The sequence below is a fragment of the Vitis vinifera genome, chromosome 18, assembly GCF_030704535.1.
Source record: "Vitis vinifera cultivar Pinot Noir 40024 chromosome 18, ASM3070453v1".
Taxonomy (NCBI): domain Eukaryota; kingdom Viridiplantae; phylum Streptophyta; class Magnoliopsida; order Vitales; family Vitaceae; genus Vitis; species Vitis vinifera.
In genome coordinates, this window is record NC_081822.1 from 34,933,072 (window position 1) to 34,990,987 (window position 57,916).

The 57,916-nt window shown below is 33.5% G+C and overlaps 5 protein-coding genes, 1 long non-coding RNA gene and 1 other non-coding gene across 7 annotated transcripts in view; 5 read left to right on the top strand and 2 right to left on the bottom strand.

Annotated features, from left to right (window-relative positions):
- Positions 1–3,333, top strand: part of LOC100263754 (probable protein phosphatase 2C 2) — a 3,722-nt gene extending 389 nt beyond the window's left edge. The window contains exons 1-5 of the mRNA XM_002271461.4: positions 1–395; positions 975–1,157; positions 1,401–1,571; positions 1,652–1,831; positions 2,871–3,333. The exon at positions 1–395 is cut by the window's left edge and continues 389 nt beyond it. Coding sequence (XP_002271497.1) covers positions 1–395; positions 975–1,157; positions 1,401–1,571; positions 1,652–1,831; positions 2,871–3,026 — 1,085 coding nt within the window. The 3' untranslated portion in view covers positions 3,027–3,333. The remainder of the gene's footprint in view (positions 396–974; positions 1,158–1,400; positions 1,572–1,651; positions 1,832–2,870) is intronic.
- A 1,232-nt stretch (positions 3,334–4,565) lies between these two features.
- Positions 4,566–15,205, top strand: LOC100241489 (histidine--tRNA ligase, cytoplasmic). The gene is made up of 7 exons (XM_059734463.1): positions 4,566–6,028; positions 7,155–7,334; positions 10,078–10,335; positions 11,130–11,264; positions 12,628–12,909; positions 13,641–13,781; positions 14,563–15,205. The coding sequence occupies exons 1-7, from the start codon at positions 4,685–4,687 to the stop codon at positions 14,866–14,868; spliced, it is 2,646 nt and encodes an 881-aa protein (XP_059590446.1). The 5' UTR covers positions 4,566–4,684; the 3' UTR covers positions 14,869–15,205.
- Positions 15,206–21,556: 6,351 nt separating this feature from the next.
- Positions 21,557–24,630, top strand: LOC100241424 (uncharacterized). The gene is made up of 2 exons (XM_002274167.4): positions 21,557–22,867; positions 24,310–24,630. Exons 1-2 carry the CDS (start codon positions 21,752–21,754, stop codon positions 24,439–24,441), a joined length of 1,248 nt encoding a protein of 415 aa, XP_002274203.1. The 5' UTR covers positions 21,557–21,751; the 3' UTR covers positions 24,442–24,630.
- Positions 24,631–27,021: 2,391 nt separating this feature from the next.
- On the bottom strand, positions 27,022–29,178 carry LOC100246543 (uncharacterized). The gene is made up of 2 exons (XR_009465029.1): positions 28,697–29,178; positions 27,022–27,547 (listed from the first exon to the last, which is right to left on the bottom strand). It is a non-coding gene; the product is annotated as an uncharacterized LOC100246543 (transcript).
- Positions 29,179–31,116: 1,938 nt separating this feature from the next.
- Positions 31,117–32,220, bottom strand: LOC132253260 (L10-interacting MYB domain-containing protein-like). The gene is made up of 2 exons (XM_059734995.1): positions 31,962–32,220; positions 31,117–31,877 (listed from the first exon to the last, which is right to left on the bottom strand). The coding sequence occupies exons 1-2, from the start codon at positions 32,211–32,213 to the stop codon at positions 31,263–31,265; spliced, it is 867 nt and encodes a 288-aa protein (XP_059590978.1). The 5' UTR covers positions 32,214–32,220; the 3' UTR covers positions 31,117–31,262.
- Positions 32,221–34,610: 2,390 nt separating this feature from the next.
- Positions 34,611–37,953, top strand: LOC132253261 (L10-interacting MYB domain-containing protein-like). Its single transcript, XM_059734996.1, has 3 exons — positions 34,611–34,772; positions 36,783–37,109; positions 37,193–37,953. The coding sequence occupies exons 2-3, from the start codon at positions 36,783–36,785 to the stop codon at positions 37,805–37,807; spliced, it is 942 nt and encodes a 313-aa protein (XP_059590979.1). The 5' UTR covers positions 34,611–34,772; the 3' UTR covers positions 37,808–37,953.
- A 1,942-nt stretch (positions 37,954–39,895) lies between these two features.
- On the top strand, positions 39,896–41,982 carry LOC132253217 (uncharacterized). The gene is made up of 2 exons (XR_009465033.1): positions 39,896–40,373; positions 41,523–41,982. It is a non-coding gene; the product is annotated as an uncharacterized LOC132253217 (long non-coding RNA).
- Positions 41,983–57,916: the final 15,934 nt, after the last annotated feature.

Below are 57,916 nucleotides of genomic sequence, written 5' to 3' on the forward strand. Positions count from 1 at the left end.
CGTGGGCTTCCAGAAGTTTCATCGACCGTTTAGGCGAGTGTTTGGTGGCGGAAGAGTGTTCTCATGAGACTGGTTTTCCGAGCAAGAGGCGGAGAGGGGAGAAGGGTTTGCATGAAAGTACTGATATCATGCAGAAAATCAGCCTAGGTTGTGGGGTGCAGGAGGAGGGGGAGGTTAAGAAGGGCTCTGTGAAGGTGAGGAAGAGGCCTGCTAGGATCGTTGTGCCCGAGTTCTGTCCGGGTTTTGATCAGTTTTGTGAAAGGGGTGGGAGGTTGGAGGAGAAGGAGATTGAGGAGGAAGGGAGAGACTACTGTTTGGCTAGCAAGAAGGGGAAGAGGGAGGTCATGGAAGATGGATATGGAGTCATGGTTGACATCCAAGGGGACCCCCAACAGGTACTTTTATTCTAAATCTCTGCCCCATATACCACAAATAATTGATGAAAAGGAGTTAAATGGCTTGTTTGCTGGGTGTTTTTTAAAACAATTTTGTCTTCTTCAAGAATGAAAACAAAAAATAAATTTATGTTGTTAAAAGTATAAACATAATGTTTTTAGTGTTTTCAGTTGTTTTTATTTGTTTTTGAAAACTATTTTAAATATAATATAACATATTTAAAAATATAAAAAATTGAGTTAGAGTATTTTAAGTTTTCTAAAATTTTTGTTTTACAAAATATTATAAAACTATTTTTAAAAACGGTTCTCAACAGCTATTTTTTAAAATTGTTTTCAAAACACTTACTAAAAAGAGCAATAATTTTTCTCACCATATTGAAAAATTTAAATGACATGACATGATATTTCTCAAAATAATTGTAAAAAAAGACTTATTATTTTTCATTTTAGAGATTTAAATTTTATTTTATTTCATGGATTTTATTCTTTTTTTTAAAGGGTTTATTAAGTTTTTTTTTCTCAGATTTATTAATGGATGATTATATTTGAACTTTGCTTAGATGTTTCCATGACCAGGCGTTTTTCACTGTCATTGATGGGCATGGAGGGCGGGCTGCAGTCGATTATGTTGCAGAAAATTTAGGAAAAAACATTGTGAAAGCCCTTGAAAATATTGAGGATTCAAAACATGGTGATAATCAACTACAACAAGCCATCCACGGAGGCTACCTAGTCACAGATGAGGGGTTTCTTAGTAAGGTAAGTAATTCACCTGGCGCAGATAATGCCTTTGAAAGTTTCAACCACCCTTTTGAAAAAACTAAGTTATTTTGACTTGGTCTATTGAAAGAAAAAATGGCTCTGTACAGGCTTTTCCACTATTCATGTATATATATATATATACATAGAAATCTAGAATTCATCACCATGGTTTGGACTAGAGGTATCAGCATCATGGCCTGAGCCTTATGTTGTTTAGTTATAGAAGATGTTGATTTGCAGGATGTGAGCAGTGGGGCTTGTGCTGCAAGTGTGCTGTTGAAGGATGGAGAGTTGCATGCAGCAAATGTTGGTGATTGTAGAGTAGTTTTGAGTAGGAATGGCGTCGCGGAGCCCTTGACGAACGATCATCGTCTTTGTAGGGAAGACGAACGATCTCGGATTGAGAATTCTGTGAGTATATCTTCTTCAATTTTGTCCATGAACCTAGTGCTTTTCCCTTTCCCCTACATTGGCTAAGTTCATTGTTGCAGGGTGGCTATGTACATTGTATCAATGGAGTTTGGAGGGTTCAAGGATCGCTTGCGGTTTCTAGGGCTATCGGAGACCTTCATTTGAAAGAATGGATCATATCTGAACCAGAGATTAAGAAACTTCATTTGACATCGGATTGCAAGTTTTTGATCGTGGCTTCTGATGGATTGTGGGATAAGGTTAGTACACCCTTAAAAGACAATATTACATCTTTTAAATCGTTTTTTTATTTGTCTTTTTAGTATACTTCCGTACATATAACATCACATTTTATAAAATTAAGAATATTTATACATTAAAAAATTGACGGTTCAATATTTGCAAGTATTATAATAGTTTACGTCTTTGAACTTTAATTTTGAAAGCATTTAATGTTTTTCCAAATTGGACAAGAAATAATAAAGGCTCGATTATGACTTATGAGTATTTGTTGGAATTGAATTTTAAGCCTTTTGAATGTGGTCCTAAAAATCATCTTGCTTGTAATTTCAAGCAAATTTGTGTGTCATCATCAAGTTCATTTTGATTTTTATTACTTATATCACTTGAAATTGAAGATTAAGCCGACAAAATAGTTTAAACTTCCAAGCGACAATTTCAAAACCCTAAATCGTTTTAGGGTTTGGGTATGGATGAAGAAGAAAGGACTCAAACAATTAAAAATTGATTTTTCTATATTTGTAAGTATCATAATAGTTTACATCTTTAAACTTTGAATTTAAAAATGTATAATCTTTTTTCTTTTCTTTTCTTTTCTTTTTTTTTTTTTTTAAATTGGACAACCGACTATGAAGGCTCAATTATGGCTTGGGTGTATTTGTTGGAATTGAATTTTAAGTCTTTTCAATATGGTCCCAAAAACAAAAGGTCATCCTACTTATAATTTCAAGCAAATTTGTGTATCATCGAGTTCATTTTGATTTTTATCACTTATATCACTTGAAATTAAACATTAATATGAGAAAATATTTTAGACTTCCAAATTTCAATTTCAGAACCCTAAATCATTTTAGGGTTTAGGCATGGATGAAGAAGAAAGAACTCAAACATGACCCATGAATATTTGTTCAGTTAAATCGATGTTTAGGCCTTGTGATGAATGCTCATAATTGACCTCCTTGTGATTTACTTATTTTTTAAAGATTTAATTTTTTTTATTTTTTATTTTTTGCCTTACAAAATTGATTAACATTATAATTATTGTTTTTGTTTAACCAGGTGAATGATCAAGAGGCAGTAGATTTGGTTCTAAGAGAGAAAAATCCATTAGAGTCTTGCAAGAAGCTTGTAGATTTATCTACTAACAGAGGCAACAAGGATGATATTACAGTCATGGTGATCAACCTCCAAAGATTCATTAAACCTGGAAATTAATCACGTTTTTTCATAATTTCTTCCTCATTTACCCTCTGTAGATGAATTAATCATCCTTCAAGAAAGGATGAATATTAGAAAATGGTTAGAGGGATATAGAATTTAGAATAATGCAGGGAGATAGGCATATGGGATAGAATAATTTTTTGTACACTTTGATTTGATTTGGTTTGAACTTAATGATTTATTTGTTTATTTATTTATTTATTTAAATCTTATGGGTATTGTCTTCATTTATTATTCAATGGGTTCATGTATGAAATTAATAATACAAAATATGCATTACTCGGATTTTGCTTCTTTTTTATTCCTTCTATGTAAATATTATTTGCTCTGAATCTAATGAACTATGTGACTTTAAATCATGTCTAATATATATTGTTGATTTTTTTTTCGCTAAGTAATATGGGATATTGAAATTACCTTCCATGTAAAGTTGTGCTAGTTAGAACACTCACTTCGTTCACTTTGGAATTTATTTATAAAGTTTGTACTTCACTTGTATCTATTATCATTTCATGCATTATATTCATATTTAATTTATGAAATGAATAGCATAATATAAAAAAATTATTTGTAAAGTTCTAATAATTTAATCATGAATTTAAACATAAAAAAATTTCATTTTTTAAATTGAAAATATTTAAATGTGATATAATTTTTATTTTAAATATTAAAAATAATATATATTTCATATTATTTTTATTCATTTCATATATTAATTATGAATATAATATGATATAAGATATGCTACTTTAAAATAATCAAAGTATATCAAATCCTATTGAAAATCATATCTTAAGATATGCATATCCCATCCAATGAGATAATGAGATATAATATCTTATAATATATATATATCATATCTTATCACTTCAGCTACGTGACTTTAGAGTGAATGTTTAGAGAATTATTTTTTTCGAAATGCATTTACTTTAGAAGTAAAAAGCGAAATTTATAAAAGATATTATAATCTTGTTTGATAAGTGTTTTCAAAAATAGTTTTTGAAAATTGAGCTATAATGTTTTGTGTTTTTAACATATTTTTAATATTTTTAAAATAATTTTTTTACATGATGTTTTATTTTTAATCTTTTAAAATAGCCTCAAGGAAACAATTAAAAGATCTTCTTTAAGAATATTTTGTTTTCTATTTTTAACAATTAAAAAGAGAAAAAAAATTTTTGATTACTAAAAATATTTTTCTGGTTTTTTTTTATTATTTTCAAAATAAAAAATTATTCTCGTTGCCAAATATGTCTTGCATTTTTTAAATAATGCATGATTACGTGAGTCTCTTTTGTTTTTTTGTTTTTTTTTTTTTGAAGTGTAGAAAATTTTTTGAAAAAAATGTTTCAAAAGCATTTTCCTTGTAAGTTTGTTATCATGGATGTTGTAGTGTGATTGAGGGCCGCATTGGTTCTGGTTAGGAAAAGGTCATATTAACGGACGTTGAAGTGTGAAAAGGGTAAAATTGGGGAAGAAGGTCAAACCAAAATAGTAAGTAAGACAATAAGATATCATTGGAGGATTTGTAGCCCCTTGCTGAACCCAAAACAGAGGATCACTACCCCAGAAAAACAAAACCCTAACGCTGAATGTGACTGTGAGTCACGCAAAACCCCAACCGGTTCTTTCTTCGTCCCCAAGCTGCACCAATGGCGGACAAGAACCCTAAGCCTAGCTCTGTGATAACGCTCGGAGGCAAGGGCTCTTCTCTCTCCGCCGCCTCCGTTTTCGCGGTCGCCAACGGCCTCGCTCAGGTACGAATCGACTCATCGATTCTGGATAAGCTCAACTCATCGTCGTCCAATCGAAAATCTCCGCCGGTCAAATGCCACATCCCCATTCCCAAAATCCTAACCTTGGAAGAATCCAGGGCGTTTCTTCTCGCACTCTTGAACAAGCTTTTGCTCTCCGGCTCTGCCAGTCCCGTTCTTCCAGTTCTCATTTCTGAGATTCTGAATACTGGATCGAAAGCCCTTGATTTGGGTGAAGTTGAGGTGAGTGCAGAAGAGGTTGGGGTGTTGGAGAAAACGTGCGCTAGTTTGCATGGAATTTGTGGGATTTTGGACCATGAATCGTCAGCTTTGTCGACGATTGCCGATGTTGTGGCAGCGATATCGTGTGAGGCATCGAGGGCTGATGTGGGGGCGTTGAATTTGATGGATTCCGGTGATGGATTCAGTGTAAAGGATGAGGTTGGTGTTGCTAGTGATTTGAAGGTTTTGCTTAATGGGTCTAAGTTGGTGGGTAAAGTTGAGGTTGATGCAGTATCTGAAATTCCGAAAATTCATGGGAGTTTGAGAGAAGTGGTGAGAATGGTGCATTTGAGGACCCGGGTTGAGTTGAATTCTGGTGGTAAAGTAGATAAAGCTGTTGGGGCTGGGAAGGCAGTGGCTACAGTGGTATCACCCTTAGCAGCATCACTAAGGTATTTGGGTGAGAGCAGTTTGTCTCGGGCCAACATGAATTTGAATTCTATAGGCAGTGATAATTTGAGGTCGAGTTTGGTGGGACTGTTTGAGGGGAAATGTCCAAGTATTGATGGTTTGAAAAATGCATATAGGTTGATTTCGGAAGCTGTGTTTGAAGAGGATTATGTTAAGTTTCTTCATGAGGTAAATGGGTTGTTGGGGATGGTATGGGAGATTGTGATTTGGGAGGCAATAACGGCATTTGTTTCTCTTGAAGGTAGTGAATCAATTGGAAAAATAGGCGTTGAGGTGAATGGAGGGGACCAGAAGGGCAATGTGGGGAAGAAGAGTGAGAAGAAAAAGAAGGTTTTGGGGAAAGGGACTAGTGTTATAGTGCAGCTTGTTAAGGAGAGATTGCAAAGTGGGGGAGGGGATGCAGTTGATGCTTCAAGCTTATTGGGGAAATGGGTAGAGGGTGTTCACTCATTTTTGGACCTGAAGGACCCAGAATTTGATAGTTTATTGATGAAAGTAAAAGAGATTTTGGAAAGCAATGAAAGTAGAAGACTCCCCAAGCTTCCAAAGGTGACATGACCAGTCTCAATTTTATGATTTAGTTCCTTTTTTAAGTTCTTTGATTTCATTTTTTTTTTTGTAACAGCAAAAATCACTTTTTAAGTGAGCTGAATTGTCATGGCCCTCCCCATTGGAGTAATTTTGGCTTCTAACAACCAGTTTTTCCTCAGAAACTTTACTTACTTGTGTTTGATTATATTTTTATTTTTATATTTTGAGCCTTGTGCATGATAAGCTTTATTTTATGGCCATGAAGTTTCACAAAACATTTGTATAATATTCAAAATATCAAATACATTTTATAACTTTTTATTAACTTGTCACGTGTATAAATATTTGATTTCTTCAAAATATATTGATTTGATAAATATGTAAATGGTGAATTAGGTTTTGTGCCATTGTTTTTGATTGTTTCATCACATTACTGATTTTTTCATCATTGTCAGTATTTCACTAGGAAAGGCAGAAATTTCAGCCAAATTTAGGGATGGTAATGGGGCTAGTTAATCCTGTAACCAATGCTGCTCTTTTCTGCTTTGTGCTTTCTTGGAAGGGTTTGGGAATTTTCTTTTTCAACCTCGACTGGTCTCATGTTTGCTATCAGGAAAAAAAAACAAAACAAAATGAAAAAGAAAAAAGCAAGTTTCTTTATTTTGGTTTTTCATTTTTTTCTTACCCAATTCGGACTCCGATTGGAGTTGATCTTATTTGGTTCAAGTTTTGGGTGTGGTCAGTCCCATTCCAAAGCTGTCCAATTTATTTCATAATGGTTGGATAACAAATTGAAAATACCAAACTCATCCAGCCTTTTGAGTGGTTTATTATCATTGGTGTCCAAAGTTCGTACTGTACTAATTGTTTCAAGGCAACTATCTTGCATTATTTCCAAGCCCAATGACAGCTTCCTGCCTCCCTTTTGTCCTGCTTATTTATCAGTGTTATAGTAGGACATTTTAGTCCATTGATAGCAGAATTATGGCTTAGGAACTATTATACAAGCAAAAAATTTGTATCTTGCATGATTCCTTGCATTATTCTAATTATTTTCATGAGTATTTTGTTTTGTTTATTAAGATTTCAGAAGAGAAAAAGACCTCAACTTTAGTAAAGTGATCATATTTTCAATGAACATCAGGGTACTCGTGATTTTGCAAAAGAACAAATGGCTGTAAGGGAGAAAGCATTTTCAATTATAGGGGATGTTTTCAAGAGGCATGGTGCCATGGCTCTGGATACTCCTGTTTTTGAATTGAGGGAGACTCTCATGGGGAAATATGGGGAAGATTCAAAGTTGATTTATGATCTTGCAGACCAGGTAAAGTAGAAGTTCAGTATGCCATTAATATTTCTTTCTTCAATGGATAACTTGTATTCCTTTGACAATATAAGCCTTTTACTTTGCTCCTATATTTATTTGTTCTCCTTGTATGCTTCAATGGTATGGTATGCTTGTGACGTAAGTGACACTGGAATGCACTTAAACCTTAAATAATGTTACCCACAATCTCTCTATTGGTGAACTATGGTTTAGGAAATGTTATTGTTCATAGGAATTTCAAAGACAAACAAATTGTTAAGGTTTAAGGCAAGGACCAATATTGAAAATATATAAAAAGAATAATGAAGGTAGAAATACTTGTGGATAGAGATCTCCTTTTACAGGAAGCTCACTCACAGTCAAGTTCAAATGTGATGTGGAATGAAGTTCTCTAGTTTTACTCTGGTAAGGGAGTCACATGTTGGGTGCTTAATTTATGGGAGTCAGATGATGCATGCATGCTGACTTTCCAAGTTGCATGATAAAATGGTGCATACACTGAACTTGGTGCAGAGTTCTGACTTGCAGGGGCCTAATAGTGAGAGAAAAGAATAACATATTAATTGATTAACTCATGATACCTATCAAAAAAAAAAAAAAGAAATTGATTAATCCATGATCATGCATGGAAATAACCAAGCAATATGTGGCAATGCCTACAATGAAAATGACATGTGATGAAAATATGAACCTGCACTTTGACAAGCATAGCCAGTGAGGTGGAGCTCATATATCCTTAGGCATGTTGATGCTAAACTTTTCAACTTCACATAAGATACTTTACAACTTATTGCGAGTTGTTTGGGCAGGTTCTGAAACATCATCTTGTTCACTCAATGTGGGATCAGTTAAGGATCTTGGCCTGATGGCTTGAGTGAAGGACAACTCAATTAGTTGCTTGTCTTGTCTCATAGTTAAAGCGGGCCACCTTCTTGCCTTTTTCTTTCAAGAGGAGTCATGGAGAGAATTTGACTGTGGCATGCTTTGAATCTCTCTCTTATTCTACCATTGGTATTTATCAGGTGCATATTGACCTATGGATCTTTAGTGGAATATTCTTGGAAAGAATATTTTAAGTTTTAAAGGACGATCATGATCAATGTTCAAATAGGACTCTCCATCAAGGAGAAGAATTTGACATGCTCTAGGTATATTCTTCTGTGCCTTGATGCTGTACTTGGGCTAATGTCAATTTGGAGAGTGTGGGCTCATCTCAGTTGGAATTGTGGTGAAAGTGGATGTTTTGGCTGCAGTATTAGGCTGTAGGGTACACCATCTACCAATTACGTACTTGGGCCTGCCTTTGAGACCTATTCCCAATGTTAAGGCGCCAAGGCAGTTGTGGAATCAAGCGGTAGAGCATCTTGAAAGGATGAGGGTGTGTTGGACAAGAAAGTACCTACTTATGGGAGGTAGGCTTATACTCATTAAGAGTACCTGGTCAGATTTACCTGTATCCTTCATGTACTTTCTTGTTTTGCCTGCATGGGTTTGGAATCCTTTTTCATGATGATAGTGGAGGAAGTGGGAAGAATTTATGGTTGACTGTGTGCTCTGTGAGGGAATCTTGGAATCCAAAGCTTGCTCTTCCTTAATAAGGCTTTGCTAGGGAACTGATCTGGAGGCTCTAGAGGTGGAGATTTTTCCCCTTTTTTGGGTGGTTGAAGGTTGGGGTGGATCGATGGGAATGGATCTTTCAAAAGCAATCAGAAAAAGGGAGAATGTATTTTATTGTCTTGTATCACAAATGACAAAAGAGGGCCTCAGAACCAAGTTTGGTTTGATGTTAGGCACGGGAAGTGTCATTCAAAGGATCATTTTAGGTCTTCTTTAGCATGGCAGTAGCCAGAGAAGTGGGGTTTTTTTGTGGTTCAGATGGAAGGAGAGGTCATTGAAACCTAAGGTTCTGTTGCTAGGAGCTTGAGCTGGTTATAGATTTCGTATCAAGCATTTTAGCAAAAGATGTTGGGGTGGATAAGGAGGACAAGTAGGTCTGGAAGGCTTTAAAAAAGGCACTGTTTCTTGGTTTTATGGGGAGCTATCTGCATGAGTCTTTGTCCCTTCTCCATTAATTGGGGTGTAGGAATTCACTGCTCCATTCATTGTTTGTGTTTTTATTTTGTGTGTGTGTGTGTGTGTGTTTGGGGGGGGGTGGGGGAAACCATGTGGGAGAAGAGCCTTACCATGGACTGGTTGATGAGAATGAGGATAATCCTCGTGAATTGGTCTTGCATGTACAAACAATAGATAGAATCAACAAAGGTTCAATCTGAAGTGGCTTGTATAGGCTGGTGAAGAAGCTGGTTAACTAGATAAGCTTGTGCTGTTCACATATAGCATGTTCTTTCACAATCCTTAAATTTTCTATTGAGTTTGAGCATGTTTGTCAATCATGATATACTTTTTGATTGTTTTATTAGCTTTGCATTGGAGTCATTTTGCATCAGGTTTCAGTATTTGCCTGTGATATGTTTCCTTTTTTATTTTTCCCCACTTGTCATTCCTAGTGGCTATTATCCCCAGCTTCCAATGGGCAATGTTGGGCTTTATTGATTTTATTTCATCATTGTGAAAAAGAAAACTAAGGTCAAAATTTTCTTTGCCCCCATATTCCCTCCTCCCCTTCCTCTTTTTTATTTTTATTTTTTTTTATTTTATATATATATATATATATATATATATATATATATATATCAATTTTGGCACAAATATGTCACTTTTGTGTTTAACTTGTTTACAGGGTGGAGAGCTGTGTTCTCTTCGGTATGACTTAACCGTTCCATTTGCTAGATATGTGGCTATGAATGGTTTGACGTCATTTAAAAGATATCAGATAGCTAAAGTGTACAGAAGAGATAACCCATCTAAGGGAAGATACCGTGAATTCTATCAGTGTGACTTTGATATTGCTGGTCAATATGAATCTATGGGGCCAGATTTTGAGGTCATAAAAATTTTGACTGAACTGCTGGATGAACTAAATATCGGAGATTATGAGGTACTTTTTTCTGATCATGTTGCTTGTTTACTGCTTGACCTTAAATTGTATTAGTACACAAGACTTAACATTACATATTAGATTCTTACTTAAGCTAAACAGGTTTTTGGCCTTGTCTTGTTTATAGACTCTGCTATTAATAGCTTGTTTGGCAGTGATTTTAGGAAACACACTTTTACCCTAAAAAGTGTTTTTGAAAAGAAATTAGGTGTTTGACAAATTTTAGGAAACACTTTTAAAAATCTGAAAAATCACTTTTAGTGTTTTTTGAAAAAACAATTGATAGGTGATTCTCTTAAAAACACTTTTACTAAAAACACTTCAGGTAGAAATACTGCAAATGCACTCTAATTCTCTTGGATATTGATTTTGACATGTCGTGTATGCATGTGATGAGAACTGTCTTAGACATGGATTATTCTTACTATAATATCATTTGAAAGCATGAATATGACCAAATACATAGACAAGATAGTGTTTGAAGTTAGTATGATATTTAAAAGTATGGTAGCTATAAAAAAAAATGATATTTAAAAATATGGTACAATATCTTTTTAAAAAGTTTACAATATTAGAATATGGTTTAGTTTGTGCCTTAACATCCAATAATTTTGTTGTCAAGCAAGTTTAGTGCTTGGAGTTGCATCACACATGATACCATTTCTTTCCCTATTAATACAGCTCTATTAATTTTCTCTACACCCCCTTGCCTACTTGCAGATAGAATTTCTTGTGTGTTTCCTGGAGGAGTTTTTACTCTTTTCAGTTTTGAAGTTCCCCCCCATATTTTACAGGTAAAATTGAACCATAGAAAGTTGCTGGATGGAATGTTGGACATATGTGGAGTGCCGCCTGAAAAATTCAGAACAATTTGTTCAAGCATTGACAAGTTAGACAAGCAAACATTTGAGCAGATAAAAAGGGAAATGGTAAGAAAATGCTATTTATGTTGATGTGGAGTTCTATTGTTTCTTGGGAGATTCCTACACAACTTGGAAAAGTTTGGGTCTTTTATTACTGTTCTTTATGCTCACTTCAGAATCAAATAGATGTTCTTGAGGAATGAGAATGCTTCTTTTCATTATATCTTTATGATCTTAAATGGGTTTTGAATAAGATATTTCTAACTCAATTTGCTTTTGTGCTTATGTAATCCAAGATCAGAGCTTGACTGCTTCTTGATCCTTGAATTGACCTACAACATTTCTAGTTCTGTGAGCTATTAGTTACCTTTTCCTGTGAAGAAATACTGAAATCTGAAGCTCTTGCTTCATCCTGCAAGTCAATATTAGATTGCTTTTTGATATAAATACTTGTAAAATACTAGTTGTTTGCATTTGTGTACAGGAATTCATTTTCTGTTTCCATGGTAGAGGATTTCTAACTTTCAGGCATTACTAACATGCACTCAACAGATTCTGTTAAAGAACCTAAATACGATGAGTAAAGTGGAATCATAAACAGCAAATTGTTCAACAGTCCGACCTACTAGCGGTGCACATATAAAATAAGTATTGTCCATGTCCTGGAATCAGATTATCCTGTATGAAAATTCCTCCATTTTGTTTAGGAGTGTAAGTGGAGAGGACTACCTCATCTTGTGGGGTTAGAGGTCTGGGTGGGGGTTCGTGTTGGCTTTGTATATGGGGAGTTTAGCCCTGTTATTAACCCATTAACACCTCTAAAATGATAAAGGAAAGAAAAGAAAACCTCTTTTATAGATAATGGATTTGCTATCTTCAGTCCTGTTTACATATGGTGATTAAATTACTGATTTTGATTGTCTACCTATTAAGTTTCATTTTCATAATATGTTCATATCAAACAGCAACTAACAATTTGCATTAAGGTTGTTACTGGATGATATATGCTGCCCTTATCAATTTGCTATTTTTTTTTTACTTTCTCTTTCTTTATAATTGAGTGATGCCAATACTTGGACTAGTACTTGATTCATTCTTATTCCTCATTTGAACTTGACTTGTTGTACCTGTTAGTTGTTTTGAGTTAAGCTTGTTAACGATATCTTCTAGCATGTTCTTTCTATGAAGTTTGAGAAAGATAACTTGAAAATCATGTCAGTTTAATAATGAGTGCACACTAGCGTTGGTCTTCAAATGATTTTTGTCAATATTTTTGAGAGTTTGGTTGGAGGTGTGTGGGCATATCAAGATTGGGGTTGAATGGAAGAGATTTGCTGGTTTGTATGATATTAAATGGACATTGTTGTTAGTAAAATGGTTAGCAAATGTCTAGTTCTATGATGTAATTCATGTTATGGTGTGGTGCCAGGTGGAGGAGAAGGGCTTAACTATTGAAACAGCAGAAAAAATTGGAACATTTGTGAAGGAAAGAGGACCTCCTTTGGAACTATTATCCAAGCTTAAACAGGAAGGCAGCGAGTTTTTAGGGAACAATGCATCTGTTGCTGCATTGACTGACTTGGAGATTTTATTCACAGCTCTGGAAAAGTCAAAGTGCATCAACAAAGTTGTTTTTGACTTGAGTCTTGCCAGAGGTCTTGATTATTATACTGGAGTGATATTCGAAGCTGTTTTTAAAGGGGCTACCCAGGTAAATGTATTACTATAACAAATGAATTATTCTTTCTTTTCATTTTACTTGTTAATGGCATTGTTAATATTCTTTCATAACATACGTTTGATTCATGAGAATCCTTTTAATGCTGAAGCGATAAATCTTTAGAGCTTTTTACCAAACAATTTCAGAGTGTTGAAAGTTTTGAATGACAATTAGGAACTGAATTTGAATCAAGGCAATCTGAACTTTAAAGTAGGAATTCAGAGAAGTGCACCTATTATAACTACCTGTTTTTATTTATTTTTTGCTCACATATGATCATATCACTAAACATCTCTGCTTTCACGTGACCAATTCACCAATTCTCTTTTGCATGTTCGCGTGGTAAGGTGTTATAGATTGAGAACTCAAACTGGTCATCCTGATCCCTCTTTAGAATTAGTGGTAATTGAGGAAACTGTTAAAAGGTCCGATATAATTTCTTTTTTCTTTTTAGCTTGGTGATTTACATCATGAACTTATTTGATTATAATTTTCTAAGCCATCAAGTGCTGCTGAACGTTGAGATGAGTTGCCCTCTATATCATTTTCCTATCGGATTCCAGGTGTAGCTAAGATGTTATGAAGAAAAATACTTGATCGACTGGATATCTTTGTCCTCCCTAAATGAAATATGTATTTCAAAACTTGCTTGTATATTATAGTTGCCTTCTCACATAGAAAACAAAGGTTTTTCTAAGTCATTAACATATTTATGTACTCAGGTTGGATCTATTGCTGCTGGTGGACGTTATGACAACCTCATAGGAATGTTTGGTACAAAGCAGGTTCCAGCAGTTGGCACCAGTCTTGGTATTGAGCGGGTATTTAATATAATGGAGCAGCTTCAGAAAGACCAGAACCAGGTGATGTGCTACATGACATGCCTCTGTTAATGTGGTGTTTATCTTAAACTAGCACAACATACTCTCTAATCATTCATTGTCATGGTGGAATATATATCAAAGAGAATTTCAGATACAAGTATTTTCAACCCTAGGACCAAGTCGGTTTTATAGACATTAATCATAAGGGAGGCTATTAGACATCTTTGAGAACCAACTCAGCAGAGCCCTTGAGAGGAAAGTTTGAGTCTCAAAACTGTATAAAACAAAGGACAAACTGTGAAGATAATGTCTAGTAAGATAAAGGCTTCAATAACAACCATCACCATAGACAGTTCTTAGCAGCAATCTCATGAATAAGTGGATCTGATTTTTCCTACTGAGTGTAGCTCCCTTTCGACATATCTCTACCATGATTCTTTGTCAATCATTTGACATTTTTGTGAATCTTTCTGAAGAAATTAGAGAATTCACATGGAGCAATTAACTTTGCATGGAAAACAATCTACATGAGACTCCATACGGTATTTTCAGCACTAAGTTGTGTTCCTGATTCACAAACTATTTTTGAGACACATGACATTGTACTCACTTAAGCTATGAGAAAAATTATTGTTTATATTTTTATTTTACTGGTGCCAATGTAATAATAGATAATATATTTGTACTTGGCACAAGATCGCATAGCCATAATTGAAATTTCTTGGCAGGAGAGGAAATTTCTTTTATACTATCCAGCATCAATAATTTTGTTTAAGAACACAGCTGAACCGTTTCATTTTCCTTCTCGTGGTGTTGGCAGGCAATCCGAGCCACTGAAACCCAGGTCCTAGTGAGTATTTTTGGCAATGACCTATCTCAAGCTGCTGAGCTCGTGAGTGAGTTGTGGAATGCCAAACTAAAAGCAGAATACATGGTCAATAAAAGACCAACGAAGCACTTTGATCGTGCTGAAGAGTCAAGAATTCCCTGGATGATACTTGTGGGTGAGCGGGAACAGAATGAAGGAATTGTTAGATTAAGAGACACCACAACCAGAGAAGAAATTCTAGTCCCTAGAAGTAGAATTGTTGAGGAGCTTCAAAGACGGTTGACCCCCTCATCATGAAAAACATACAGTTGCCCGACCTCCATTCTGATACAAAGGTAACACTCTCTATTTTATGTCGACAATTTGATACAGCATATACTTCCATTGGAGCCTGCTTTTTTCTCTTGTATGCTTTTATATCTGTTGAATGTCACAATCCAAGCTCGCTACCAGCCAGATCTCCTTGTGTCTGGTCATGGCTATTATAATTCACAATTCATAAGCAGTACTCCCCATTAATTTACTATAGTAATCATGGTTGTTAGTCAAGCAAAAATGTTGCATTCTTCCTCCTGTAGAAGCACCAAAAACATGGAGTTATTACAATATTATTCTGGGTTCCCCCCCTCTAAAAGTATAAAGCATGTTATGTATATCATGATTTTCGCTCTTGCTGTCCACAAGTTTTTTCAAATTTTCCATCTTGAGGGTTCATAAGTTAATGCACACGCCAAACCCACATGTGGGTTTCTGCATTGTCAGCTTGTATCATTACTCCCCCTACCCACTTTCTGCAACTAGTGGAACCCCCCACCACGGACTTTATGTTGAAGGCAGCCACATTCTGGTCTCTGTCATGTTCCCATAAAATTTATTTATTCACCCAAAATCTTTGATGATCTGGGTTGTTTTTTAAATATTTTCTTGCACAGACTCCTTAGCCTTTATTTTATTTTATTTATTGGGTCATTGGAAATCAAGAAACTAGTGAGTTTGGTGTACTTCAAACCTAACAAAGGTAAATTTTTTTTTGGAGACCAAGTAGTGGGCATGGGTCCATATTTTCTTCTCATTTCCCTTTGGCCCTACCAGTTAGGCTTCTTAAGAGCAGATCACATGGGATCCTTTCAATCAGTTGAATCTATGCTGTGTGGACAAGGTTGAGAGTTCAATAAGATCTCACTTTATGGGAAAAAGTTCGTTAACATTCATGAGGAAAGGAATGAATTTTGACGTTTGATAACTATGCTTTATTTTTAGGGAGAATTATCTTTTGGGGGTAGATGTGCCCCCAAATTAACAAAAGGTCCATGTAACTCTTCAAATTGAGCCCAAGACCCAATGAAAGTATGGAAATTGAGTCGAAGGATATCATCCTTCAGTATTTTCAAAAATGCCTTTGGTTGATTTTGAGAAAAAAAAAATAATATTTTTGAAAAATACTTTTATTTAATTTAATATTTTTGATTTAATTTAATATTTTAAAAAAATACTTTTATGTAATTTAATATTTTTTAAAATATTTTTATTTAATTTAATATTTTTTAAAAATAAATTTATTTAATTTAATATTTTTTAAAAATAAATTTATTTTATTTAATATTTAAAAAAATATTTAATTTAATATTTTTTTAAATACTTTAATTTAATTTAATATTTTTGAAAAAAAAATTTTAATTTAATATTTTTGAAAAAAAATTATTTAATTTAATATTTTTGAAAACTTCTTTTATTTAATTTAGTATTTTTGAAAAAAAATTATTGAAAAAAAATTATTTAACTTAATTTTATAAAATATTTTATATGTGTTCTTAAAGGGTATATTTGTCCGTTACTATTTCATATCCTTTAACTCAATTTGAAGAGTTATATGAATCTTTTGTTAATTTGGGAGCCCATCTACCCCCAAAAGATAATTCTCCCTTATTTTTATAAACATGTGTTGGCAATGAATAAGCTAGAAACTAGGGGTGTTAGCATGAAAAAGAACAAAAGATAGACCGATCCAATTCAACCAAACCAATTCATTCGATTTTTGAATCCAATGAAATCGATCAAATCGGTTTACTATCACTAAAAGGATGGTTTGGTTTTGGATTCAAGTATAAATTAATAATCTTGATTTTTTTTATTTTTTATTTTTTATTTTTAAAGATGTAAGTATACCTGTTAGCATAAGAAACACCAGGGTCTGTTGAATTGTTGGATTGTTGAATTTATTGTATGGAGAGTACGTTAAGAAGATTGAATTTTTAAGAATTTACATCCTTTTGGAACCAAGCATAACCTAAAGGTGTGAGGTTTCGAAGTTGGTGGATTTAATGCAAACAATGGTTTTTTTTACCTTATTATTGCCCCTTCCCCAATCCTTTGAGACCCATTTGCAGGTACAGTTACTGGCTCTATTTTTATCTACAATATCATTCATTAAAGCATAACCCTACCTTTACCCACCTTCCATTGATTATTTGACTTGACCCACTTGAGGATGTCATATTGAATCCATTACCCACACCCTTTTGTTTGGACCCATTCCTTCCTTAAATATACCCCCAACAAAAAAAAATAATAATAATGTAATTTAAATAAGGCTTTAATAAAAAAAACAAACAAACCCTAGTAAAGACTCTAGGCAAAAGGTCAGGCAAAGAGACAAGTCAAAAGACAAAAGGGGTTTAAGAATGATTTGTTTAAAAGTGAAGATTATGTTCATTAATTATTTATGATGCTAATTAAATATTGTAATTTATAAACTATTAGTAATGTCATGGTTCCAAATGTCACAATACTGTTTTGACACGTGGCTATCAGGAGGATTTGAATTTTCTTTTAAGTTGACATGACTTGTATTCATTCCATCAAAAGAAAATGCTTTTGTGTCATATCACCACATTTGTTCTATTCTTTCCCCTTTTTTTCAAGGTTTTGCAATTAATTTTTTTGGGTTTACATCATTTTCAAATTCAATGCACTTAAAAAATAGCCGATTAAATTGAATTTGTGGGTGGTGCTTTGAATGCCTTAAATGAATACAAATTGTTTTGTTTTCTTAAAGTACATATTTTTGGTATATAATTAGTTCGAGGTTGTCGGTAATTCAAATTAAAATTAATTTAATTTAAAATCAACTTAAGTTATTAAATAATAAGTTTACAATCTCTTAAAAGTTTCACTTAAGATAACTTCAATTTAGATCAAATCACATTTATACATTTTTTTGGATTTTTTAAACTATGTTTCCTATGTCCTATAATATAAGATTTGATATATTTGAATATTATACTAGATGATCATAATATTCTAATATATTAAATGGAATAAGAGGTATTATGTCATATTTATTGAAATGTGATATATATATTATTTTTTAATGTTCGATACTTATTTAAAATAAAACTTATATTACATTCTAATATTTATTATTAGAAAATTATGAAAATTTTCTTGCGTTTAGTGTTACTAAAAATTGTTCAATAATTTAAAATTTAGTAAATAGTTATTTGTTTATTTATTAATAATATTCATAATTAAAATATTTAAAATTTATAAATAAAAAAAATTATATTTATTATTCAATATATAATACATATATTGGTATTATTTTATTTTATAGTAACTTTTATAAATATTTTTTTTAGTTTTTTTAAACCATAAACTTAATTTTTTTAATCAAAATTTTATATTTTGCAAAAATAAATAATAATTTTTTTTAAATGATGAAACAAATAAATAAATTTTTGATACATGATATATATGTATGTTTTATATCTTTACCGACAATTAACATATAATGGATATAAAAAAAAATAATGAATAATATATCTTATCTTATCTTTTGTTTTACGTAACAAAATAAATTATCTAATTTCATACGATATGTTATCATTTTTTAAAATTATCTAATTCCATTACAAATCTCATGATATATTCATTCAATCAAGTATATTCTAAGTTTCGTGTTTAAAAAAGTCAATCCTTAATGATTTCGTTTACAGAAAGTGTTATTCATAATTTAAATTTTATATAAAAATTTAAAACTTTTGAATATTTATATTCAATTAAAATATTTGAAAATTTAAAACTTTGACCATTTGTATTCAATTAGAATATTTGAAAATTACAAAAAATAAAATAAAATTCAAGGCCTAACTATTTTCATGGTCCTATACTATTTTTTATTTTTAATAGAAAACCATCTCAATTCAAATGTGGAGAAGATTGAGTTCACGAATCTAATAAAGAAAAAAAAATTGTTGAAAAGGTAAATGGTAGAATTATTAGGTCAAATAAACTGTGGAATCCCAATTAAGAATTCCAAAAAGAATATGGTTGTTTTATAAAGTGATTTGAGAATTGATCCATTGTTTCTAACTTTCTAACCACAAACAATTTTCTGTCAACAGCTCAAAAATGTCCACAACTCTCACTTAAAGTCCTAAAAGGCTCCTTTCTCCTCTCTCTCTCTCTCTCTCTCTCTCTCATGGGTCCATTATTTCTTACTTTCTAACCACATAGAATGTTCTGTCAACAGCTTAAAAATGTCCACAACTCTCACTTAAAAGTCCTGGAAGGCTCCTTTCTCTTCTCTCTCTCTCTCTCTTTCTTCACATGGGTATTGCTTAAAGTATAAGCCAATTTGAAAAATGTTTTGCTATCAAGATGGTTCAAAGCCTTGGAAAGTGGGTGATTGAATTGAATTATTGTTAAGAAAAAACTAGAAAGTAGGCGTTCAACATGCACAAGGATCCATCAAAGGAAATAAACCATTTTTCTATCAAATATATATATATATATATATAAAGGGGAGAGAGGAATTGAATTTGAGGGTTGTACTTTGAATGCCATAAATAAATAGAAATTGCTTTCTTTATTGTATATTATTCATTGCCCACGAGCAAGGACTCAATGATAAGGACTTGAGATAGAACGTAATTTTAATATTAAATTTGGATTAAATTTAAACTCTATCCATGAAGTATAATTGAAAAACAATTTTTAAAAATTATTATTTAATGTTTTGTAAAATAATAATATATTTGAAAAACTTAAATATTCTTAGTTTATTTTTTATATTTTTAAATATAGTTTAAAATTTGTTTTATTTTTAATTATTTTTATGTTTATATAATTATCTTTTAAAACAATCATCAAAATAGTTAGAATAACTTCATCTTTCATGATTAATTATTTCTTATTCTAAGAAGTTCTTTTTTTCTCTAAAATAATATAGTGAATAGATTATATATAATTAGAGATAACAAATTGATACATCTTAATGATGTTTTCATTTTGAGTATTGGGGTTTGAGGTATAAAAGGATCGTTATGGTAGGTTTTGGGCTGTAGTAATATTAATTTATATATAATTTCGTACTTAAAAATTTAAAATTAAATATAGAATAGTGAACTCTTTATAAAGAAATTGTCTTTTTAAACGGAATCTTGTGAATTAGATTTTGAGTAAGTGCTTATACGATCTTCCTTTATTCAAATAATAATATAAAATAAATTTAACTTTTATTTTTAATAAAAACCATTTGTTTGAAAAAGGGAGATTTAAGTCTATGAGCCATAGATGATACCTGAATTTACTTAGTGTTGGTTATTGTGGGAGAGTTAACACTCGAAAACTTGGTCCTCATAAAAAGTCCTAATGATTTGGTCATAGAAGTTAAAAAAAATTGAGTACATGAAACATTATAAATTAGGAAAAATGGTTTAAAAAGGTGAATAGTAGAAATATTAGGTCATTGAGAATAGATTCATGGTTTCAACAACAAACCATGTTCTGCCAACAGCTTTAAATGCCACAAATTTCACATAAATACCTTACAACCAAACAGCCCCTTTTTCCCTTTTTTTTTTTTTTTTTTTAAAAAATCATGATGTTTTCTTAAATGGGTTATTGCTTAAAAAGCAAGCCATCTCTGATTGGAGGTTGGTAGAATTTATCTGACAGTCGAGTGAGAATATCAGACCTGGGTACTTTATCCGCTGCATTCACTTGACGGTTGTCCTTTTGCCCACCCAGCAATTCTCCCCTGTTAAGAAAAGGACATTTGCTCTTTCACTTAGATAATTTCCACTGCGGTTCAGACCACATTATTATCCACGTGTCATTTTATTATTGGATTTCTCATAAATAGTCAAGGTATTAGATATTTTCTTTCAGCTGCATCCAATTGTTATTTGACACGTCATGATGTCTGTAGGGCGAGGAACATACTTGTGTTTAGATAATTTTGCGACACTAGGCGGGTCGGGTTTCCCCTAATTATGTTATCAATCAGAATTCGGGTAAAATTAGATGGTAATAATTAAAAAAGAAAAGTAAAGAAAAAAATAAGAGAAATATCGAAAAAAAAAAGTATGTTTTCATACATTAATATAAAAATTATATATAAAAATTAAATTTTATAGACTCACTTATAAAAAATAAATTTATATTATTGAAATATAATACTTGATAAAAAATAATATTTTTAAAAAAAAATACATAAAATGTTAATTATTTTTAGATAATTAGTTAAAATTTGTATTTTATAAATCCGGATATTAGATTTTTTTTATATTCTATTTGTTTTATTTTTTCCAATAAAAAAAGGGTAAAATCGCATTCCTTAATTATTTTCGTTTTCCTTGCCATTTATAAGATATTTATAAATAAAATAAAAATTAAATTTTAAATTTTCATTTTTCCTAATTTCCTTCCCACTAAATTAGCCATAGGGATTGTTTAAGGTAACTTTTTAACTTCCATATCTCACAATAATAGGAATAAAATTGATTTACATTTAAAAACTATATTTTAAATATATCTTTAATTAAATTAAAAATATTCATGATATTTCAAAATTTTTTAACTAAAATATTAATCTTATTCCCTAATTGTCACTTGATAAAATCAATTTTTAATATTTTATAGAACAAATTAATATGATTTTATTTTTTTTTAAATATTTTTTTAATTCAAACCAAAATATAGTAAGAGATAGGAAATAGTGATAGAGATGGTACATAGAGATTGGTTTGAAGAGAGAGCATCAACTGCCTTCATTTGTGGGTAAACCAATCCAAACTGCCACTCTCTTTCTCCGTTTTTCTAGGGTTAGGGTTTCAAATTTTGACGGAGAATTTTGATCCTCCGACACCCACCACCCACCTCCCACCTCCCACCTCCCATGGAGGAATCAGTGGACTTGCAAGACTGGGAGCTTCTCCACGGCTCCGACTCCGAATTGGTTATCTCGCCGGTTTCAGCTCAGAAGTTGAGCGAGTTGGAGGGAATTGAAGGAGATTCTGAGGGTATGATAAGGTCCGATTACTTCTCTCTGGATTCGCAGGGGAGGTACGAGAGGCCTGTTGATGTGAGCGAGGAGGGCTCTATTGAGTCGGACAATCCGAGTTGGATTGATCCCGGGTTGGAGACTCGGTACGAGAGGAAGGATATGGGGGAGTTTTGGTCTGATTCGGGGAGTGATCGGTCTGATGAACGCAAAATTGTAGATTTTGATGCGAAAAATGAATTGGGTTTGGGAGAAACTGAGAAAACCAAAGTGGGGTTTGAAGGCGAGAGTGAGAATTTGAGGAAGCTCTGGTCCGATGAGCGTAAATCCAGTGATTTTGATGTGAAAAATGAGTTGGGATTAGTGGAAACTGGAAAAAGCCAGGTCGGGTTTGAAGGGATTGGGGAGATTGGAGGTGAGAGTGAGAATATGGGAAAATTCGGATTTGGGTTGGGGAGTGATTTGTCTGATGATCGTAAAATCAGCGATTTTGATGCCCAAAACCAACTGAACTTTGTGGAAAGTGGGAAAAGCCAAGCGGGCTTTGAAGAAATTGGAGAAATTGGAGGTGAGAGCGAGAATCTGGGGAAATTTTGGTCTGATTCAGGTGGAATTGGATCAATGGAGAACCAGCTTGGGAAATTTGAGGAGGAAAATAAGGAGGGTGTTGATGGTGGTGGGAAGAAACGAGATGTTTCTGAGCTTTCAGGCGAATCAGATGGTGGAAATGAGTCGAAGGTGGAGATGGAAGGAGGAGGAGACCAAAATGATAATGAGAATGTAGGAGCCATTAAGGAAGTGGAATCTAAGGGTGACAAGGAGTTGAAGAGGAGGGTGGTGTGGTGGAAGGTTCCATTGGAGTTCTTCAGATACTGTGCTTTCAGGGTTAGTCCTGTTTGGTCTTTCTCGGTGGCAGCTGCCATATTGGGCATTGTTATTCTAGGAAGGAGATTGTATAGGATGAAGAGGAAGAGCAGGAGCTTGCAGCTCAAGGTTACTGTGGATGACAAGGTCAGTCATTTCTTTGAGTGTAATTTGTCCTGCTAATTCGGCTGTTTTTATGCTATTTTAAATTTTGGTTAATTTCTTATGAATTGAACTGCTAGTTATGCTTCATGTCATGCTATTGCTTAAAGGCTCTGCTTGATTTATTTGGCAATGGTAGAAAAGAACAAATTATGATTATTAGTATTATTTTCTTTTGTAATTTAATATCATCTTGCCTAATATTTGTGACATGAAAAACACTAATTCACATGGATTGCTTAGCATCATCTTGCCTAAGACATGCAACAAGAATACTGCTACTTCACACAGATTGTTTCTCTGTGTAGAAACAATTTTAGTGAGGGGTTCATGTGGTTTGGCTTTTTTCTTGATATGCACAATTAAACAAAATCAAACAGGAAGTATAAAACTTGAAAATTTGTTGTGGTTTTCTTTCCTTGGATTTCTGAAGATGATTTTGTATTCTAAATGTTTATTTCCTTGAAGTGAGACGTTTCTGGTTTGTTTTATTCTACTCATGTTACTGATGTGGTAGAGATTTCCTTGGCTGGTTTTGATTCCTGAAGGGATCTTCTTCAGGAATTTTTTATTTTTAATTTCTTCTTTTTCTAATAAAACTCTGTTTCAAACTCAAACTTTTTTACCGATTAAGCTTTTTTAATTAGCCATCTTCTTTTTATTTCCTTCTCATTATTGTTTTGTACTTTCTTAAAAAGGAAAATTTGACTGAAAATTCTTGCACTGTTTTTCTTCTATTAGCATTATGAACTGCAAATCTCAAGTTGAGTGTGGCGAAACCTAACATGGATGAAAAACTGTCATTTTGGATTTTTTGTAAAGAAGATGACCTGATTACAAATGCTTTAAATTGAGTTTAAAATGGGGTTTCCTTTTTAATATTTCAAATTTTGTTTCTGAAAAACCTTTAAAGAACAATACTTCTGTTTCATTTTTCCCATGTTTTCTCAATTATTAATAAAACCAGTATGAATAGAAATCTGATGCCTGCAGTAGAGTGTAAAACTGAACAATACTTTCATACTCACTTGTAATTAATCAATATTAGGATGTTTAATTTTGTAGACAGAATTGAATTCCTAGATTAGTAGGTGAATCCCATGGGAGGTTAGATTCTAATAGTGATGACTATAGCATGAGTGGCATTTTTTCTAGGCAGAGCTGGATCAAACATGTGAAATTGTCCATTGAAATAGTGGAATGATATAAGGAGGTCCCTCATATGCTTTACCATTAGCTCTTCTCTTTGAAAATATGCTTGAGGTAGGCTGAAAAACACCCTATAATCTTCCAGAAGTACAAAGAGGCACTTGAGAAGGTTCTAATTTTTATCATGCTACTTCTTATTTGCTTATAGCCCTTTGGTCATACTTGTGTCTGTTTTAATGCATTTCCAACTCTGTCTCTTTTCCTATTGATATCTGCAGAAGGTGTCTCAGTTCATGAGCCGTGCTGCACGTCTGAACGAAGCATTCTCAGTAGTGAGGCGGGTCCCCATTATCCGACCCGCCCTGCCAGCTGCTGGGGTGAACCCATGGCCTGTGATGAGTCTGAGATAAAAAGTATTTATTGTGATATATAGTTAGATGGTGGGGGGGAAGCAGTGTGTTCCAACAGGGTCAAGTCTTAAGATTGCATGTCCTTACAGCTTTGCTTTGTATTAAAACCAAGAGATTTCCAGCCTTTTCTTTTGTGTATGAACTCTGAAGGTTTTAAGAAACATGAACTACATTTCGTGTTTGTGTAAATTTCCAGATTTAGTTTGCTTCAGTGTCTAATTTTTCTTCTCATTTTTCTTCCTCTTGGTCATGCCATGAGCAATGGATTTTGGGTTTCTTTTTCTGAAAGATATGTGTACTAATGATGCCATGAGGAAAAAGTGGCCTTTTATGTATGGCTTTGTAATGTTTTGGGAAAAGAATCTTCAATGGGAAACTACAAAAGGGGAAGAAATGAGTTTGTATGTGGTGAATGCTCTAAAATACTTGTATGGTTCAACCTTATACTTCAAAAACTGCTTTCAGGTAGAGTTGTTAAACTTAGCGTTGAAATCCACCGCCCCATGTGGGGATGGCGTCTTAACTTGGGAATGGTATATAATTATATTTTACACAAGTCAAATTACAAGGAGTTTTCTGATTCTTTATGGTATCAAAAAGCACCTTCCCTTGTATAGAAGTGGGAAGATTAATAAAATTTGGCAACCTGTTGACATTGGAAAGTGTTGGGGCCAACCTGGGAAGTGTTTTCCCAATAAGTGGCATATGGTTTTGGGTTCAAATCCTTACTTGATGGTGGATGTTGCAAGGCGGTTAGCATTTTAAGGTTTAAGTCTCCATGGAGAGTCCTTAAGGATTTGGCCATGTAAAGTTGCTCGGTTATTAAAAAAAAAAAAATTGAATTTGTTTTCTACTTTGGCTGAATTTTGTTTTATTTTGTTTATACATATATATTAAGGGCTGAAATAGCAAGTTTAGTTTTGGTATCTTAGAATTCCCCTGGAAGTTGTAACTAATTGATACCTTCACTTGAAAGTGGGTGTTGATAGGTATGTTGATTTGGAGGCTTGATTATTCTTTTGTTAGTTTAGAAAAATCTTTCTTTAAGGCTCATATATACATCTTGAATGAAAAAAAAATTTAAAAAAATGTGGAGAATTTATTTTTATTCTTAATTTATATATGAGAATTATTGGAAAAACAATTACATAAATTACATCACCCAATTAGTTAGATCATCGAACGACAAAACCAGGAATTCAATTGGAAGAAAATCCCCATCTATGACAATAACTTATTTTAAGAATAAATTTTCAAAAAAACTATTTTCCAAAAAAATTCTTGAATGTTTTTTTAAGGTTAGAAACTACAACCATTTCCAACCAAACAGACCTTAAAAATCTCTAACAGGTAGCAAATTATTTATTTATTATACTCATTTTAAATCTTTAATTAAAATAGGGGAAATAATAAAACAAAGATTAATAAAGGGTTCAATTTTGGATAAAACTCTCAAAATAATGTTAATAATGAATATTAAAAAAATAAAATTTATAAAAATAAAGCCTAGTCAAGCAATAAATATAATAGCCAAAAAGTTATTTATATTAAGGTTGTAGTTTATAAATGTGGTTTCTAAAATTGAAGTCATAGTTTCCAAATTTATATTGAAGCAACAATTTATAGATGTAGTGCAATATCCCCAATGATACATTTTTAAGTGTTCATTTGATGCAAAATGAATAATACCTGCATGTTTGAAAGCAAATTAATACAAATGATATCACAATCAATTCTAAATTCTCCCTTATTTATTTGTCTAACTTTACAAGGAATATTCATAATCTCGAAAATGTTATATTTATATAAGGGCGATTATAACGTCTGGCTTCAAACAAAAGAACATCAAATATACTTAAACGTAGTAAAAAGAAAAAAAAAATCATTTGATATATAAATTTTATGTTCCATTTTAGAACTAAACTAAAAATAACTTCTATATAAAATATGAAAATTAGTAGTAACTTTTATATAGAAGATGAAAGTTTTAACACGCTCAAATTAAAAATGTAATAGTTTTATAAGTTGATTAAAAAAAATTAAAGTACTAAAAAATCTTTTATTACCTCAAATTTTAAAAAATTAAATTAAATTTTAAAATCAAGACAAAGTCATGCTTTTTAAAATTATTTAACCTTTATATAAATAATATAATTAATTAATTTTTAAAAATATATAAAAATAATTTATTATTATTATTTTTTTCTCTCACTCCGTTTCAAGAAAAGAAGGATGTGTTGTCCATTCACAATTATTCACAAGTGAGTTGGGACTCGTCTAAATTCTATAAATTCAAATTCCACCTTCATCAAAATCAGTAACTCTGGAAATAATTTGGCAACTTTGTAATCAAGACAAACTTTTACCAGCTGCAGCAAAGCCAATTTCATCTCATAATGAAGATAACCCAGAAGTCATGACATAAAATTCTGTCTGAAAATCTGGATGATCAACTGAATCCAGAGCCCCATACTCGTATAAAAGCAGTTTGCTTTCTGCAAAAGCTTTTATCAGTTCATCTCTGAGTTGTAAAATGAAGTCATTCCAGAAAATGAAGCCATTTTGACAATGGGATTGACATTTCTTCATCAAATCTTTCCATTAATGGCTCAGTTCTCGAAGGTAAAATGATTTCAAGAGATACCCTTAACGAGAAACTCAAGGATTATTCATGAAAGTTTTTGAATATTTGGACAGGTTTGCACAACAAGGCACAAGGAAACTTCCCTTTGCATGAATTTTAGACAGCTCGGAAGATTTGGTGGGGAAGAGAATTAGCCTCCACTTATTGGAGGTATGATGGCCAATTCGTCTCGGTCCTTGACAACAGTGGACTCAGGTGTGTACTCCTCGTTCAATGCCAGGACCATGCATCCACGAATCTCCTCCAATCTCGGGAATTTGGCAACAAGCTTATTTAGACAGTCATGGGCTGTGCTACCCGATGGCACCTCCATTGGCATATCAGTGAGGCCACCTGTAAGATCCCGAGCTCTTGCAAAGAACAGAAACTTAATCCCAACAGAGGAACCGTCGCTTCCCTTGTTTGTACTGTCCACCGTCTGACTCTCTTTTTCTCCTCCCTTGACTTCCATGGCAGAAAATCCTGCTCACCAAGTTGAAAGGAAGTTAAAAACCATGATAGGGTTTGAGCTTTCAGAACCACTAGGGAACTATTTTAAGTGCAGAATTTCCTAATTCTTACAATTAAAACCCCACAAATGACACAAATGCAACAATTTCATCTTTGATTGCCAGATTTAATATCAACAACAACTTGACATATATGCAGGGCTTTAACTCCTCTTCACTCTCATTTTGAGAAGGTTCGTTTTGGAAGAAGGGGACCGATTCTGATCCAAGGTCTAGTTGGTCCAGATTCTAAAGGTGAAATTCTTGCCAGGGCGATGGAGAAACTGGTGAAATTCTCATCCAGACACTAAAATTCCCCAATACCATTATGGATACTAGATGTGAATCTCTAAGCTTGTTACAATCTCTCTGGAAAGACTGAACCTGGATTCCTATTTAAGAAAAGCATACTTGATAAATTTCTTTTCCTCACCAGCCAAGATCAAAATGTTTCCTCACATATTTTGGCAATCTATTCAAGGACACAAAAAATTATCCCTAATTAATCCGATTTCCGCGAAACAACAAAACATCAACCTGCAAATCTAGTCAATTGCTACACAACAAATTTCTCAAACGGCTCTTCAATATTTCACCTATTAGTGTGTTCAATGACAAGAAATGAGCTAAAATGAAAGGTACCCATATCATATATGTCCGGAAAAACTAGATTGAAAGTCCTAAACAATCCAAATAACAGAGATAATGAATTGATAAGACACACAAAATGAGAGAATTTATGGGTAGAATTCTAAACCACTGTCCAGTCAAAAGCTGATAACAGTACAATCATCAATCCAACATAATAGAAAAGTATCATCTGAAAATCAAATCACAGTGTATTCAGTATAATATCATTCCATCACTCGATAACCCCCTATTGAGTTTCAGCACCACCGCCATCAAACAGTTGGCGGGCATCACCCGATCACAATTCTCAGTTATTTCTCATATGACTACTTCTATGCATCATCAAACACTCAGGAGAACTCCAACCATGACCGAAAGTCAAGAAAATCACAAGCTTTAATCCAAAAAAATAATCAAAACCTAAGGTTTAATTCAAACGAAATCCAAAAACCCAATTCAAATAACCAAAGAAATGGATTGAAATTCAACCAACCTTCAACTTCCAGATGAAAATAGAATTAGAATCTCTTTTTATCTGCAGAAATTTGGAAGGATTAGGGTTAGTTTAGTTAGGGTTTTCAACCAAAAATATCCAATCAGAGATTCAGAAGAGATGAGGCATGTGAAAATTGTGATTTAATTTTGGGCGGTCAAATCCCAAGGATATGTGTTTGGATCCCACCAATCAAATCGCCTTATCCCAAAGAAATTTCCATGCTTGAAAAGGTGACCCTGTGTCTCTCCAAACATACCGAAACCCAATTATTTTCCGCATTGATGCTAAGCCAAATTCTTAGAAGTTAGGACCTGTTTGGCGACAAAAACGACACCTATGTTGAAAAGTATAGGCCTGTTTGTTTAGTGTTTTCAAGAACTGTTTTCTGTTCTTGAAAACAAAAAACACCAAAAACTTGTTTGGTTGAAAGAGTCATTTTTGTTTTTGTTGTTCCCCGTGTTCTCAAAATGGCACTATTTAGAGAACAACAAGGGCCTGTTTGGTTGCTGTTTTTAAAAACTGTTCTGGAAAACAGTTTTTGAGAACAGTTTTTAAGAACAGTTTTTAGTGTTTTTAGAAAAAAAATTGTGTTTGGGAACTGAATTTTGAAAAACAGTTTTTGTTCTCAAAAACAAAAAAAACATGTTTGGCTTAGTTAATAAAAAAACATGTTTGAAAGATGTTTTTTTTTCTTTTTCAATTAATAAAATATTTTCTTCAAGTAACTTTATATTATAAATTTATAAATATTTTTAAATACACATTTCATTTAAATTTAAAAAATTATTTAATTTTAAATTTTTTATATAAGTTGATAAATTATTAAAAATAAAATAAAATATGATGTATGTATTTCACATGGGTCTTTTGTCCATCCTACTTTTACAATTATAAATTAAATTTATAAGCAATATTTAATCATTAGAAATTAAAACAAACATCACATAACACTAATGAGAACTAGTTAAGTTAACAAATATATATAAATTCTAACAAAACACTAAAGTGTTGACAAATATTAAAAATTAAAAATAAGACAAGTCATGGATTGACATTAATATAATTTGCCCACATCACTTCAGCAATTTGATCTCTACAAGCTGCCATAGCTGCTGCACTCTCATCTGATAAATCAATTGAATGGTTTCTGCTACTTGTGCTCTCTTCTTCACCTTCGATTGAAAGGTCTTCTACCTCATATTCTCTAAACAATTGATCATTTCAAGTTGATAGACGAATCCAATTATGAAGGGTACAACATGCAACAACAATTGATGGTTGCCTACTTGGCTTATAACAAGGCATCATCCTTAATATTGGAAATCGGGTCTTTAAAACACCAAAACATCTTTCAATAATATTTCGAAGAGATGAATGTCTATAATTAAAAAGTTCTTTATACCTGATAGGTTGATTATGTCTACCCCGATATTCTTGTAAATGATATCGCTCACCTCGATATGGTGGCAAAAATCCAGATATACAAGGATAACCAGAATCAACTACATAATATTTTCCTTCACTTGGCCAAGGAAAATTGACTTCTGGTCTAGTCAATGCATCTAAAAAGACACGTGCATCGTTTGCTGTTCCTTCCCAACCAGCATAAACAAATGTAAACATCATGTCAAAATTACATGCACACATAACATTTTGTGTTATAACTGTTTTTCTACCTCTAAAACTGGTTTGTCTATCAGCTGGGACCCATGCACTAATATGAGTGCCATCAATTGCACCAATACAGTCCTACAACAACAAACATTTATTATTATTAAGGAAATAAATTAAATAATCGTCATGAAATTCACATTTATAAATATTTTTTTATAAACTCTTACCTTAAACCATGGAAAATATTTAGGATTACTAGCAACATATGAAGACACCTCATTGGTCATATTGTTAGGACATATGAGAATTTTTCCAAGTCGACATAATGCACGTCTAACTTCTTTAAAGTGTCGAGCGACAGTCTCTGTGGAGTGTTGAAAACGGTCTGCTACAACCCTCATTCTCACATTATGTCCTACGATTAGTAAGAACATAGCCACTGCCTCTTCAACTGTGACAAATCGTGTATCCTGTAAGTTTTCATGTCTCTTAAGATGATCACAAAGGTTCATAAATGTTTCTTTATCCATCCGAAATAGTTCATAGCATGTCTAAGGATGACCTTCTATCATATCTCTTACAAATTGTGCACCACTTAACATTGATGTCCTTTGAGGTGTCTTGCATAAAAATATTTCCTCATACTCATTCATAATGTGAGCAATAAAAATTTCATCTAAATCATCACCCTCTTCAGAAGATGAAGTTGAGTCATATAGTTCACCACTGCTTGTGTTATTATCATCCATTGGTTACTACATAAAACAAATGAACTCACAATATAAAATAGCACGAAATGAATATTAAAGTAGTTATAATATAAGTTTCATAACCATAAATAACATCCATACAATGACAAACTAAAGAGCATGGTAAAAGATTCTAACCAAAAGATAAATAGTACATATTACAATGTCATCATAATAGTTATGCATCCAAACATTCACATTTAAAGTCTATCAAGCCATGCCATTTTCCTCTCATCAGACATATTCATAAATATCTCTCTCCACTCCGGCACTGTGAATTTCTCAACAGCTTTTAAATATTTGTCATTATCTAACAGTTCAATGGTTTGTAAGGCTGCCATGCACCTTGTTATGCTAAAATCAGTGGTACCTCCACTAGTAGCTTCACTACTAGTTCCACTCTTATATCTGTCCACTCTAGCCAATAATGCCTCAGTTCTAGCTCGAGATGTTTCTGTTCTAGCCTTTGATGCCTCAACCCAAGCTTTCAAAGCATCTCCCATTTGACTTAATCTGGATTCTTTCTTACCTTTACGCTCTAATAGAGAATCAGTTACACGCTTTCCAGAACGGGTGGTCACTCCTCCTGCCATTTCTGGTTGTGGAGGATCATCAGGGATCTCAGTATCTACATCCACATGCACTCCACCATGTTCCAAATTGTCATCCATCTCATCTTCATCATCAGTGTTTGGTGGATCTTGGGTGGAAGAGTAGTGGAGGGCACCGGTTGCTGTTGATGGATTAAAGATCAATCCCAACAAGTTGTAGTTTGGGCATCCCTTTGAGCGGAATCTTTTTGCATTTGGGTGTGCCTAATAGAAGGAAAAAAAAAATTCACTCTTAGTGTTTACCAAATATTTAAATTAAAAAGTAATTGGTTTAAAAGTTATTTTTACCCGAATGTAATTTTGCCAGGTTTCCTCTAGAGCATGCACTGTGTTAGTTTCAGCATCCCAACCAAATCCAGTATGCTTTAAAAGATCAGAGAACTCACGGTGCATTGCACGTAGTCTATTAAACTTTTGTTTAAGCTGCTTCAAGTTGAAATTTCTTTTCCCTTGACTATTGACCTCAAGTAAGATCCTTCTCCATGTGTTGGTACTAAATGTACCACTATCCATGTTACCTTTATTAACTTCATTTACCATGACGTCAATAAAGATTTTCTCTATATTACCTCTCCATGTTCCTGCATCCTCAACATCTGTTATCTCAGTTGTCATCTGTACAATCCCATCACAAATAAGAACTCTATGAGGAGACAGCTTTTAAAACCACCAATAGAACTTAAGGCTATGTTTAAATGAGAATTAAGATTGTTGACGTATAGTGTAGTGTATAAAAATATGAAAGAAAAATAAATAAAAATAAAAATAGATTTGATATTAATTAGATTTTAAAGACTTTTTTTTTTTAGTTTTTATAAAATTTGAAACAAAAATTGGGGGAAAAAAATGAAAGAAAAGTAAGTTTGATTAATTTTATATTTGATTAATTTTAAAATTAAAATATTTTTTTATATTTTTTTAAAATAAATCAAACATGATAAAATCATTTTTATTATTTTTTATTGATTTAATATTTAATTTTATTAAAAATTATAGTATATTCTATTAAGATGAGATAAAAAAAATTTAAAAAGAATTAATTTAATATTTATAACTAATCTAAATAAAATAAATAAGACATCAAAATAATTTAATATTTTAAAAAGTTTGATTTCAATAATTTTGATTTCAATAATGTTAAAAAATTAATTTTTTAATGTTTGATTTACTACAAAAATATACAATTAAAATTAATTAAAATTTATATATTTTAAATTATATAATCATATGAAAAAATAAAAATAAGTTTGAAGTAGTATATAGAAAATAATTTAATAATTTTGATTTTATTTTTAAATTAGTAATTTATAGAAAATAATTAGTAATTTATTATTAACTTAAAATTATTTTAAATTAATTAAGATGTCATTTTGTATCTTTTTACTCTAGGTAAAAATTTAAGTCAATTTTTTATTTTTAAATAATAATATTAATATTTCAAACAATTTCTTTAAATATGAAATAATATTCTATATAGAATAAAATATGACTCCTATGATAAATAATGTTTTTTATTTTTATATTAAATGTTTTTTTAAGTCATAAGTATTTTTAATAAAATTACTGAAATAGGCATGAAAAAAAAACTTTTATTAAGATTAAAAAGGAGCTTTGAAGTTATTAATTTACTTGATTAGGGTTAATTTGTTTAATGAAAATTAATTAATAAATAATTTTGTAATTATGTGAAAGTAATTTAAAGAATATTTAAAGTTAGCATGATTGAATAAATGGTTAACAAAAATTGTAGAAAAGTAGCAGAGAATCCAAAACTTTAGGGAATAAAAAAAAAAAATCAAAAGCAACCTATTATATTTAACCCCCAACTCTTAAGGTCTGTTTGTTTAGTGCAGCATCCATACAGGCCCTTAGCTAGAAAGGGAGCAAACTCGGTTTCTGGAGGGGATTCCTTTAGCTTGGGCAGCAAGTTGGAGGGGGGAGAGAGAGCGTATTGAGAGGAAGGTGATTTTTTTACAGCAACCTATTATATTTTCCTGCACTTCTCTTTACATTGCTTTTTCTATTTCTGCGGATGAACTCAAGGGTGTGTTTGGATTTGAAGAGGAAAGGTGAGTCTGGATGAGAGAGAGGAAGAGCAGATCTACAGAGAGAAAAGGTTCTTGGTGATTCAACACCTCATCCTCTTCTGATTCTCTTTATTTTTTCCATTTTCCTTGAGGTATTTCACCCGTCAAGACTCAAGCTTGGATTTTCCCGTTTGATTTCCATGTCTTTAAGTAAGGTTTTTGTTTTTTTTTAACAGAACAACTCAACAAAAATCAAAACGGGAAAAAATCAGGAATTTTTGGGCTTATTTTCATTCTCGTTTCCTAGTTTTCTCAGCATCCAAACAGGAAAATATAAACGAAAAAAAAAAACTAACAGGTGATCAAAAAAATCTCAGATCTCATTCTATTTTCATTCTCGTTTCCTAGTTTTCTCAGCATCCAAATAGGAATATATAAACGGGAAAAAAAGAAACTAACAGCAGGTGATAAAAAAAAAATTCGAATAACATAACTGATATCTCTTTATCAGATCTAACATTTCCCTCAACAAATATTGCCAAAAAAAACCTATTTTATTAGATCTATAAAAAATAACTTCAACATCTGTGGAAATTACCTTTGTTTCTTGCTGGAGATGTCGCGACTGTGCTGGAGAAGAGGTGCCGCGACTGTGCTGGAGAGAGATGAGAAAGGGAAGAAAAAGAAAAACACGGAGAACAGATGTGTTTTTTGTTCTTTAATTTTGTTCTATAAACAGTACAAAAACGGGGAAAACAACATTTTGTTGTTCTCTAAATAGTGCCATTTTGAGAACACGGGGAACAACAAAAACAAAAATGACTCTTTCAACCAAACAAGTTTTTGGTGTTTTTTGTTTTCAAGAACAGAAAACAGTTCTTGAAAACACTAAACAAACAGGCCCCAAAATGTTGTTTTCCCCGTTTTTGTACTGTTTATAGAACAAAATTAAAGAACAAAAAACACATCTGTTCTCCGTGTTTTTCTTTTTCTTCCCGTTCTCATCTCTCTCCAGCACAGTCGCGGCGCCTCTTCTCCAGCACAGTCGCGACATCTCCAGCAAGAAACAAAGGTAATTTCCACAGATGTTGAAATTATTTTTTATAGATCTAATAAAATAGGTTTTTTTTGGCAATATTTGTTGAGGGAAATGTTAGATCTGATAAAGAGATATCAGTTATGTTATTCGAATTTTTTTTTTATCACCTGCTGTTAGTTTCTTTTTTTCCCGTTTATATATTCCTATTTGGATGCTGAGAAAACTAGGAAACGAGAATGAAAATAGAATGAGATCTGAGATTTTTTTGATCACCTGTTAGTTTTTTTTTTTCGTTTATATTTTCCTGTTTGGATGCTGAGAAAACTAGGAAACGAGAATGAAAATAAGCCCAAAAATTCCTGATTTTTTCCCGTTTTGATTTTTGTTGAGTTGTTCTGTTAAAAAAAAACAAAAACCTTACTTAAAGACATGGAAATCAAACGGGAAAATCCAAGCTTGAGTCTTGACGGGTGAAATACCTCAAGGAAAATGGAAAAAATAAAGAGAATCAGAAGAGGATGAGGTGTTGAATCACCAAGAACCTTTTCTCTCTGTAGATCTGCTCTTCCTCTCTCTCATCCAGACTCACCTTTCCTCTTCAAATCCAAACACACCCTTGAGTTCATCCGCAGAAATAGAAAAAGCAATGTAAAGAGAAGTGCAGGAAAATATAATAGGTTGCTGTAAAAAAATCACCTTCCTCTCAATACGCTCTCTCTCCCCCCTCCAACTTGCTGCCCAAGCTAAAGGAATCCCCTCCAGAAACCGAGTTTGCTCCCTTTCTAGCTAAGGGCCTGTATGGATGCTGCACTAAACAAACAGACCTTAAGAGTTGGGGGTTAAATATAATAGGTTGCTTTTGATTTTTTTTTTTTATTCCCTAAAGTTTTGGATTCTCTGCTACTTTTCTACAATTTTTGTTAACCATTTATTCAATCATGCTAACTTTAAATATTCTTTAAATTACTTTCACATAATTACAAAATTATTTATTAATTAATTTTCATTAAACAAATTAACCCTAATCAAGTAAATTAATAACTTCAAAGCTCCTTTTTAATCTTAATAAAAGTTTTTTTTTCATGCCTATTTCAGTAATTTTATTAAAAATACTTATGACTTAAAAAAACATTTAATATAAAAATAAAAAACATTATTTATCATAGGAGTCATATTTTATTCTATATAGAATATTATTTCATATTTAATGAAATTGTTTGAAATATTAATATTATTATTTAAAAATAAAAAATTGACTTAAATTTTTACCTAGAGTAAAAAGATACAAAATGACATCTTAATTAATTTAAAATAATTTTAAGTTAATAATAAATTACTAATTATTTTCTATAAATTACTAATTTAAAAATAAAATCAAAATTATTAAATTATTTTCTATATACTACTTCAAACTTATTTTTATTTTTTCATATGATTATATAATTTAAAATATATAAATTTTAATTAATTTTAATTGTATATTTTTGTAGTAAATCAAACATTAAAAAATTAATTTTTTAACATTATTGAAATCAAAATTATTGAAATCAAACTTTTTAAAATATTAAATTATTTTGATGTCTTATTTATTTTATTTAGATTAGTTATAAATATTAAATTAATTCTTTTTAAATTTTTTTTATCTCATCTTAATAGAATATACTATAATTTTTAATAAAATTAAATATTAAATCAATAAAAAATAATAAAAATGATTTTATCATGTTTGATTTATTTTAAAAAAATATAAAAAAATATTTTAATTTTAAAATTAATCAAATATAAAATTAATCAAACTTACTTTTCTTTCATTTTTTTCCCCCAATTTTTGTTTCAAATTTTATAAAAACTAAAAAAAAAAAGTCTTTAAAATCTAATTAATATCAAATCTATTTTTATTTTTATTTATTTTTCTTTCATATTTTTATACACTACACTATACGTCAACAATCTTAATTCTCATTTAAACATAGCCTTAAGTTCTATTGGTGGTTTTAAAAGCTGTCTCCTCATAGAGTTCTTATTTGTGATGGGATTGTACAGATGACAACTGAGATAACAGATGTTGAGGATGCAGGAACATGGAGAGGTAATATAGAGAAAATCTTTATTGACGTCATGGTAAATGAAGTTAATAAAGGTAACATGGATAGTGGTACATTTAGTACCAACACATGGAGAAGGATCTTACTTGAGGTCAATAGTCAAGGGAAAAGAAATTTCAACTTGAAGCAGCTTAAACAAAAGTTTAATAGACTACGTGCAATGCACCGTGAGTTCTCTGATCTTTTAAAGCATACTGGATTTGGTTGGGATGCTGAAACTAACACAGTGCATGCTCTAGAGGAAACCTGGCAAAATTACATTCGGGTAAAAATAACTTTTAAACCAATTACTTTTTAATTTAAATATTTGGTAAACACTAAGAGTGAATTTTTTTTTCCTTCTATTAGGCACACCCAAATGCAAAAAGATTCCGCTCAAAGGGATGCCCAAACTACAACTTGTTGGGATTGATCTTTAATCCATCAACAGCAACCGGTGCCCTCCACTACTCTTCCACCCAAGATCCACCAAACACTGATGATGAAGATGAGATGGATGACAATTTGGAACATGGTGGAGTGCATGTGGATGTAGATACTGAGATCCCTGATGATCCTCCACAACCAGAAATGGCAGGAGGAGTGACCACCCGTTCTGGAAAGCGTGTAACTGATTCTCTATTAGAGCGTAAAGGTAAGAAAGAATCCAGATTAAGTCAAATGGGAGATGCTTTGAAAGCTTGGGTTGAGGCATCAAAGGCTAGAACAGAAACATCTCGAGCTAGAACTGAGGCATTATTGGCTAGAGTGGACAGATATAAGAGTGGAACTAGTAGTGAAGCTACTAGTGGAGGTACCACTGATTTTAGCATAACAAGGTGCATGGCAGCCTTACAAACCATTGAACTGTTAGATAATGACAAATATTTAAAAGCTGTTGAGAAATTCACAGTGCCGGAGTGGAGAGAGATATTTATGAATATGTCTGATGAGAGGAAAATGGCATGGCTTGATAGACTTTAAATGTGAATGTTTGGATGCATAACTATTATGATGACATTGTAATATGTACTATTTATCTTTTGGTTAGAATCTTTTACCATGCTCTTTAGTTTGTCATTGTATGGATGTTATTTATGGTTATGAAACTTATATTATAACTACTTTAATATTCATTTCGTGCTATTTTATATTGTGAGTTCATTTGTTTTATGTAGTAACCAATGGATGATAATAACACAAGCAGTGGTGAACTATATGACTCAACTTCATCTTCTGAAGAGGGTGATGATTTAGATGAAATTTTTATTGCTCACATTATGAATGAGTATGAGGAAATATTTTTATGCAAGACATCTCAAAGGACATCAATGTTAAGTGGTGCACAATTTGTAAGAGATATGATAGAAGGTCATCCTCAGACATGCTATGAACTATTTCGGATGGATAAAGAAACATTTATGAACCTTTGTGATCATCTTAAGAGACATGAAAACTTACAGGATACACGATTTGTCACAGTTGAAGAGGCAGTGGCTATGTTCTTACTAATCGTAGGACATAATGTGAGAATGAGGGTTGTAGCAGACCGTTTTCAACACTCCACAGAGACTGTCGCTCGACACTTTAAAGAAGTTAGACGTGCATTATGTCGACTTGGAAAAATTCTCATATGTCCTAACAATATGACCAATGAGGTGTCTTCATATGTTGCTAGTAATCCTAAATATTTTCCATGGTTTAAGGTAAGAGTTTATAAAAAAATATTTATAAATGTGAATTTCATGACGATTATTTAATTTATTTCCTTAATAATAATAAATGTTTGTTGTTGTAGGACTGTATTGGTGCAATTGATGGCACTCATATTAGTGCATGGGTCCCAGCTGATAGACAAACCAGTTTTAGAGGTAGAAAAACAGTTATAACACAAAATGTTATGTGTGCATGTAATTTTGACATGATGTTTACATTTGTTTATGCTGGTTGGGAAGGAACAGCAAACGATGCACGTGTCTTTTTAGATGCATTGACTAGACCAGAAGTCAATTTTCCTTGGCCAAGTGAAGGAAAATATTATGTAGTTGATTCTGGTTATCCTTGTATATCTGGATTTTTGCCACCATATCGAGGTGAGCGATATCATTTACAAGAATATCGGGGTAGACATAATCAACCTATCAGGTATAAAGAACTTTTTAATTATAGACATTCATCTCTTCGAAATATTATTGAAAGATGTTTTGGTGTTTTAAAGACCCGATTTCCAATATTAAGGATGATGCCTTGTTATAAGCCAAGTAGGCAACCATCAATTGTTGTTGCATGTTGTACCCTTCATAATTGGATTCGTCTATCAACTTGAAATGATCAATTGTTTAGAGAATATGAGGTAGAAGACCTTTCAATCGAAGGTGAAGAAGAGAGCACAAGTAGCAGAAACCATTCAATTGATTTATCAGATGAGAGTGCAGCAGCTATGGCAGCTTGTAGAGATCAAATTGCTGAAGTGATGTGGGCAAATTATATTAATGTCAATCCATGACTTGTCTTATTTTTAATTTTTAATATTTGTCAACACTTTAGTGTTTTGTTAGAATTTATATATATTTGTTAACTTAACTAGTTCTCATTAGTGTTATGTGATGTTTGTTTTAATTTCTAATGATTAAATATTGCTTATAAATTTAATTTATAATTGTAAAAGTAGGATGGACAAAAGACCCATGTGAAATACATACATCATATTTTATTTTATTTTTAATAATTTATCAACTTATATAAAAAATTTAAAATTAAATAATTTTTTAAATTTAAATGAAATGTGTATTTAAAAATATTTATAAATTTATAATATAAAGTTACTTGAAGAAAATATTTTATTAATTGAAAAAGAAAAAAAAACATCTTTCAAACATGTTTTTTTATTAACTAAGCCAAACATGTTTTTTTTGTTTTTGAGAACAAAAACTGTTTTTCAAAATTCAGTTCCCAAACACAATTTTTTTTCTAAAAACACTAAAAACTGTTCTTAAAAACTGTTCTCAAAAACTGTTTTCCAGAACAGTTTTTAAAAACAGCAACCAAACAGGCCCTTGTTGTTCTCTAAATAGTGCCATTTTGAGAACACGGGGAACAACAAAAACAAAAATGACTCTTTCAACCAAACAAGTTTTTGGTGTTTTTTGTTTTCAAGAACAGAAAACAGTTCTTGAAAACACTAAACAAACAGGCCTATACTTTTCAACATAGGTGTCGTTTTTGTCGCCAAACAGGTCCTAACTTCTAAGAATTTGGCTTAGCATCAATGCGGAAAATAATTGGGTTTCGGTATGTTTGGAGAGACACAGGGTCACCTTTTCAAGCATGGAAATTTCTTTGGGATAAGGCGATTTGATTGGTGGGATCCAAACACATATCCTTGGGATTTGACCGCCCAAAATTAAATCACAATTTTCACATGCCTCATCTCTTCTGAATCTCTGATTGGATATTTTTGGTTGAAAACCCTAACTAAACTAACCCTAATCCTTCCAAATTTCTGCAGATAAAAAGAGATTCTAATTCTATTTTCATCTGGAAGTTGAAGGTTGGTTGAATTTCAATCCATTTCTTTGGTTATTTGAATTGGGTTTTTGGATTTCGTTTGAATTAAACCTTAGGTTTTGATTATTTTTTTGGATTAAAGCTTGTGATTTTCTTGACTTTCGGTCATGGTTGGAGTTCTCCTGAGTGTTTGATGATGCATAGAAGTAGTCATATGAGAAATAACTGAGAATTGTGATCGGGTGATGCCCGCCAACTGTTTGATGGCGGTGGTGCTGAAACTCAATAGGGGGTTATCGAGTGATGGAATGATATTATACTGAATACACTGTGATTTGATTTTCAGATGATACTTTTCTATTATGTTGGATTGATGATTGTACTGTTATCAGCTTTTGACTGGACAGTGGTTTAGAATTCTACCCATAAATTCTCTCATTTTGTGTGTCTTATCAATTCATTATCTCTGTTATTTGGATTGTTTAGGACTTTCAATCTAGTTTTTCCGGACATATATGATATGGGTACCTTTCATTTTAGCTCATTTCTTGTCATTGAACACACTAATAGGTGAAATATTGAAGAGCCGTTTGAGAAATTTGTTGTGTAGCAATTGACTAGATTTGCAGGTTGATGTTTTGTTGTTTCGCGGAAATCGGATTAATTAGGGATAATTTTTTGTGTCCTTGAATAGATTGCCAAAATATGTGAGGAAACATTTTGATCTTGGCTGGTGAGGAAAAGAAATTTATCAAGTATGCTTTTCTTAAATAGGAATCCAGGTTCAGTCTTTCCAGAGAGATTGTAACAAGCTTAGAGATTCACATCTAGTATCCATAATGGTATTGGGGAATTTTAGTGTCTGGATGAGAATTTCACCAGTTTCTCCATCGCCCTGGCAAGAATTTCACCTTTAGAATCTGGACCAACTAGACCTTGGATCAGAATCGGTCCCCTTCTTCCAAAACGAACCTTCTCAAAATGAGAGTGAAGAGGAGTTAAAGCCCTGCATATATGTCAAGTTGTTGTTGATATTAAATCTGGCAATCAAAGATGAAATTGTTGCATTTGTGTCATTTGTGGGGTTTTAATTGTAAGAATTAGGAAATTCTGCACTTAAAATAGTTCCCTAGTGGTTCTGAAAGCTCAAACCCTATCATGGTTTTTAACTTCCTTTCAACTTGGTGAGCAGGATTTTCTGCCATGGAAGTCAAGGGAGGAGAAAAAGAGAGTCAGACGGTGGACAGTACAAACAAGGGAAGCGACGGTTCCTCTGTTGGGATTAAGTTTCTGTTCTTTGCAAGAGCTCGGGATCTTACAGGTGGCCTCACTGATATGCCAATGGAGGTGCCATCGGGTAGCACAGCCCATGACTGTCTAAATAAGCTTGTTGCCAAATTCCCGAGATTGGAGGAGATTCGTGGATGCATGGTCCTGGCATTGAACGAGGAGTACACACCTGAGTCCACTGTTGTCAAGGACCGAGACGAATTGGCCATCATACCTCCAATAAGTGGAGGCTAATTCTCTTCCCCACCAAATCTTCCGAGCTGTCTAAAATTCATGCAAAGGGAAGTTTCCTTGTGCCTTGTTGTGCAAACCTGTCCAAATATTCAAAAACTTTCATGAATAATCCTTGAGTTTCTCGTTAAGGGTATCTCTTGAAATCATTTTACCTTCGAGAACTGAGCCATTAATGGAAAGATTTGATGAAGAAATGTCAATCCCATTGTCAAAATGGCTTCATTTTCTGGAATGACTTCATTTTACAACTCAGAGATGAACTGATAAAAGCTTTTGCAGAAAGCAAACTGCTTTTATACGAGTATGGGGCTCTGGATTCAGTTGATCATCCAGATTTTCAGACAGAATTTTATGTCATGACTTCTGGGTTATCTTCATTATGAGATGAAATTGGCTTTGCTGCAGCTGGTAAAAGTTTGTCTTGATTACAAAGTTGCCAAATTATTTCCAGAGTTACTGATTTTGATGAAGGTGGAATTTGAATTTATAGAATTTAGACGAGTCCCAACTCACTTGTGAATAATTGTGAATGGACAACACATCCTTCTTTTCTTGAAACGGAGTGAGAGAAAAAAATAATAATAATAAATTATTTTTATATATTTTTAAAAATTAATTAATTATATTATTTATATAAAGGTTAAATAATTTTAAAAAGCATGACTTTGTCTTGATTTTAAAATTTAATTTAATTTTTTAAAATTTGAGGTAATAAAAGATTTTTTAGTACTTTAATTTTTTTTAATCAACTTATAAAACTATTACATTTTTAATTTGAGCGTGTTAAAACTTTCATCTTCTATATAAAAGTTACTACTAATTTTCATATTTTATATAGAAGTTATTTTTAGTTTAGTTCTAAAATGGAACATAAAATTTATATATCAAATGATTTTTTTTTTCTTTTTACTACGTTTAAGTATATTTGATGTTCTTTTGTTTGAAGCCAGACGTTATAATCGCCCTTATATAAATATAACATTTTCGAGATTATGAATATTCCTTGTAAAGTTAGACAAATAAATAAGGGAGAATTTAGAATTGATTGTGATATCATTTGTATTAATTTGCTTTCAAACATGCAGGTATTATTCATTTTGCATCAAATGAACACTTAAAAATGTATCATTGGGGATATTGCACTACATCTATAAATTGTTGCTTCAATATAAATTTGGAAACTATGACTTCAATTTTAGAAACCACATTTATAAACTACAACCTTAATATAAATAACTTTTTGGCTATTATATTTATTGCTTGACTAGGCTTTATTTTTATAAATTTTATTTTTTTAATATTCATTATTAACATTATTTTGAGAGTTTTATCCAAAATTGAACCCTTTATTAATCTTTGTTTTATTATTTCCCCTATTTTAATTAAAGATTTAAAATGAGTATAATAAATAAATAATTTGCTACCTGTTAGAGATTTTTAAGGTCTGTTTGGTTGGAAATGGTTGTAGTTTCTAACCTTAAAAAAACATTCAAGAATTTTTTTGGAAAATAGTTTTGCATGATAATACTCAAATTCAACCCGATGTTTAATTGCTTTCACTAAATATTTTTAATACTTAAGTTAAGATTGGGATAAGTTTTTACACCTTTACCCAATTTAGGTTGAGTTCATTTCAACCACTTCAAGTCACACTTGAACTTTGTTGGACTCTGTGGAAGATTAACGATGAAAAAATAGAAAAACAAGAAAGAAGAACACTGGAACAGGAGAAGGTGATATTCACTATGTTAAAATTAAGGTTATATAAGAGGATATTTATATTAATCTTTAGGAATGAAATTCTAAAAATACCCTGAATCGATTTAATATTTTTATAATGTTTATTATTTTGTCAACTTAAATATACCTTGAATTTGATTTCATTATAATGTTTATTATTTTACATAATAATAGTTGTTTTTTTTTTCTAATATCAAATTATAATCATATTGTATAGTTTTTTTAAAAAGAAGATATGAGTTTTTTTTTTAAATTTTTATTATTATTTTGAAATTTTGTCTTATTTATTATTTAAATATATATATATATATATATATATATATATATATATATATATATATATATAAGTTTTTAAAAACCACTGTGGATGACTTTGAGTCATGCAACCCATGTCAATTAAATCAAGTCTAACATGATCAACCCAAGTTAACCCGATTGAGCTAAAATTAACTTGATCAACATGAATTCAACCCAAATTTAGAAAAATGAAGTTAGCTTAGGATTAGATTGAATACTTCAAGTTAAAAGTTGGGTTGGGTTCAAGTTAGCCATCAACCCAACCAAGTTGTAATCCTACTAAAAACCATATATGATTTAATAATAGGTGTAGATCTCAAAATTTGTTCCAATTTTATTTTTAACCCAAGTTTAACATGATCAACCCAAGTTTAACCCGATCAAGTCGAATTTAACTTGATCAACATGAATTCAACCCAAATTTAGAAAAATGAAGTTAACTTAGGATTAGATTGAGTACCTTAGGTTAAAAGTTGGATTGTGTTCGAGTTAGCCATCAACCTAATCAAGTTGTAATCCTACTAAAAACCATATATGATTTAATAATAGGTGTAAACCCCAAAATTTGTCATAATTTTATTTTTACGTTGATTTTGAGCCTAATTTTATTTTTAATTTTTAAATCTCGATTACATCTTATATTTTTTATCCACTCACCATCTAATTATTAGTTTTCATTATTTTATATATTATTTTATTTTATTGTTATTTATTATTATTATTATTATTATTATTATTATTATTATTATTATTTTCTTTTTCTTTTCTCTTTCCTCTCTTCTCTCTCTTCCTAACTTCCCCAACCACTCCACTACCATTTTTGGGTAGGAGGTGGCCGGATTTTTTTCCCCTTCTTCCCCATTTTATTCTACCTTTTTCATCCACCCACTCGAAGAGACACCAACTGGCCCCATTTCTTTTCCTCCATTTTTTTCGCTTCCTCTTTGCTTGCTCTTCCTCCTACACACTCCACGACTCCACCCAAACTTCATTTATTATTATTATTATTATTATTAATTTCTCTCTCCCATTTCTTCTCCACACCACTTCCCATCATCAGTAGTCTGTGTTGCCATTGTGGGTGGCGTGACCCCCGAAGCCATTTCTAAGGTCCCTCCATCCCTATGTTGTTCTTTCCATTTTTTGTTTTTTTTTTTTATCTTTTATTTTATTTTATTTTATTTTATTTTATTTTTGTTTTTCAAAAAGCTATCACCCATCATCGCCGTCGACAAGACCACCGACTAGTCGTCGCGAGTGAGCCATTGTCGGCTAACAACATTTCCTCTTTTATCTCATTCTCTCACTTTCCCATCACACTCATTTATTATTATTATTATTATTATTATTATTATTAAATTTGGGCTAAATTAATTGATAATTTATATAGTTGTACTCATTTGAATTATTTAATTTTGATATGATATAATATTGTGGTATATTTTGGATGTGGATTTACATATTAAATTCAGTTTATTTTGGCTGTGGATTTAGGTTTACATATTAAATTAGACTTGAATTATGAGATAATAAATTTAGGCCTAATTTAGGTTTGATTAATTGAACTTATATTTTGGCTATTAATTTGAAAATTTTATATTATGACCTATGACATGTAAGATATTTGTATTAGGTTAAATTTGCTAATTTAGGCTCATTTTTAATTAATGAAATTTATTGAAAGTTTGAATTTGGGTTTGAATATTTATTTTGAATTTTGTAAATTTTTAGATATTTACATTTTTGTATTTTTGTTTTTGCATGTTAAGCTAACCAAATTCAGTTAGGAAGTTAGCTAACCTGTAACTATGGTCAGTTAGTAACTAAAGTCAGTTGGTAACCAAAGTTAAACTCCAGAAGTTTTGATATAAAAACAAATGTAAATCAATCAGATGAGTCAGTGAAAAAGCAAGAATACATTTCAATTCCAGAATTTCCAATACTCTGTTTTCTCTTCGTCATACTCTGTTTTTCTACTTCAGCCCTGTTCTCTTCATTTTCTCTTCAACAAAACATGGTATCAGAGCTCCATTGACACACGTCCAAAATGGTTACTGATCACATCGATTCCTTTGCACCAGAGATGTCCTCACAAGGACTCCAATCTCCGGCAAGAAACTCGTCGGAAGTTTCCTCAATTCTTACGGGACAAATTTCTTCTACACTTCATCCGATCTCAGTGAAGCTAGACAGGAACAATTACACAATATGGCGACCTCAGGTATTACCAGCAGCTAGAGCACATCGACTGGATCAAATTCTCATTGGTAAGGTACCAAAACCTCCAAGATTCTCTCAATCAACATCAGTTAATTCATCTCAACCTGCATCCAATCCAGAATATGATCAATGGGTGATTTTAGATCAATTCTTGTTGAGTTGGATTCTTGCTTCCATATCTGAAGCCATGTATGGTCATGTGGTTAATTGTCAAACATCAGCCGAAGTATGGAGTGTTCTTGAAAAACTTTTTGTCTCGAATTCAAAAGCAAGAACTCTTCAACTACGGTTCATGCTACAATCATTAAAGAAAGGTGCTCTAAGCATAAATGATTATGTGCTGAAAATGAGAAACATAGCAGATATGCTCTCTGCCTCTGGAAAACCTGTACCAGATGAAGATTTAATTCTTTACATCTTAGGTGGATTAGGACCAGAATTTGAAACAATTGTTGTGAATATTACATCTAGATCTGAGGCAATATCTCTACAAGAGGTCCATTATCTGCTACAAAGTCATGAAATTCGTCTTGAGCAACTTTCAGCAGCATCTGTTATTGATGTTCCACCAGCAGCACATATTACAATTGGAGGTGTTCAAAACTCTAACACTAATGATGGACAGTTCAAAGACTCAAGCAGCAAGAATTTTCGTCCTAGAAATGTATGTAATCCACAAACTTCAAGAATTGTTTGTCAATTGTGTGGAAAAATGGGACATACTGCTATGAAGTGCTTCCACCGTTTTGATGTGTACTTCCAATCTCCACCACATGCACAAAATCAACAGTTTTCATCTCTTCATCAACCACAACAACCTCAACTTCGGCCACCTCCACTGCATCAGCCTCAATATTATTCCATAGGGCCACTGGTACCATCACGTCCGATTCAGAATTCACACCAACAACTTGATTCAACAAACACTTCTCCTCATGCCTATATTGTTGCTCCGGATCTTAATTCAAACACTTCATGGTTTGTTGACAGTGGTGCTACTCACCACATGACCACTGATTCCAATACTCTTGATGTCTTTGATCACTACTCTGGCACAGGTAATGTTGTGGTGGGCAATGGACAAACACTAGATATATCTAGTGTTGGTCATACTTCTTTTCCTTCACGTAAATCTTCCAAGTCATTGCATCTTGCCAATGTACTTCATGTACCTCAGATCACTAAAAATCTTATCAGTGTAGCTAAATTCACTCAAGATAATGATGTTATTCTTGAGTTTGACTCTCATTGTTGTTTTGTTAAGGACAAGAAGTCCAGAGAGATATTACTCCAAGGCAACCTTAAGGAAGGCCTATATCAGCTGGATATCTCCAAGGTCTCATCTAACCGGCAGTTTGTAGGTTTCTCTGAAGATACAAATGTGTTCCTACCTCATCTAGCTACTACTCCGTCTACTGTCAACAAACAATCAGTTGCTCCATCTGTTGGATATAGCCTGCAAGTAAATAAAATTGAGTCTACAAGGTGTGTAGAAGACAACAACACGGGTGTTGGACACTTGTGGCATCAAAGATTGGGTCATCCATGCAACAAAATTGTGTCTCTAGTACTTGACAGATTGGGCATTAAATCCAAGCTCCAAAATGAACTCAATTTTTGTACTGCTTGTCCTTTAGGCAAGGCAAAACAGTTTCCACTCCCTACCACTATTAATAAAACACAAGTTCCATTTGAACTAGTTTTTTCAGATGTGTGGGAACCTGCACATACAACTTCATGTGATGGGTACAAATATTACATTGCATTTGTAGATGCTTTTACAAACTATACTTGGATTTATCCCAGGCAACAAAAGTCCCAAGCAACATCAATTGTCTTGCAGTTCATAGCATTGGTAGATCGAAAATTTCCCACCAAACTTAAGTGTCTACAAACAGACTGGGGTGGAGAGTTTCGTCCCCTTCAATCTCTTCTGCAGAAGAAAGGCATCCTCTTCCGTCATCCTTGTCCTCATGTTCATCAACAAAATGGGAAGGTGGAGCGAAAGCATAGAAGCATTGTAGAAATTGGATTGACTTTGTTGGCTAAGTCTCAATTGCCATTTACTTTCTGGTGGCATGCCTTCTCTACAGCAACTTACCTTCTCAATAGACTACCAACTCCAGTTCTCCATTGTAAGACTCCCTATGAACTCTTGTTTAAATCATCACCTGATTTTTTATTCTTAAAGACCTTTGGCTGTGCTTGCTATCCGTATCTCCGACCTTACAAAAACCATAAACTAGAATATCAGTCAACTCAATGCACATTTATTGGATATAGTCTCTCCCATAAAGGATACCTATGTGTTAGCCCAAGGGTTCTCCTAATCAGGTTTTGATGATAACAAACCGTGGTTAAGTGACTAATTGCTTTAAATTGTTAAGAATCTCAGGTATAATCTCAAGGACCAAACGAATACGGGATAAAGACCATTTGGAAGACTTGTGATCATAGGAAATGAATGTAAGATGATAGCATGAGTGCACTTAGGATGTTCATACATTTTCATGCATCTTAGAAAACTCGGTTTATTCTTTAAAACTTGATTTTCTTTAAAACCCGAGTTTTATCAAATATACCTTAGGCAAATTGACTCAAAATTGACATATTAACTCTCCTAAAGACCTTGCCTAAGTATTGGAAAAGAAAGAAATAAAAAAGGATAGGTTTTCAGGACCAAAAGGCTCATCCGGTCGAGGCTATGGCCAACCGGCTCAACCGGTTGGGGAACCGGTCGAGGTCCGGTCGAGGGAGACACAAAAACTTTCTCTCTCTCCCAGTAGCTTCCCGGTCGAGCCTCACCCTTTGTCCGGTCGAGGTCCGGTCGAGGTCCGGTCGAGGCAACGGTAACCTGCTATACATTAAATGCTCCAACGACTAGTGATCCGGTCGACCCTTTGCTCGTCCGGTCGAGGCTACTTTCTGCTGTTTTTGTCTCCCGAGCTTAGAAACCTATAAATTGAGAGCTCCTCTTCATTTATGAAAAAGAGAACAATTGCATTCAAAGCCTACCTACCTGTTCTTGATCTAAAAAGCTCTCATCTTCCTTCTTAGTGCATTAAAACCATCAATTGCATATTCTTAGTGCACTCTTGCAATTCATCCTAGCCTTCTCTTGTACTTGAGCCTTCATTAAGCTAGGTTGAGTGTTTCATCCTTGTGTAAACTGAGTGTGAAAGCCTTCAAGTGGTACAAATCTTGAAGAGATTGTGTAAGAGCCCATTGGAGCCGGAATCCAAGTGTAAAACGATTGAAAGCTTGATTGTAGCTTCAAGTTAGTGGAACCCTCACTCGGTTAGGAGATTGAGGAGAGTGGACGTAGGCAAGGGAGTGCCGAACCACTATAAATCTAAGTTTGAATTCTCTACCTTTATCTCTTTCCTTTATTTATTTTGTGCATAAATTATTGTGTGGAAAAAGATTTTGAAAAACCCAATTCACCCTCCCTTTTGGGTATTTTCCTTAATTATTCATAGCCTTTGTTTTATCAATTGGTATCAGAGCTAGACCTCTTGCTTAAGACTTAATCGTCTAAGAGGAAAATGGTTATTCCATCAAGCTCATCTCAAACTGAAAATTTTTCAAAACATAGAGCTCCATTCTTTACGGGAACTGACTATCCCTATTGGAAAGCTAGAATGACTTGGTTCTTACAATCAACTGATTTAGATGTATGGGATGTCATTGAAGATGGCCCAACTTTTCCCACTAAATTAGTTGATGGTGTTTTGGTTCCAAAACCCAAGAAAGAATGGAATGAGCTTGATAGAAGAAATTTTCAATTAAATGCTAAAGCCGTCTTTACTTTGCAATGTGCTATGGATAGGAATGAATATAATAGAATATGTCAATGTAAATCTGCTAAGGAAATTTGGAGATTGCTTGAAATAACTCATGAAGGAACAAATCAAGTGAAAGAGTCAAAAATTAATATACTTGTCCATAACTATGAATTGTTTTCAATGAAAGAAACTGAAACTATTGTTGAGATGATCACTAGGTTCACTGAAATTGTCAATGGCCTTGAAGCATTGGGAAGGGTTATAAATGAATCCGAAAAGGTGATGAAGATATTGAGGTCTCTACCCTCAAAGTGGCATACAAAGGTCACCGCTATTCAAGAAGCTAAAGACTTGACCAAGCTACCTATGGAAGAACTCTTAGGGTCATTGATGACTTATGAAATCAGTTTGACAAAGCAACTACAAGAGAGTGAAGACAAGAAGAAGAAAAGCATAGCTCTCAAGGCTACAACCAAGGAAGAAGAAGATGTTGAAGAAGAAAAACCAAGTGAGGAAGATGATGATTTAGCTCTCATCACAAGAAAGCTAAACAAATACATGAGAGGTGAAAGGTTTAGAGGGAAAAAGTTTACCTCTAGAAGAAATCCCTCAAGAAGGGAATCCTCATCACATGGTGACAAAGAAAAATGGGAAGAGAAAGGAGATTTGATATGCTTCAAATGCAAAAAGCCGGGACACATTAAATATGATTGTCCTCTCTACAAAATTGAAGCCAAAAGAAGAATGAAGAAGGCAATGATGGCCACTTGGAGTGAGAGTGAAGAATCTTCCGAGGAAGAAAAGGAAAAAGAAGTGGCAAACATGTGCTTCATGGCAATAGATGATCTTGATGAGGTAAACTCTAACTCTAGTGATGAAGATATGCATGTTATTTTTGAAGAACTATATGAGGATTTTGAAAAACTTAGTTTGAAAAATAATTCTCTTAAAAAGAGAATTCAAGAACTTGAAAAAGAACTTGAGGAAGTGAAAGAAAAGTTTTCAATTGATGAAATCTCTAAAACTCATCTTGAAAAAGAGAATGAGATTTTAAGAAATGGAAATGAAATTTTGAAAAAGAAAAATGAATGGTTGACCTCCTCTCTTTCAATTTTCTCTTGTGGACAAAAGTCCTTTGAAATGATCTTAGCAAGCCAAAATGTGTTTTTGACAAACAAGGACTAGGATTCAAATCTTCAAAGAACCAAAAGTATTTTAAAAACTATTTTGTAAAAGAATCCTCAAGTGAATGTCCTTCCACTATTTGTAACTTTTGTGGAAGAGGAGGGCACATTAGTAGTACATGTCCCTTAAGAAATGGTGCTCAAAAGAATTCAAAAGCTAAGGTTAAAAAGGTTTGGATTGAAAAATCCAAAGTCACTAACCCTCAAGGACCCAAGAAGACATGGGTACCTAAATCAACTTGAATTCTATTTTGTAGGGCTCAAAGGAAGATAAGTGGTTCTTGGATAGTGGGTGCTCAAGACACATGACCGGAGATGAATCCAAGTTTGCCTTCCTTACAAAGAGAAAAGGAGGATATGTCACCTTTGGAGACAATGCAAAAGGAAGAATCATTGGTCAAGGTAACATAGGTAATGGTACATCCTCCCTTATTGAAAGTGTTTTATTAGTAGATGGTTTAAAACACAATCTTTTGAGCATTAGTCAACTTTGTGACAAAGGTTTTAAAGTAATTTTTGAAGCATCTCATTGTATCATCAAGGATATTCAAAATGACAAAACCATCTTCATGGGCCATAGATGTGAAAATGTATATGCTATAAATATTTCAAAATATGATGGTCATGATAGATGTTTTTCAAGCATGCATGATCAAAGTTGGTTGTGGCATAGGAGGTTGGGACATGCTAACATGGACCTCATTTCCCAACTCAACAAAGATGAACTCATTAGAGGCCTTCCCAAAATTAATTTTCAAAAAGACAAAATTTGTGAAGCTTGTCAAATGGGAAAGCAAATAAAAAACTCTTTTAAAAACAAAAATTTCATCTCAACATCTAGACCTCTTGAATTGCTACACATGGATTTATTTGGTCCTTCTAGGACACCTAGTCTAGGAGGAAAATCTTATGCTTATGTCATTGTGGATGATTTCTCTAGATACACATGGGTCTTGTTTTTAAGTCAAAAGAGTGAAGCTTTTTATGAGTTTTCAAAATTTTGTAACAAGGTTCAAAATGAAAAAGGTTTTTCAATCACTTGCATTAGAAGTGATCATGGGAGAGAATTTGAGAATTTTGACTTTGAGGAATATTGCAATAAGCATGGTATCAATCACAATTTTTCGGCTCCTAGAACTCCTCAACAAAATGGGGTAGTTGAAAGGAAAAATAGAACTCTTCAAGAAATGGCTAGAACCATGCTAAATGAAAACAATTTGCCAAAGTATTTTTGGGCCGAAGCGGTAAACACTTCTTGCTATGTTTTAAATAGAATATTGTTGAGGCCCATTCTTAAGAAAACTCCCTATGAGCTTTGGAAAAACAAGAAACCCAACATTAGCTATTTCAAAGTCTTTGGGTGCAAATGTTTTATATTAAACACCAAAGATAATCTTGGAAAATTTGATGCAAAATCCGATGTTGGAATTTTTCTTGGCTACTCAACTTCAAGTAAAGCTTTTAGAGTTTTCAACAAAAGAACCATGGTTGTAGAAGAGTCCATCCATGTCATTTTTGATGAATCTAACAATTCTCTTCAAGAAAGAGAAAGTGTTGATGATGATTTAGGATTGGAGACCTCCATGGGAAAATTGCAAATTAAGGACAAAAGACAACAAGAAGAAAGTGGAGAGGATCCCAAGAAAGAAGATTCACCTTTGGCACTACCTCCTCCTCAACAAGTGCAAGGAGAATCAAGCCAAGACCTCCCAAAAGATTGGAAGTTTGTCATCAACCATCCACAAGATCAAATCATTGGTAATCCATCAAGTGGGGTATGAACTAGATCATCCCTTAGAAATATTTGTAATAATCTTGCATTCATCTCTCAAATTGAACCTAAAAACATAAAAGATGCTATAGTTGATGAAAATTGGATGATTGCTATGCAAGAAGAATTAAATCAATTTGAAAGAAGTGAAGTATGGGAACTAGTACCAAGACCTTCAAATCAAAGTGTTATTGGAGCTAAATGGGTCTTTAGAAACAAAATGGATGAAAATGGCATCATAGTAAGAAATAAGGTAAGATTGGTGGCCTAAGGGTATAATCAAGAAGAAGGAATAGACTATGAAGAGACTTTTGCCCCCGTAGCTAGATTGGAAGCAATTAGAATGTTGCTTGCTTTTGCATGTTTCAAAGATTTTATTCTATATCAAATGGATGTGAAAAGTGTTTTTCTAAATGGCTTCATAAATGAGGAAGTATATGTTGAACAACCACCCGGTTTTCAAAGCTTCAACTTTCCAAACCATGTTTTTAAACTTAAAAAGGCACTTTATGGTTTGAAACAAGCACCTAGAGCTTGGTATGAAAGACTAAGTAAATTTCTTTTGAAAAAGGGTTTTAAAATGGGAAAAATCGACACAACTCTTTTCATTAAAACCAAAGAAAAGGATATGCTTCTAGTTCAAATATATGTTGATGATACTATTTTTGGGGCTACTAATGACTCTCTTTGTGAAGATTTCTCTAAGTGTATGCATAGTGAGTTTGAAATGAGCATGATGGGGGAACTCAATTACTTCCTTGGACTTCAAATCAAGCAACTAAAGGAAGGAACCTTCATCAATCAAGCAAAGTATATAAAGGATCTTCTCAAGAGGTTCAACATGGAAGAAGCCAAGGTGATGAAAACTCCAATGAGCTCATCCATCAAGCTTGACATGGATGAAAAAGGTAAATCTATTGACTCAACTATGTATAGAGGCATGATAGGATCCTTGCTTTATTTGACCGCTAGTAGACCCGATATCATATATAGTGTATGCTTGTGTGCTAGATTTCAATCTTGTCCTAAAGAATCTCACTTAAGTGCCGTTAAAAGAATTCTTAGATATTTGAAAGGGACAATGAATATCGGTTTGTGGTATCCTAAGGGTGATAATTTTGAATTGATTGGGTTCTCGGATGCCGATTTTGCCGGTTGTAGAGTTGAAAGAAAGAGCACTAGTGACACTTGTCATTTCTTAGGACACTCACTTGTCTCATGGCATAGTAAGAAGCAAAATTCGGTAGCTTTGTCAACGGCGGAAGCCGAATACATAGCAGCCGGTTTGTGTTGTGCTCAAATTCTTTGAATGAAACAAACACTTAGTGATTTTAACTTATCTTTTGAGCATGTTCCTATCAAATGTGATAACACTAGTGCCATAAATATTTCAAAAAATCCCGTGCAACACTCTAGGACCAAGCATATAGAAATTAAACATCATTTTCTTAGAGATCATGCACAAAAGGGTGACATTACACTTGAATTTGTAAGCACAAAAGATCAACTTGTCGATATTTTTACAAAACCTCTAAGTGAAGAACAATTTTCCGATATTAGAAGACAACTAGGGGTTATTTCTCTTTGATCTGATGTTTGTATAATGAATTCTTGTTGGAAATGCATTATGATTGCATAAATTTCATCTCATACGCATCATATAGCAATCCCTTAGAAAATAGGTCAATTTTTGACCAAAAATCAAAATTCTCGTGGCATTGGACATCAAAAATTGGGGATTTCAACTGAAAAGAGCAGGGGGAGGATCACGAGACAAGAATATGCAAAAAAAAAATTGGAAAATGAAACCGTTGACTGTTGACCAGGCGGTCGACCGGTTGAGGAACCGGTCAACCGGTTCGTCGGGGCTGGGAGTTTAAAAGGCCCCCGCGCGTCAGTTTTTTCCACTGTTCTCTGGCATTCCTCGAAGACCCTTCATCTTCCCGCCTTCAGAGATCAGTTTGGGCTATTCCTTGGACCGATTTCAGGTTTTGGAGTGTTCTTTGACGAGATTTGAGGCTAGGGTTTCATCTCTGGACGGATTTGGACTTCGGATCTTGACGGGTTCCTCTCTGTTTGCGCGCCATCTTCTGATTTTTTCTCCTTTCCCGCGCGCCGAGGGCTTCTTGGGGTTAGTCTTCTCTCTTTGCCTACTCACTTCAGTTCTCCAAGCATATTTCCATTTTTGGATTTTAGATGGCTCCTCGAAAGGAGACGGGTACTTCCAGAGCTCAGGGCAAGCGCCCTGCTGAGCCCTCTCAGCAGCCCGAGCAGACCGAGACTCGCCGAAAGGCGAGGTATGACACCGCCCTCTTCGGCTCAGTTGAGGATTATCAAAGGTACAAGACGCATTTCGCCAAGAGAAAGGTGGTTCCAGGGAGAAACATCAATTTCTTCCAACTTCAGAGTCTCGGGTTTGAGGGACTCTTCACCAGGATGGGATGGCTGCCAGTTGTGACGGTCTATGAGCCTATCTTTCCGACTTTAGTGCGTGCATTCTACTCCAGGATGACCTATGGACTTGGAGGGCCGATTAGGACTACTGTCCGAGGAGTTGAGATTGAGCTGAGTCCGGAGAGCATTTGTCGCATCCTTGACGTTACTCCCGTTGGTCTTCGAGTATATGAGGCCAAGACATGGCCTACTATCCCCGGGTTCGAGCCTAGAGAGGCCATTCAGAGGCTGTGCGGACTTGCAGATGCCCATGGGATGGGCAAACCTTCAGCACATAGCCTGACCGTGCCTAGCAGAGTCCTTCATCATATGATCTGCTCCATCCTATTACCACGGGGTGGACATCGGGACGAGGTCTCCTACTATGAGGCCTTTCTTGTCGACTCACTTCTCACCGGGAGGCGGATACATGTAGGATATGTGATGATGAGGCATATGATGTTCTGTTGTGAGAGCACCACACGAGTGCTTCCCTACGGCCGCTTCCTCACTCGTGTCTTCAAGGATGCTGGGGTAGACTTGAGTAGAGAGACAGAGTTTGAGGCACCTAGCATCTATGACACTTATGACGAGCATTCTCTGGGGCGCATGAAGCTTGAGAAGGCCCCCGACGACTCCTGGGTTAGGAAAGCCGAGCGACAGGCCCGGGGACATGATCAGCTACACCCTGGAGTGGAGGAGGAGGACGAGATTAGAGAGATGGAGGATGGGTTGGACCCTTAGAGGGACCTTGAGCAGAGAGGGCCAGAGCTTGACATTCCGGCTCCACATTAGTCGGAGGGCATTCATGTTGAGGCTACCTTCTCAGAGCCTATGATGACTGAGCCATCATTTACCGAGCTACCATCTCAGGCTCCTCATGCTCCTGAGCATCCACCTTGGATGGATTTGTCGGCACAGATTAGCTCTTTCGGGACTCGTATGGAGGAGTTAGCTGTTGTTCATGATACTCGCTTTTATTCCGTGGAGGATCGCATCGATCAGTATCAGGCCGGCTTCACCTCTCAGTTTGAGCAGCTTGCACAGAGGATTGAGCGTCTTGAGAGCCGCCAGGAGCGTCTTGAGAGCCGCCAGGAGCGTCTTGAGAGCCGCCAGGAGAGTCAGCACGAGGAGATGATGGCTTACCTCCGTTCTGTGTTTCCACCACCACCTCCTCAGCCTTGATTTTGTTTGGGATCCCCCTTCGTTTCTTTTTTATGTTGCCAAAGGGGGAGATATGTTAGGATAGGGAACTTAGGAGACTTTTTCATTTCCATGCATATCATACGCTTTCATGTACTCTTGCTCTTGCTTATATATGATATGTCACTGTTATTGATTTACATTGTCTTCTCGCTTTAAATTTCCTAAATTTTGTGTTGATTATCCCATGGTTGGTTTGAGGGGGAGATTTCTCTGTCTCCTAGATAACCAAGGTTTGTCATCATCAAAAAGGGGGAGATTGTTAGCCCAAGGGTTCTCCTAATCAGGTTTTGATGATAACAAACCGTGGTTAAGTGACTAATTGCTTTAAATTGTTAAGAATCTCAGGTATAATCTCAAGGACCAAACGAATACGGGATAAAGACCATTTGGAAGACTTGTGATCATAGGAAATGAATGTAAGATGATAGCATGAGTGCACTTAGGATGTTCATACATTTTTATGCATCTTAGAAAACTCGGTTTATTCTTTAAAACTTGATTTTCTTTAAAACCCGAGTTTTATCAAATATACCTTAGGCAAATTGACTCAAAATTGACATATTAACTCTCCTAAAGACCTTGCCTAAGTATTGGAAAAGAAAGAAATAAAAAAGGATAGGTTTTCAGGATCAAAAGGCTCATCCGGTCGAGGCTATGGCCAACCGGCTCAACCGGTTGGGGAACCGGTCGACCGGTTTCCCTTGTCCGGTCGAGGTCCGGTCGAGGGAGACACAAAAACTTTCTCTCTCTCCCAGTAGCTTCCTCTTCCCGGTCGAGCCTCACCCTTTGTCCGGTCGAGGTCCGATCAAAGTCCGGTCGAGGCAACGGTAACCTGCTATGCATTAAATGCTCCAACGGCTAGTGATCCGGTCAACCCTTTGCTCGTCCGGTCGAGGCTACTTTCTGCTGTTTTTGTCTCCCGAGCTTAGAAACCTATAAATTGAGAGCTCCTCTTCATTTATGAAAAAGAGAACAATTGCATTCAAAGCCTACCTACCTGTTCTTGATCTAAAAAGCTCTCATCTTCCTTCTTAGTGCATTAAAACCATCAATTGCATATTCTTAGTGCACTCTTGCAATTCATCCTAGCCTTCTCTTGTACTTGAGCCTTCATTAAGCTAGGTTGAGTGTTTCATCCTTGTGTAAACTGAGTGTAAAAGCCTTCAAGTGGTACAAATCTTGAAGAGATTGTGTAAGAGCCCATTGGAGCCGGAATCCAAGTGTAAAACGATTGAAAGCTTGATTGTAGCTTCAAGTTAGTGGAACCCTCACTCGGTTAGGAGATTGAGGAGAGTGGACGTAGGCAAGGGAGTGCCGAACCACTATAAATCTGAGTTTGAATTCTCTACCTTTATCTCTTTCCTTTATTTATTTTGTGCATAAATTATTGTGTGGAAAAAGATTTTGAAAAACCCAATTCACCCCC

Coding starts and splice junctions, on each gene's coding strand:
- LOC132253260 (XM_059734995.1), bottom strand. CDS start 32,213: ATGGTAAATGAAGTTAATAAAGGTAACATGGATAGTGGTACATTTAGT. Junction 31,878..31,961: donor CCTGGCAAAATTACATTCGG/GTAAAAATAACT, acceptor TCCTTCTATTAG/GCACACCCAAATGCAAAAAG.
- LOC100241489 (XM_059734463.1), top strand. CDS start 4,685: ATGGCGGACAAGAACCCTAAGCCTAGCTCTGTGATAACGCTCGGAGGC. Junction 6,029..7,154: donor GACTCCCCAAGCTTCCAAAG/GTGACATGACCA, acceptor AATGAACATCAG/GGTACTCGTGATTTTGCAAA. Junction 12,910..13,640: donor TTTTTAAAGGGGCTACCCAG/GTAAATGTATTA, acceptor TTATGTACTCAG/GTTGGATCTATTGCTGCTGG.
- LOC100241424 (XM_002274167.4), top strand. CDS start 21,752: ATGGAGGAATCAGTGGACTTGCAAGACTGGGAGCTTCTCCACGGCTCC. Junction 22,868..24,309: donor AGGTTACTGTGGATGACAAG/GTCAGTCATTTC, acceptor TGATATCTGCAG/AAGGTGTCTCAGTTCATGAG.
- LOC132253261 (XM_059734996.1), top strand. CDS start 36,783: ATGACAACTGAGATAACAGATGTTGAGGATGCAGGAACATGGAGAGGT. Junction 37,110..37,192: donor CCTGGCAAAATTACATTCGG/GTAAAAATAACT, acceptor TCCTTCTATTAG/GCACACCCAAATGCAAAAAG.